Raw genomic sequence first — 72,089 nt, 5'->3', positions numbered from 1 at the left:
TTTAAACATATACAAGCCATACAAAACCATATATATACAACTAGATACAAGTAATGCCAAAACACACCATATGGTCAAACTAATCTAAAGTACCTATTACATTAAAATCCTATAAATGTCATTTATAACCATTTATGAAAATAGCTACAAAGTACCAAAGTGGTTGATGGATAGTGTGATAGAGCTTCGACAAGATTCCAACTGGTCAAGCTTTCTGAAGATCACATAAATATTTTCATGATTAAGCCATTCAAGCATTTGTTGATTCTCTATATGCACATTTCTTCCTAATCACACCATTTCAGAAGTTAGCAATTATATACATATATAAGAACATATCATTCATAACATGTAACATATCATGCTTAATATTTCAATATATAAATCATCAATCACACATTTAATCATCTTCTTTTTCAATTCAAATGTACAAACCTTTCCCTACCACATAACAAATCTTTACAAAATAGTTCATTCTATGATATCCTTTCCAAATACATCATTTTCATTTATTATCCTTTTTGGATAATATCCTTTTCAACCTTTTCATTTGATATCCTTTTCAGATAACATCCTTTTCAACCTTTTCATTTGATATTCTTTTTAGATAACATCCTTTTCAACCTTTTCATTGATTCAGAGATACCGAATGCAATGCCAAGGTATTTTTCAACCATGGCCCTTTCCTTTTCGAGTATAATACCATAATGCATTCAATCACATTCATTTCCCTTTTCTCAAATCAAGACAATCTTAAACATCAATACATAGATACATATATAAATATTTCAATTAATTTTATAAATTAAAATGTAATATTCCAAAATGAAAAACGAACTTACCTCGATTAATATGGTGGTAAGAGTAGAGTCGATGATTAATCCCAAACCTTCGCCATTCCTCGATTCAAGTCCGATTGATTTGATTTTTGATCTAAATAGTAATTTAACTCAATTAAATAATTCAATAGCTTAAACTCATAGATTCTAACTTATAACGTATTTTATTGTGAAATTACTAAATTAGCCCTCACAATTTAAATTTTATACAATTTAGTCCCTAAATCCTAAACTTCAAATTTAACCATAATCAACAAAATATAATGATAGCCGATTATTTATAAGGTCTATTATAGTCCCTATATTTCATTATTTCACAACATTATCAATGAATTTTACTATTTTTTCATATAACTCCTTAAACCTTAAAATCATCAAAAATCACTTAACAAAATATGTTTATTTAACAATCAAGCTTAATAATCTATCAAATAAATTCACAAAAACTATAAACTTATTCATGGAAAATCCTTAAACTTTTAACTGTTTTACAAATTGACCCCCGGGCTAGCTAGATTAAGCTAATACGAGCTCAAAAACATAAAAATCACTAAAAATAGGGGTTAAACACATACCATGCATTAAAATTTTCTTTGAACGAAGCTTCCCCCCTTATTTAACAATGTCGTTCGATTCATTTTAGTTTATTAGTTTAACTTAATTTATCTAATTACAAAATTAACCTTTAAAAATAATTAAAATTACACTAAAACCATATCATAACTATCCACTATCTAAAGTTTATGGAAATTTACCAATTTTATCCATTAATTTAGGATCACATAACCATTTAATATTTTTAGCTAATAAACATAAACTTTTATAACTTTTACTATTTAATCTTTTTACTAAATTAACTATTTAAACCTTAAAATTTCTTAATGAAAATTTAATACAACCCTAATATAACCCCTATAGACATTAAATAATAATAATAACCACGAAGGTGTGCTATTCCTATGATAGAGATAACCACAGAAGTCTTCATTTTACAATAGATAGATAGCCACAAAGGCATCCAAACATATACATAAGATATCTATAAAGGCACCCTCATATATTAAATTTCTCCATAAAGGCGCATTTAACAAAGTCAACCACAAAGGCTCCACTTTAACATATTTTCCAAGAAGCCACATGCACAGAGTCAGCAACTAAGGCTCCATATGACGGATATCATCGTAAGACTCACATATAATAGAGAACAGCCATAAAAGCTTCCACATATAAAATATTACTCCACAAAGGCTCAGATATAACAGAGAACAACCACAAAGGCTTTCGTATATAACATGTTCTACCACAAAGGCTCAGATATAATAGAGAACAGCCACAAAGGCTTCCATATATAACATATTCCACCACAAAGGCTCAATTATAGTAGATAATAGCCGCAAAAGCTTTCACATATAAAATTTTTCACCACAATGGCTCACATACAGCAAAGAACAACTACAAAAGCTTTCATATTTTAGTAAATTATCTTTTCAATGATAGGGATTTACCTAAACTCAACGTCTTGAGGTTTTTCTCTCATCACTTAGTACTCGTCCAACCGTCCTTTATCTTTTTCCCCACATGACGCTATAGTCCCAGATTAGGTCTTATAGTATGTAGTCTCCTGTCCCCATATGATGTTATACCCACTATGACTAGGTCTTACCCTATATGGTATTCACTTTCCCATATGATGTCATAGTCCCAGACTGGGTTTTACACTATACGGTCTTCTTTTCATGGCCATGGACTTCCATATCAGAATTCATATTTATTGTCCCGACGAACTTACACGTAAGCAAACTCAACATGCAAACTTATGCGACTCATGCAACTTATTCGTGAAAAGACTCAATTATGCTTTTAGACGTGTTTATGCATGATTATACTTCTTAATAGAACAAAGACTTATCATTCAGCCCATGCTTTCTTGCATATTCATCATGTTCATACTCTTCTTCAGAATAAAAACATATCATCTTTAAGCATCACACTTGCATATCTTACATTTTCATTTCATAGATTAGCCTTTCAAAACATGCAAGGCTATCATGCAATCATGCAAGTAAGAGTCAGTTTAGAGACTCACCTATTAACCTCAAAGGCAATTTAACTTAATATTTAACCTTTCCTTGTAACATCGTCACCTTGACTCCAGATCCTTTGCCCAACTAGATTTTGTGACCTCTGTTTTCCCTCGATGGGCAGAAACATTTCATTAGAACTCATTCAGATAACCTTTGTTATCAGTTTTAACCCAGATGTAGCTTCATTTCTATATACATGTTTACTGATATGTGTTTTCAACAAGAAAAATTAGGGGATTTATCTTAACAAGAGGCAGACTTCTTAACAAAACCATGGCTTTCAGGCTTAGCTTCCAAAGAGAGATGTTTCTCTTTACCTTAAGCCTCAGATTTAAAGAGGAAGGAAACCTTCCTTTAACTTAAATGGAGCATTCTTTAACTTAACCCATGTCTTCTTTGGAACTAGGCAAACATCACATTAGAATTGAGCTATTTTGACTATTGTCTGCCACTTTCCTGAATTTCCTTAGTTATCTCATTAGCCTTTAACTTTCCTAGTTTTCATTTAGTTAATTCCAAACCAGCCTATCTCCTTCATTGACTGGCAAGAGACCACTTACGTTTATGCTATATCATGGGTATATACCCATTCCTTTAGCTCATTTCTCTCATGGCTACTAGTTAGATTTCATTTATCGTCACGATCTAACTGAGAAATCGTATCCATTCATTTATTTAAGAGTTCGCCTAATCTTATATGCCCAAAAGAGTGCATCTGGGCAATTACCATCTCACCAGTCATATTTCACCTCATCTTTATTTTGATTCCTTAGCTTTGCTTATTACAGAGGGCCTTACAGATAAAACACCCTTGGTTCGCCTATTCTAAATGCCAAGACAAACTCTTGGGCGAACACTACTTCGTTAATCATGCTTACTTATAGTGATGCGCCTTATCACATATATTTACTTACATGTTACTCTTTCTTAATCCATTACACTTACATTTCTTAAAAGTTGGCTTTTACTCATTCGGAACGTTTTATACACTATTTGTACTTGTGTTTCTTTCTTTAGTTCAGAGTCCGCCAGACTGGCGCTCTGAGAAAATAACTTATATTTAATCAAATCCCATGTTAAGCACCAAAACTAATTCATTAAGCCTCATACACGTACTCAAAACTTGCACCTTATGTCTTGCTTCTACGAACATCATTTTGTCACTAAAACTTCACCGGGCTGGATGTTACATTGTCCCTCCACTCTCGGCACTATTCATTTCACCCAATTTTGGTAAATAATGTCATGGGGATACCATTTTGGTATTTAATTAATTTTTTGGTATTATCAGGGTAAAAAATCCTGCCATTAATAGATTTATATACTTGAGGTTTAATTAGATTATTTACAAAAATAGTGCTTTTACAGTAAGATTAGGTGTCAGTTGACAGGTTCGCGGCACCACCCTAACTTCCCATCATCATCCAATCATACTGTTTAAAAAATTATTCTTTTAATGGTGCCACTTAACACATTGCTGCACCTGTATAAATTTTCAAAATTTATCCATATTTTTTGGGTTATACAACACAAATAGTATATGAGAAAAAAATTATTTTTTTTGTGGTGTCACCTGACACGTTGGTGGCACTAGTGGATTTTTTAAAAAAAAAATTGTGGTTTAAAAAAACTGAAAAAAAAAAGAAAAAAAAAAGGGAAGCTAGAACCAACTGCCACCTTATTGCCTAACGTGACCAATCAATCACAAGTTCACCCTCAAACCCTTTTTTTCAACTTTTTTTTTGTTTTATTTCTTTTTCATCTTCTTCTATTTATTATATAAACCCTCCCCCAACTAAAATTTCGAAAGTGAAGAAAAGAAATTTCGTTTTTCTTTTTTTTTCTGTGCGTGTTATTGCAGTTGGTTGTTTTGTGTTGGAGCTTTGGAAGGAAAAAATTGTTTGTGTTGGAGTTTTAGAGAGAAATTTTGATAGTCTCAAGGTATGTTTTTATTGTTTGCAATAATTATTTGTATATTATATGTATGTTTATATTTTAATTTATTATTAGTCTTTAGATTTAATATTCAATATCATATTTTTGTTTATAAAAAAATTATTTGTGTTGGAGTTTTAGGGATAGATTATGATAGTTTGAATGTATGTTTTGTAATAATAATTTGTATATTATATATTTATATTTTATTTTTGATATTTAGATTTAATTTTTAAGATTATATTTTAGTTTGTAAAAAAATAATTTGTTTGTGTTGTTTGTGCTAGAGTTTTGGGGAGAAAAAAGTTGGTTTGTGTTGGAGTTTTTTTTTAGTTTTTTTTATGTTTGTAATTTATATTTTATTAGATTAGTTATGTTTATATATATTAAAAAATACTTCATTTCAATTGCAAACTTTGGATTAAGGAAATTTATTTTAATAATTTTTTATGGTTAAACAATCATTTATGGAGAAATAATAATAATTAGTTGTCCATGCAATTCCATGTCTTAATCGAGCTTAAGAAAGTTTTTTTGCCGACTCAAACTCGAAATAGGACCAAATTTCAAAGTTTTAAAAAAATTTAGAGTCGAGGTCGTGACATCGTCAAAACAATATGTTACGTCACGATGTTAAGCCAGTCAATGTCGCGATGTCACTTACTATCGGCTGACGTTGCGATGAGCTAAGTTGGTCATTAGGACGTAGGCTTTGTTTTTGGCAAAATTGAGCCATTTGGTACCTATTTCATAGTTTCCAACCAGACCAACGGATATGTTCAGTCAAAAACATTTCCGAACTCTTAACATTTCATAGCTAAAAAAAGTCATATAGTCATTTCTAATTAAAACCAATTCAATATAAGTTCAACCTATTACAAAACTATCCATTTCAATACATTCCATCAAATGTCATTCATACACACCAATCAAACCATTCAAATACCAATTAATACGTATGTCATATCACATCGTATCATACCATTCGACCATAACCTCATACACATATGTTCATTTTACACCTTAATGCCTTAAAAAGGCCTTAAGCATGAACCAAATCAACAAATACATATGTCAAAGATATAAATCAAACTTACCATTTCTATTTCATTCATGCCATTTCACAATTCATACCTATGATTATAATTCATCACATCTATTAGCATAAACATATATATATAAGCACAACAACATGTGTGATTCAAATCACCAGATCAACATGATAGGCAAAGGTTAAAACAAACTTTCCATAAGTAAACACATTTACATAGTAAGATATACCATAAGACATTTTATATACATGCCACAATCTTTGACTCAAAATGATCAAAAGCTACCAACTGAAGAGTATGATAGTATAAGCTTTGAAAAGATCTAGCAAAATGTGTTCCACAAGGTAATAGTCTACAAGGAAAAAGGAAAACAAACGAGGTAAGCATATAAAATGCTGAGTAAGTTCAAATGAAAAATAAATCCTACCTTGATAAATAAGGCATAAATAGTTATTTTATTTAGCAACCAATATAACTTTCCTTGGCACATTAATGCATATCCCTACATGTAACATCATGACAAATCGAATGTGTTAATTATGTTCTCGAATCGAAAGTATTGTCAACATTTAAAACAGAATCATATAGCAATCTATATGTCAAGTATCATTAACACCATTTCATTTTTATTTCGTGATTTAAATTCCATTTCCAATAAATTGAACATCACCTGATGAAACTATAGTAAAACAGGCTCGGATACTGGAACGACGGAAATGTGCAAGTGTACACAGTCGCAACAAGTAATAAAGTGACAAGTAATGTCGAGTTATCATACCCACAGTGACTGTGAAAAGAATTATTTATGAATGCAATTTAAAACACTTAGGTGAAGAAAAATATTTTGATTTGAGGAGGTGATTAAAAACTAAGATTTTTAACTAAGTAAAATAAATAAATAGAAAATAAAAGTTCCAATGCACAATTTCAAAAGATGATTTTAATCAAGATGACATAATTGTGTTAGATTAATTAATTTCTTAACTTAGATTATTAAACTCATGTTCATGTTGTTACGAATAAATTCACGGCAACTCGGTAATTTGCTAACTTAAGAACATACTTACCTACAAAAATCCATTTACCTCTTGACTATATCTCTATGTCAACTCAACCAATTAAACAAATTTTAATAAGCAAATGTGTTAATGCACATACATACTTATGAAATTAAAATAATCTCTTGTACATATCTCAATGCCAATTCAAATAATTAATTCAATCTCATAAGCACATTAAAGATTACGAGAGGTAACAATCTTGCAAGTTATGCAAGATTAATGTATCGTTAAATACCATTGCTACTTTAATCCTCCGCTACCTTAGATGATTAAATATGCACTGATTAAGTATTGTGTCAATTAATTACAATTTCAATCCGTTTAAATAATTAATTCATTTGCTACCTTACAATTGTAATGTAAGAGTAACTTAGTCATGTTTTTACTTAATCAAACATCTTACCGAGGCCTATAACAACACAAACACAATTTTAATAAATTAAGTAGACGAAATGCAATCAACCTAACATGAATTAAATTTAAGCCATATTAATTAAATTAAACATATCAACACCACAAATATTCATAGACACGTTCATAACAACAACAATAAAATTAAAAAGATAAGGAATAAGAATCAAATCCAGTATTTCTCCGAAGCTTGACTAGTTTGCTCCGCTCCTCATTCTCCACTTGTTCTGATTGAACCGAGGCTTCCACGAATACTCGAATGCTGCTCCAAATGGTGGTTGAATGACTCTTTTTCAAGGGTGAAATCGGCAAGGGAATAGGGGAAGAAAATGAAGAACAATGAAGAGAGAAAAGTGAAAGAGAAGTGAAGAATGAATGGTTTTGAGATGTGTTTGAAGTGAGCAGCCAAATGAGGTATTTATAGGTTGAGAAAGCTGATAAAAATATCCAAAGACCCCCCCATGGCCGGCCACATATGTGGCATGTTTAAAGATTTCAAACATGCTATTTTAAGGTAGGGGCAAATCTAGAAATGCATGAATAGTGGAGGGGTTTGAATGCAATTTGAAGGAGTCTTCAATGGCCACTTTGCAAGCCAAATAATCAGTCAAACAAGCTGATTGGGTCAGCATGTGGGACAGTTTTGGGCTGCCTAGTGCTCGGTTGGATCGGTTTTCTCAGTTCAGCTCAACTTGGCTCCTTTTCATAATTAATTAACAATAATTTATTTAACCCAAATTAAATTGGATTAAAATTAAAATTAATTATATTATGAATTAATACACATAATTTGGACCGTCTTAGGCTGAAAAATTAATTTGCCTTGATGCCTCAGAATTGCTTCTCAGTTTTGCACTTCTAGCAGTGTCTGTCGAGCTATTTTTTTCCCTTTGTGCAAATCTGTCAAAAATAATCAAAATTAATCAAAATTTGATATAAAATTAATTAATATTCAACATGTTCATAATTTGAGTGAAATTTAATTATTTTATAATTATTATTTATTTTTCGACACGAATTTTACCGAAATTGCATGAATTTGAGTTAAAAAGAGTATGAAAAAGTATGTATATTTTCGTGTTTCCAGATACCTAGGAATAAGTTGTTCACATAAGTTGACATTATATTGAGGTTACTTGTGCGGGCTAAACCTAAAATACACAAAATTTGAGAATTTGCAAAAAATGTGAAAAACTCATAATAACATATAAAATCTCTGATTAATCTCACATATAACTTTAATGGCATGCCATAGGTATCCTAATCTTTTAGTAAATTCACTCAAGCATCATTTCCATATAAATTTCAAAACCAATTACTATTCATAATTTCATTTCTTTTTTTCGAGACAAATAATTAGTCGACAACCACATTTACATCTTGTACTATTTCCATATAACCAATATTAAATTACTTTACAATTCAGTCCATTTCTAGTTATAAGTGCCAAATTCATTAATTCCACTTAGTTCAAATATATATACAAGTATAAATTCAAGTATCATTCATACACAAAGTAAAAATTGAGTGGTAAGTTCCATATGAACTTACCTGATTAAAACAGCAAACAGACTGAATCTTCATGGACTAATGAACAATTTTGGTTTTTCCTCGATTATCTCTGGTTTGATCTAATTCTTGATCTATATAATTATTCCATTCAATTCATCAATACCAAACATTTATACACTATGGCATGACACGTATGAACCAATATAGTTTCATTTTTCGATACCCATAAAGTTTTATATTTTATTCAATTTAATCTAAAATCGAAATATCAATATCTTTCAATTTTGATCCTCGATTTAAAAACCAACTTCAATTACATTCATTAGAGAGCCTCTACTATCTATTTATACAAAAATTTCACAAAAAAATTCACATTGTCTTCACTTTAATCCCCATGTGCAAACTGACAATTAAACTTTACAATTTAGTCCATTTTCATAATCTTAGCTTAAAATCTATCAATTTAACATCAATTTTTTCATGAAACTAGTAATGAAAACTTTTAAAAACTTTAACAATTTTACAAATTAGTACAAGGGCTAGCTAAATCAACCTCTTATGACCTCAAAAACATATAATTTAAAAGAAAATGACTTAAAAATCTTACCTAATCAAGGGTCGAATGTTTGAAACTTTCAAAGGGTTTTCTTTCTTTAACTTAGAGCATGAAGAAGATGAAGGAAAGAAGATGACATTTTTTTTACCTTATTCTAACGTATATAGTTAGAGTAGGGACTAATTAACTTAATTAATTAAACTAACCATGCTTTAATTAATATTAAACTAATTATCCTTAGTGGATTCCACATCATCCACTAACACATATTCCAAAATGGTTAAATTGTCATTTAGGACCTTTGATTAATTGCAATTCAAGTCCCTAAATCTTTGGCTAATTAAAAACCTATAATGATAAGACTTTTACAATTTAGTCCTTTTACCCTAATTAAGCAATTAATTCAATAAACTACCGGACCAAACTTTAATAAACTTTTATATCAACTTCGTAACTATTCATATTTAATATTTATGAACCTGATTTATGGAAATGAGGTTTCAAAACCATCTTTTTCGATACCATTGAAAATCGAATTGTTACAGTGGAGGGGTATAGATAGGATATTCGTGTCGCGACATTGATAGGTGACAACCATTAAAAAGTTTTTTTTTCTCAAAAGGGTCAAAGCTCTTTAGATTTCAAAATGGTATCGCTACTACTTAGCGACACCACCTTATTCCATTTCAGTCTTTTTCTTCTTTTTTTTTCTGTCAACCACATTTAAAAAAAAAACCATCGATGCCGCGACTATGGCAGGCGACACCCATTAAAAAAAATAATTATTTTCTCAAAACGTTCAATTTCTTTTAGAACTCGAACTGGTGTTTTCTGACTACTTAACGATACCACCTGACATCATTTTTTTAATTTTGTTTCACCCTCTTTTTTTGTACATCACAATCTTAAAAAAAATTCACCTAAGCCAACAATGTCTCAAGCGACACCACAAAAAAAAAATTTTACGTTTATCATTTGTGTTGTATCAACTAGAAAATAGGGGTATTTTTTGAAAATTTATATTGATTAAAAAAGTATTTCTTTTAAACTGTATGATTAACTACTGATAGGTAAAAAGTTAGGGTAGTGTTACCAACCTGTTAGGCAACACCCAGTGTTACGGTAGAAAACACCCTATTTTTGTAAATAATCTATATGCAATATCATTTTATTAATTAATTATTTTTATATTATTTTTATAAAAAAACCATGAAGTTTAGATTGAAATAGTAAATTTGACTTTAAAAATCTTGTATGCTTTGTTCAATTTTATATAAAAAAAATATTCAAAATAATATTTATTGCTTTATAAAAATAAGGGGTTTCGATAACTTCTCAACTGAGTTGAAACCAAAGTGGTTAGTATTGTACCGCTGAACATATTGTTTTTCTACTAGTATGTACCAGTACCGATCTATTTCAATGTACCGTTTCAAATTGATCACTATTTAAAAAAAATTATATATATAAGGTATTTAAAAATATAAAATAATGAGATTAAATAAATCTCAAACATGAAATACTCATAAAATAATAAAGCTTTGGTTGAAGCAGTAATGAAAAGATTGTAAAAATGTCGATAGCATGGGTTGAAATCTCACCATATCAAATTTTAATATACCAAAAGAAATAATCATTGGTTATATAAAATATTATTTAATAAGCTTCACAAATGCAATTTATCATTAAACAAACTCAAAGTAAACAAGCAAAAAAATATTTTATAAATTAAACAATAAGATAATCTCTTATTATTGATATAACAATTTGTAACGGAATGAAACCTAAAGTTTGTTGTTCTGGTTTACTATCAGAATGGAGCGTTTTGATTGATATGGATAGTACTGAAATGGTACCAACTACTATAGTTGGACCAAATTGATGAGTAACACTATTTCATTCAAAATATAAAATGTAGTACTAAATTGTGGCACACCCACGACATGGGTGAAAAATAAAATTATGTAGAAAATATATTTATAAAAATTATATAAATGATAAATAAAGGTTAAATATAGTATTAGATTATAGCACTTTCGCAATGTAGGTGAAAATAGAATTATGTAATAAATGTATCTATAAAAATTTATGTAAATAATAAGGATTTGTTTAAACGGTAAAGAATAAATATTAAAAACTATAAATGCTTTAGTTCAAACCATATTACGTGTGTTTTTTTTTAATTTACTAAATAAATATATAAAAATGAAAAACTCAAAATATTACAATTTATTCAGTAAAATTAGGGTATTTTTGTCATTATACATCTAAATTGGTGCATAATTTACTCATGACACTAATTTAGTAAGTGCTTAAGTGCAAATAGAGACAGGGGCGAAGCCAGAAAATTTTTTTAGGGGGGGCGGGATAAAATTTTAATTTTTTATAGTTTATATTTTTATAATTTGTAAATGATTAAATTGAATTTTTATAATTTTAGGGGGGCCAAAGTGAAATTTTACCTTTACTAATTTAAAATTTTTATAAAATTTCAAGGGCTTAAAATGAAATTTTTCATTTTAGGAGGGGCCGGGGCCCATGCCAGCCCCCCTGGCTACGCCCCTGAATAGAGATAGATAAATAAATTTATATACTTAAGGGTTAATTATGTTTCCAATCCTTATACTTTTTGAATTTTATAAATTTAATCCCTCGATTTTTAATTAAGAAATTCAATCCATTTATATACCTAATTTAAAATTAAATTTTAATTAATAACAAAATTAATGAATTTCTACTAAATTTGAATATGCATCATTTTATATTTTTTACTTTAATTTTTAAAATTAAAACTAAATGAATTAAATTTCAAAAGGTGAAATAGTACAAAAACTAGGGTATAATTAAATCTAGATTTAGATCTAGGCATTAAAATATATATACAATTCACCGGTAAAAGTATGTTGATGTACATAAATATAAATATATTATAAAATAGTAATAATAATGCAAAGAACACAAGAATAATAGATGAGAATAAAATGATTTTTTTTTTTTGCATTTCTCTTCTTTTCTATCATCATTACAAGTAGTATACTCCTATATATATATATATATATATATATATATATAGGGAGATTAGACTCGTCATTTTCTAATACATAAATAAGAAAAGGGGCAAGAAGATGAAAGGTGAAGAGTTAAGGAAGATGAAAGATTGAACATCCACTTAATAGCATTCATAACACGCCTCCTTAGAATTCATTGTATAAAGAATATGCCTCATTAAAAACCTTCCTAAGAAAAACCCTGTGGGACAAAAACCTAGTGAAGAAAAAAAGAGTACATAATCCTTTAATACACAACTTGTCACAATCTTAAAAGAAAAAAATATAATGCGAATTTACTCCCCGTCAAGTAAGCATCACTTAAGATCTTTGAAACAACACAATCCAATGCTGAAAATTAACTTCTTAAGTGTAGCGATAGGGAGTGCCTAATTGAATTCTCGATTATTCTTTGCATTAGGTAAGGGGTGTTACAACGGTGCATATTTTGCTCCCCTTATTTGAACATCATTTTATAACTCAATATTGAGTTATTCAATATTATTTATCAATAATAAATCATTAACATTGCAACAAAATTTTTTGATGTGTATTAATACAGCAATAAAATTCAATTGCATTCTCATGATTTAGATGTCGCCAACAACTTTATAAAGCATGATATATTCTATCATTCACTATTTGAAACATCCCAAAATTAGGCCTAGTAAGAATAGTGGTTTCGGGACTACAAATATGACATTAAAATATTTGTTTTATGATTATTATGAAGTCTAGGATATAAAAATAAGCATGTGTTAAAGTTTCATGAAGAAGTTCTAAGTATAAGGTATCTAATCGGTAATTAGGGACCAAATTGAATAAGTTGTAAAATTTTGGTTCTAGAAGAAATTTGTATGAAATTGCTTTGAATTATTAATTAGAAATCCTTAAAGAGTAATTTTCTCAATTTCTAAGTTTTTGGACATAATTAGGCATGCATGGAAAATTTTGAAAGGTTATTAAAGAAGGGCATTTTGGTCATTTGGTAATAAACTAAATAAAAAGGGAAAATAAAAGCAAAAATCAGCCATTTTTCTTCTCCATGCTGCCGAAAATTGAAGGGTCACCATAGCTAGGGTTTTCAACATTTTCAAGGCCTATAGTAAGTGCTCCCTAGCCCTATTTTTAACGTTCTTCGTATTTTTGAGATCTTCGTAACATACTCTCTATTTCTACCCATATTTCAAGCTAGGATTCATGTTTAGAAATTAACCCATGCAAGAGATGCTTGTGTTTTGATGATTTGTGAAGAATATGAGAGTTTAGAGGATGGTAAACAACTTTTGCTAAGTAGTTTTTCATGGAAATGGCTTAAGGGACCATTTTGTAAAAGTTGTCAAAATGGGTAGAAAAATATGAAATGAAAGAAAATGTGGGCTGCTATAAGCAAGAAAAATATTTGGCTAGGCTTGGATAACCTAAAAATTTCATGCATTTCATTATACGAGCCTAGGGACTAAATTGTAAAAGTGTGAAAGGTTAGGGAAAAAATGGTCATTTTGCTCGGGGTGAAATTTAGGCCTAAAACGAATAGTGTGATGTATTGATAATTTATTTTTGCTTATATAGACCTCGAGAGACCAACTTCGAAAGTCGACCGAGGAAAACAAAAGGTTTCGGAGTAACCGAAATTCAAATCCAAAACGATTACTAGGTAAGTTCGCGTAACTCGAATGTAAACTATTTTAAATACATTAAAGATGTAATTTTATGTATAAATTATAATATCGATATGAAAAATACTATAATTCATGAAAAATTGATGTTACAATGAAATGTCCCGGTTGAATAAAAATGATACATGATGGATTTCTCGAAAATGAATTAATGGTAGAAAGGATCTAGCCCGGACGGGTGATCCTATAGTGATCTAGCCTCCTGAAGAATATGTGTGCTGAAATGGATTTAGCCTAGACGGGTAATCCAATTAGGATTTGACTTTAGCCTGGACTGGTAATTCAAATCCGAACTCATAGGAGTTTATGTCATTATAAGGGATTTAGCCTGGACTAGTAATCCTGACATTGCTCTGTGAGTTTATATTACAAGGGATTTAGCCTGGGCTAGTAATCCTACCGTAAGAACGAGGTTCATGGGAGTGCGTATTTAAAATGATCACTTGCATGATTTGACGGTAAATGAGATATCCATCGAGATCCTGAGAAATTCAACGGGTTTAAAATGAGAAATGAGAATGGAAATGCTTGAATTGATGAGCTCATCTAAGACTAATGTTATAATGTATTTGCCTGAGACTAACTTCATGGTCGAGTGTATGTGATAGGGAAATTATATTATGCATGTTGGCATGAATATCTATTATGATTGTATGCTAAATAACCGATAAGTTTACTTTCCCGTTATCCAAACTTACTAAGCATGTAAATGCTTACCCCCTTTCATCTCCCTTGTCTTACAGAGCTCACAGATTTGTGAAGATTGAAAGACAGTTAGAGCATTTTCAACACTATCAACTTGTCTTGTTTTGGTATATAGAAAATTTTATTTTGTTACAATGGCATGTATAGGATTCTTGGTCATTTTGTTATATATGTTTTTTGGCTAGCCAATGTAAGGGCTTGAATGATATACTTATTCATTTTGTATATGGCCATGGGATATGGCTCATTTAATGTAGGTTGTGAACCTACTAATTGTGCATGTTATGCTTAAATGTTTCATGTGATGGTTAAATGTGTTATATCATGAATGGACATGTGAATGTGGCCAAATCACTTGGAGATGGTTAGGTCATAATTGGCAATGAGTTATAAAATGAGCCAAGTATAAAATGTGATTACTGAAGTGGTAATCCTTAACACAAAAAGGATAACCTAGCATATGCTAAACCAATGAGATGAGGTTAACATGCATTCGACTATGCTAAGATGGGTTATGGACATATTTAGACAATGTTAAATACTATTGAAGTTTATAAATGTGTATGGAAGTTGCGGGTGACCATTGGCTTGGAAAATAGCCTACAAAAAGGTCCACACGGGTAGACACATGGGCATGTGTCTAGTCCGTGTGTGATACATGGTCAGTCCCCATGGGCGTGTTGTACGACCGTGTGTCCTCTACACTTAGAATTTTAGGTCAGTATCATGGTAGTAAACATACGGGAAGAGACATGGCCGTGTGTCTCAACCGTGTGGAGGACACGACCTAGCACACGGATGTGTGCCTTCGCCGTGTGCCCCTAGATGGATGATGATATCATAAACCGAATGTCTAGGTTTTTGGACATGGGTATGTGTCTAGGCCGTGTGAGGGACAAGGGCCAGGGACACTGGCGTGTGCTCGGCCGTGTGAAAACCCCTGTAGGTTCGAAATGAAAAATAAATTCCAATAATTCAACACGGGTAAGGGACACGGGTGTGTCCCAATGCACACGGGCGTGCGCATTGCCTCCACACGAGCGTGTAAGGTTTAAGCCTAGAAATTCCCTAAAGTTTTTTAGAGTTCTCGATTTAGTCTCGGATCGCTTTTAATGCATGTGTTGTACCTCGTAGGTCCATAATTGGGATAATACGATTTTGTTTGATCGGTTTTAAATTAAAATGAAATTTTATAGCCCGTATTTTTTGGTAATGCCCCGTATCTTGTCCCGGTCTCGGGTACGGGTAAGGGGTGTTACACTATTACCAATACAATGAGTGCATTGAGCACATAAAGAAATGGTACTTCAGGACCATCATTTTATAACATTATTGTTTGACCATTTGTATTTCTTTTCAATATCTCCAATCTACATGAAAAATTAGCCTGATTAATTTTGATTATATAAACACTATTGGATACCCAACAGCAATTCTTTATAATATCATTATGTAACAATTTGTCCTTATTGAACACTTAATCTTCATGTAAAGAAAAATTTTCATTTTTAGATATACTTTCATTATAAAGTTTATCTATCGAATAAGTATTTCTCTTGGAAATTCATCAGGAACTCCAATGATTTTCTCATGAAACTCGAGTTTTATACTTTAGACATCAATATTATCAAATCATTTATATAAGTTGAATACAAATTCAGTAGACGTAAATAAATAACTTTATTTGGTTTTGGCATTCACCACAAATTAATCATTTTTCATAACCAAAACCAAGTGCCTTGTGGACATTCTTGTTACAAGTCAATTCTATATATTATGACTCGTATTTTTTTCACTATTATGCTAACATGTACTCCCCTTGGCTTTACACCTTCCGGGTGTTTAAACTTCTCATCCGAGATGTATTTCATAAGTTATGATAGAAGCGTTTATTTATTTTTGATGAATTGTTCTCATCTCAATGCTTTCAAATATATTTTCATTCAAGATCCTCACTTCTCCATAATATTGAAGTATTATATTTATATTATCATTTTGAACAACAATTTCCTTTTTATCAACTCCATCATATTTAGTTATGACATAACTGATTGAGATTTCCCATTATATTCATAATTTCAGGTACCTGAACCTCTTCTAGGATTTTATCAAAATTTATGCATTGGGTCTTTTCATGAGTACCCGCTTCCTTTAGCATATGACCATCTTCATTTCTTTTTCCATTCTTTCAAGAATTTTTCATTTTATGGAATCAACTAGTTTGTCATGCTTCTAGTGTACGAGGCTAGACCTTTTGTCTCGCAATGCATGCAACCTTAGGCAATTCACTCATCCAAACTCGCCTAAGACAGCCTTTACTCGAGTCGCACCAATTGTAGAACGGGAGCGATTTATGCCAAAAGAAGCAACCAAAAGAACAACAGAAAGTGACGCGCACAAAGTGTTTGAGTAAATGCTCTCTATTCTCTTATTCACAAAGAATAATGAAACAATATAATTGAGTGATTAAAAATGAGGGGGAGGTTCTCGATTTATAGTTGAGCTCCTCCAAAACTGACGGTCAAGATACATTTACATCGACGGACGAGATTAATCATATCCCATGATTTAAGAGATTTACAAGATATGCCATATCAAATCCTATCTAATCTTTACAAGATATGATTCTCTCTATCTTCTAAGATTAGTTACCAAATCAACCTAAGTTGTCATATCTTCGCTACCGGGCCAACCAGGCTTCAATCTGACAGGCTTCTACAATAGTTCCTTAAATCGAGCCAGCTCTCGTGGCCCAAATGATCCCTATCTAAACAATAGACCTCCATCGGATGCATTTGGTGTGATGGTCACGGGCTTTGAACTCTGACCCGTGACATTCTCCCTTACCCATTCTTGCAATGCCCTCGTTGCGACTTTCAAATGGCACTGACTTGTGGTCTTTGATTTCCTTGACTGCCCCACGAGAAATTGGGGTGGTTCTTCCAACCTATATTATAAGTGTTACTATATGGATTGTTTTGAGGTCAAGGATTATTACCCATGTAGTTTAATTGCCCGTTATCCATGTTGTGGCCATAGGGTTGGTATTCTGAATGGTTTGTTCCACCTCCACTTGTTTTGCACTGCATTACTGGGTGAACCTGTGAAGAATTAAGAAAATCATCAATCTTTTTATTTAAGAGTTCTACCTGATTAGAGAGCATGGTGACCGAATCGACGTTGTAAACGCCGGCTATTTTTGTTAGCTTTGTCCTCATGACTTGCCACTAATAGTTATTCAGTGACATCTCCTCTATAAACTCATAGGCATCTTCTGGTGTTTTATTGTTAATGGTTCTGCCAGTAGCTGTGTCAACCATTTGCCGAGTTGAAAGATTCAGACCATTGTGAAATGTTTGTACTTGGAGCCAAAGCGGTAACCCATGGTGGGGGCATCTTCTCAAAAGGTCCTTGTATCTCTCACATGCATCGTAGAGTGTTTCTAAATCCATCTGTACAAAAGAAGAGATATCATTACGTAATTTAGTCGTTTTAGCCGGCGAAAAATATTTTAGTAAAAAAATTTCGGTCATTTGTTCCCAAGTAGCAATTGACCCTCATGGTAACGAGTTCAACCACTGTTTAGCTTTGTTCCCCAATGAAAAGGGAAACAACCGAAGACGTATGGCATCATCAGAAACGCCATTCATTTTAAATGTATCGCATAGTTCTAAGTTGGCTAAATGAGCGTTGGGATCCTCATCCTGCAAACCATCAAACTGAACAAATTGTTGTATCATTTGAATAGTGTTAGGTTTTAATTCAAAAGTATTTGCAGCTACAGCAGGTCTAACTATGCTTGATTCAGTTCCTGTTAAAGAAGTTTTAGCATAATCATACATAGTGCATGGAGCAGGATTTTGATTAACCGCAATTACAGGAGGTAGTTGATTGCCTTGGTTTTCATCCATCTCTTCGGTTGGGAGTTGAGTATCGTCTTCTTGCTCGTTCTCCGTGTATCTTAAGCTTCGTCTTATTTCTCTTTGGTTTCTACGAACTGTGCAATCGATTTCTTCGTCAAAATGTAGTGGCCCTGACGGGTTTCTTCTAGTCATAAACTATAAAAACCTACCAAGAGAAGGAAAAAGTAAATACGTAAGTAATAATAATAATATAAAATTAAATTAAATTGCAAGAATAATAAATGGCTAAAGTAATAAAAATTGAGCGTTCCTAATATCTTAGTTCCCCGGTAACGGCGCCAAAAACTTGATCACGTTATTTCGTGATAGGTTTTAAACATTTATAATTAATCGTTCTTGAAACTAACTATTATCACGATGTAGGCAAGTGTAGCTATCGAACAGTAGTATAGTTTTAGCAAGACCGGATTGTTGAACCCAAAGGAACTAAAAGTACTAGTAATGACTATCTTTGTATTATCTAGCCTAAGAATAAAAAGGTTTTTATTTTAATTAACTAATTATCTAAACTAAGAATGCACAGAGAATGGAATTGGAGAATTAATTTTGGAAAAATCTATTGAATAAAGACAATACCTAAGGAAAAATCCACCTAAACTGTACATGTTATTCTGGCTCCGAATCGGACGATTTATTCATTTAACTTATTCCGTAGGGATCCCTAAGTTACGGTATTATCCCTATTCAAGACTAATAATGTCTAATCCCTAGATTGAATAACTGAGACTTTTCACTAATTAACACTCTAGGGTTGCATTAACTCGATCTATGGATCCCCTAATTAGGTTTCACCCTAATCCGGCAAAATCTTGTCACCCTATATCTAGGCGCGCAATCAACTCCGCTTAATTATGATAAATGTACTCTTAGATAGGGTCTATTCCTCCTCTGAATAAGAGCTTATCTTGAATCAGTATCCTGGGATATCAAAACAATAATTAAGAACAAGTTAAATATTTATCATACAATTCAGAAAATAATAACAAGATTCGTGTTCATAACTAAATAAGAAAACATCTCAGAATAAAGAATACAAAACATAAAGAAAACTCAAAACTCCTGAAGGGGAATTGAGGAGAGATATTCAGTCTTGATGATGAATCCGGCTTCTGAGATGAATCAATCGGCTTCCTTGGAGTAATTCCTTACTCCCTATTCTGTGTGTCCTACTTTTCTCCTCCTCTAGGGTGTATTTATAGGCTTTGAAATGCCTATGAGCCCTCAAAATTAGCCTTTTCTGAATTGGACTCAACTTGAGCTCGGCAAGGACACGGACGTGTGCGATTACTTCAGGCCATGCTCGAGCCTGTTAGAATGGCACGGGCATGTGGGGTGCCCGTGTGAGGAAGTCTAGGTCGTGTTGAGTTCTTACTTTGGCCCATTTTCTCTTTTTTTGGCCCGTTTCTCGTTCCTTTCACTCTCTTATGCTCTTCTAAGTATAAAACATGAAATTAAAGCATTAGGAGCATCAAATTCACCAATTCTAATGGAAAATCATCCATAAAATGCTTTAAACATGGGGTAAAAATATGTATAAATTACAGTTTATCAATTCCCTTCACATACGCCCCTTTTCTCGGACTTGGAAAACCCAAGCTTGTCTTTCCCTAGACCAAGCTTAACCATGGATTCCGCTACTGTCATGGCTTCCGACAGCTTTTGGACACTTCTTTGTTCCACCTCCTGTCTGACCCACGGCTTCAAACCCTTTTAAAAAGCAAGCAATGCTTCTTTCTCATTCACATCTGAAACTTAGAGCATGAGTTCCTTGAACTTTCGAACATACTCCCCTACTGTGGCCCGTTGCGTTATCCCTTACAACTTTTCTCAAGCGGCAAACTCTAGGTAAAATTGTCCCTTCAACTCACATTGGAACTCTTGCCACGTCCCAATCTCACATTGCCTTTTATCTGTAGTCCTACCTCGCCACCATAAAAGTGCAACATCAGTAAGAAATAATGAAGCAATATTTACCTTACTCACATCATCCACGATGCCTTTGGCACGAAACTAGTTTTCTATCCTCCACAAGAAATTTTCCACATCGTATGTAAACCTTGTCCCCACGAACTCTTTCAACTTCGAGACATACTCGTTACTGAGTGCTGCACTTGACACTTTTTTCCCCATAGCTGCTTGGCACAAGGCTAGTTCTTCCTCGTGCTCCTCTATTCTTGTGCTCAAAGCCCTCGTCGTGGCCATTATTTCCTCCTTCAAAGCCTTTACCATGGCTTCGAGAGCATCATTCCTTTCCGTCAACTTCTTCCTTTGGGAATCTAGCAGCTCTTGCACGCTATCCCTTCGGGAAGTGAGACACACGGTCACAAAGTCCCTGACTCTTTTGCACGCTACCCTTCAAGTCCTCAATGCATTCCCAAAGCTCATTGTCTGACTCTTTTACGTCCTCTATGGACTCCTCAAGTTTGCCCACGTGTTCGTCAATAGCCGGAAGGATCTCCCTCAAAGACTTTCTCGCCCCCTTTTGTTTGAACTCTTCTCTCGACATCCCAACGGTGCCTTCGAACCAATAGCTTGGATTCCACTTGTCACGGAGATAGACCTTTCATCTTGCAATCCGTGTGGCCTTAGGGGATTCACTCGTCCAAACTCCCTAATTCAGTCTTTACTTAAGTAAGGATTCTTTAAGAACTCCTCCATGGCACCAATTGTAAAGCAAAAGCGATTTATGCCAAAAGAAGCAACCAAAAGAACAACAGAAAGGGATGCACACAAAGTGTTTGAGTAAATGCTCTCTATTCTCTTATTCACAAAGAATAATGAAACAATGTAATGGAGTGATTATAAATGAAGGGGAGGCTCTCTATTTATAGTTGAGCTCCCCTAAAATCGACAATCAAGATACATTTACATCGACAGACAAGATTAACCATATCCCATGATTTAAGGGATTTACAAGATATACCATATCAAATCCTATCTAATCTTTACGAGATATGATTCTCTGTATCTTTTAAGATTAGTTACCAAATCAGCCTAAGTTTACATATCTTCGCTATCGGGCCAACCAGGCTTCAATCTGATAGGCTTCTCCAATAGTTCCTTAAATCGAGTCAGCTCTCGTGGCCCAAATGATCCATATCTAAACAATATACCTCCATCGGATGCATTTGGTGCGATGGTCATGGGCTTTGAACTCTGACTAGTGACATTAGTATGCCCAAGTCTTATTTTTATCACATTGTCATTCTGAAACATATAATTATTTGGAGCATTTTAGCCGGTATATGTATCAGTTAATATATGCAATCTATAAATATCACCACTAAACATATATGACAACTAATTTTATTATTCAAACCTTTAACTTTTTCACATCTAATAAAAATTCTAAATTTTATCAACTTCATACTTTATGATCCATCTTAATGCGCTATGGTGGAACATAAAATAGATATTGCACATCCAAATATTCTTTAATGAAATCTGTTAGTTTATAAATGAAAATCAATTCTCATGAGACAAATATTTTTTCATGTTGGCCTTGATGCAAATAATACATGCTTATTGTAAAGCAATTCTTATATTAATGGTTAAGCAATTAAATGCAGGTATAGTTTTGCTAACCATTAAGTATAACATATATAGGCATAAACAACTTAACATATATAGCCATAAACAACTTAGTATTATCTCAGATGAAACTACGAAAATCGAACTTGAGATATAGTGCACCAGCGTTGTTAGCACAAATTGCATACTGTAGAGATTGTGCACAATTAAATTACCTTCAAGAAATAATATCGCAAACTTCGGGTTGCACACATGTAATATATGAGCTCATCTATTATTTAGTTATCATCCAAAAATACAACCGACCTCTAACTTCAGCTGGTGTTAGTTCAATATGTTGCCAAAATAACTAGTATTGATGAAAATTATTAAAATACAACTTCTAATTCTTATTTTCATCAAATTATTTTGCATCATCATTGACATGGGATGGTCTAACCGGTCATACCAACACTATGAACTTCTTTTCACTGTCTCATATGTCAATCATATACGTGTAATGTGTTCCTTCAGGGAATATTTATCATATAAAAACATGAGTATCTCATGTCATTTCTATCCATGGTTTTAATGTAAAACACATAAAGATTACTTTCAGCATATATCTTCTTAATCTAAAAAAATAATATTATGTTTTACAAATTTTGGCATCATAAAGAAGTACAAAATTAGCTCTTCAGGAGCATGTAAAAAAATATGCTGTTTTGCAATTCTTTTCAACATGAATGATAAAAATTTCAGATCTTAAAAAAAATTATTTATACATATAAAAGAAAATATATTTTGTATAAAGAATAAGTACAAATAAAACATATGTTAAACATAACATAGAATAAGTTCATGTCACTAATCAATCACATTAAGAAGCATGCAATTAGATAAATTATTTTATATGTCATAACACAATAAAATACAAAATATTATAAGATCACAATAAGATATTAAAACTACAACAACAGAGGTTTAAAATTAAAATTTTCTAACCCCCACCTCTTATAGCATAATTTCAATTCAAATTTTATTGTCATGCATTATGGAACATCTCTGTTTCTTTATAAGACTTTGCAAAATTTAATGTTTTAGACATGCTACAAGCATGTACCTAATGTATTCATATTTATCATCATATTTATTAACATCATCCATTTTTTTTAGCCTTATACTTTTTCACAATTAGTAGAATTATAATGTCACTATAAACTGTGATAATTGATAATCTCATTTTCATTCATTTTATCTAGTATCCATATATAAGTAATATTATGGTATTTACTTCTAGAAATGTCTAAACCAATGAGAGGTCCATAATGTCATTATTTAAAAAAAAAGAAATATTTTTTTTATAAATGTATATGCAATATTTACTTCAGAGAATATGTCGAAATCTTCAAATAGTCAAATTGAGTTTAATGATCAAAAGTGATCATAAAATTTATTATATTTATTGCAAACATTCACTTCAAGGAATTTATAAGAAATAATTTGAAAATTCTGTAAACTTATCTCATATTCTTTGCCAATAAAATCATAAGGTATTATCTGCTCTAAAGAATGATTAATCATTATAAACCATTAATCATTTTGTTTTAGGAATAAATATTTAACAACATTTTGGACCATCCATCTTCCACTTATCTATTTTTCAATAACAAAGTTCCATTCACTTCTATGAATGAATAAACAATATAATTTGTTAACAAAGCCAATAAAGTCATCATTGTTTGCAAATTACCATTGTGATAAATCAAATATGTCTATACATTTTTCCCTTTTCTTTTTAATCAAACCTTGGCAAAATATTCAACCAATATGCATATGTCAAATGATCTTTGAGTATCACATAAATATTTTCACTAAAACTATTATAATCACTATAGTTATAGTGATATTATTATACCCATACTAGCCCATCAAAGACCATGCTCACAACCACAATTATAACTTTGTCATTTTTAATATTGATTATCCAATGCTACATTCACCTTAAGGAATGAAATAGATCTAATAAGATTTTTTTCTCATTATCATAATTTTCTTTCAAAAACTAATCCATAATTTTAAAGAATCTTTTACGTGTTTTCTTACAACAATTTATGATTAATATTATTATACAGTTTTCAAGCATGTATAGATTTGAAGTCCCAACTAATCATTGCATATAATATACATTTACAATAGATAAGAATAGATAAGAACAATCAAATAATTTAATCAAAAATTAAAACTAAACTGTAATGTCCCGATTTTGGGGGTTAGAATTTTTGAGATTTGTAGGTAGGGCCATTGGCTAGATTAGGCATTTGAGTTTGTTTCCGAGTTTTAATGCCAAAATGGGCCTGTTGGTTTGGTAGTTGGTTGTGAGTTAGTTTTCCTTGGGGTTTTGGGTTCGAGTCCTCATACGTGTGATATGGGGAAGTAATTTTGGTTTATTTTTGTTTTAGGTTTAAAATGCTTATTTTATTTATTTTTATTTTGGAGAATAGAAACCCTCCCAAAAAAATAATGTTGCACCTTCTTCTTTTTTTGTTTCTCTCATTAGTCCTTGTTCACATTCTTTTTTCCTTCTTATTCTTTCTTCAATTTTTGTTTTCTAAAGTTTAGCGTTTTGATCATAAAACTTATTTTTGGATTCTTCATTTGGGAATTTTTTCGTTTCATTGTTTTCAACCTTATACCTTCAGAAGTTGGTGCCAAATATTTAGTTATAGTCGTTTGTGTGTAGTGGCTTTCATTGAGGTTTTTGGATCGTTTTGAAGAAGCGAATCGAATGATTCTAGTGTTTAATGTCACGTCTAAGGTGTGTGTTCGAAAAATCTCCCTTTTCGTTATTGAATTTCTGATTTGTTTCTGTGAAATACGACATTTCGTGTGTTTTTTAATTTGACCAGTCGAAGTGTTGATTGTTGTGGAATTGCTTGAAATTTTGAGTGTTTTTGGTGTGTTTATGTGTAATTGAGGGCTAGGGATTGTTTCGACATCAAAGGCACGTTTTGCAACCTGTTTCGGGTGGTTTTGTGGCCACACAAACAGTCCACAAGGCCGTGTGCAATTGGAAATTTAGGGTTTTTGATTATTTTTGGTACCACACAGCTTGGCCACATAAGCATATGTCCCCACATGGGCGTGTGAGATCTCCACACAGCCGTGTCTCCTCTACTCTTAATTTTTAGCACTTTTGGACGGTGAGTTACACGGCTGGTCACACGGGCGTGTGTCCCCTACACATGGATGTGTGTGGCCTTCACATGGGCGTGTGTGGCCTTCACATGGGCGTGTAGACCCCCACACGACCTGGGCACTTCCACACGCCTAGGGCACACGGTCGTGTGACCATATGTCGCCAAATTTTGTACTGTATTTTTTTTATCTGATTATAATTCTGTGTGTTCCGACCTTTGGCTAGGTCTCTGTAGGGGTGGTCGGGACTTTGTCTTAGCCTGGACTTGTGCATTATTAGCAATCATAGCTCTAATTAAGTGATTCTCTTAAGTGTTAATTGATGTTATGTTATATTTGATTCTGATTCTGGGCATTTGAATATGTGCATTTCTAATTTCGTACTCTATTTCTATAAATCTATCTTCAAATGGTGTGCATTTTGCATTTGCATTAATCTTTTTGGGTTTGGTTGTGAAGAGAAAGGAGTCTGATCTATTTTGGTAGTTTCAACTGCAACATGTTTGTACAGCGGTTTACCGCAACACATGATACGACATATATGTCAACTCTGCTGCATATTAACATTTGAGTGACTTAGTCCACATACTTGATGTGTAAGGTTGAATAGGCCTTTCAAGGTCCTACGTGGTGTGTTTGGATGGATGAGCTTAAATAGCTCTTATGGGGTGTGATTGAGGGACGGAGTGGATGGGTGGGTTTTGATATTTGACTGTATTCATATGCATCTGGATATGAGTTCCTTGTCTGTAATCTGTTTGTTTGTTATAAACGTTATGACTGATCTTGCGTGCAATTTGGTGTTAGCGTCATAACAATTCGAATTGTAATGGTAAGCATTTCTATATTGATCGTTGACAGGTTTATCTGTTGGGTAATTTGTGTGTGATTTGGTGTGCTTAATTGCTCTGTTTATTAGGATTTTTTTTATCTCCAAGTCTGTTGTTTGTCACCTTTTGAGCTCACACTGAGCTCGTGTAGCTTACCCCTTTAGTGTTTTCCCCTTTCAGGTACAGTTACATGTTTTGATGCTGGGCTCGATATGCGAAGGTCTCGATAGTGTCACGTTTTTTAAAACAAGTTTTTAAGATGTTTTCTGTAAATTTGAATTCTTAATAAACGGTTTTGGATTGTAAGATCTGTTTTAAACACTATGGTATAAATTTTGGGTTTTATGCAAGTAAGCGTCTTTTGGACTAAATTTGTTGTAATATCGGAATTTTACAACGGAGAGTTTTACATAACTTAAATAACTTTTGTTTTCTAGCTTGGTTAGATTAAAATTTTCCTATGATCACTTTGGTGATCAATGTAACCTCCAAGATTCGATCTAAACTTTTAGGTCGGGTTTTAGGGCGTTACATAAACCAATAAATTCTATAAAAAATAACAAATATATATCCACATAAAAGCACAACAAATAAACTTAAGAAAGGATTTATAAACTCATAAAGATGCATATAGAGAAATATATAAATTGAACTTCTTAATAGAAATTGAATCAAATTTAAAAAAAAAAGATTAGACTTACTTAGGTAGTTGTGGATGAGAAGTAGAGACTATGAGCATTCTTTGCAGTGAAGAGAAAGTGATCATCCCCAAGCAAATCTCGAGCAACCACTCACGATTTTTTTAACTAAATAATTAAATTTCAATACTTGGAGCCCAACAAAATTTTGACGTAAACTAAAGACTTATCGCTCTTGAATAAAATTGTACGGATAACGTGTTATAAAATAGTAATAATAATGCAAAAAAACAAAAGAATAATAGATGAGAATAAGAGAGATTTTTATTGCATTTCTCTTCTTTCCTATCATCATTACAAGTAGTATATTCCTATAAATATAGGGAGATTAGACTCCTCATTTTTTTAATACATAAATAGGAAAAGAAGTTACAAGAAAATAAAAGGTGAAGAGTTAAGAAAGATGAAATGTAAAAGTTTGAACATCCATTTAATAGCATTCATAACACAATATGCAAAGTAATCATTATTTTGGTGTTTTACATATATAAAGCATAATAATAAATTTAATATTAAATATTTTTATTTTTATTTAATTTGATCCTTAATCTTTAATGGAAAGCACCTTTCATTGTAAATATAATTTTATTTTGTTTTATATGGCACATCAATAAATAATTTAAAATTATAAAAAAATTTAAAATTTTACAAAAATATAAACAAAATTGAAGAAATAATTATAAAATAATAAAAATTCAATTTTTAAAAAATGATTTTAATTAGTTTAGACTATTATCTTAAATTTTCACATATTACATACTCGTGTTTCCTTTCCTTTCAATAACGGAAGCAAACACATGATGGTGCAATGCTTCTATGAGCATGGCACAATAACAAATCAAATCTTATGCTATTTGCGTTACTAAAAACAAGTACACAAACAATACAAAATCAAAATTAAGTTTTTAAAATTAGATTTGTAATTGAATTAGTTAAATTATTGATCGATGTAATTAGTTTATCATGTTCAATTAAATATATTATTTTAAAAATTAAAAAAAACTAATTTAACTCTCAATTCAACTTCTAATTCAGTCTATTCACATTCAATTTTCTAGTTAATGAATTTCCTGTGAGAAAATGGATGTTTGTTACTATCCTTTTAAGGGGAGACCCCCATCTCCATTTAACGTCTTTTCACTTTCTTCATAATAGAAAGATGAGAAATAAATAGATTATGCTTTTGCGCTTTTTCTTGTTTTTTTCATAATTAATTTCTTTAATAAAGGAGCAATCAAAATTCTTTATTTGTTATTATTACCGTCGGGTTGATTTCCTAATGAATATCATAATAAATAACTGTTAACAAAGGATATATATTTTTGGAAAAAATTACCATATTTCTTTATTTTCTATAAATAAAATATTTTATTTCCAGCATGTAAAGATTCAATTAATATTGAATATCACAAAGTACAATGACCAAAACAATTTGGGTTCAAATTAATTAGTTTGAGTGCTTTTTCCCCCCAACATTTTGTTTCTTTTTAGAGTTTTGAAGAGAAAGAATATAAGAGATAATTTCTTCTTTTTATTTTTATTTTCTTCTATTATATATATTTTTTATAATTTTATAATTATTTTATAGTTTTTATATATTTTAAAATTTAATTATGTTAACATGACATGTAGGATAAAATGTTTTCACGTCAACAATGAAATGTGAAGTCCAAATTTGCTCCAAATAAAAAAATACTGGCTAAACCAAATTATAATGTAAAGATTGTGAGTTAAATTTGTTATTATATCTTATATATAATTCAAAATAAGCATTTAACAACATAGTTTTACTCAAAATAAGCATTTAACAACATAATTTTACGGCAAAATATATTTTACTTAATCTAATATATAAAAATTAATTTAAAATATAATTTATATTTTAATTAAATTTTATAAATAATTAATATTTATTGCTTGAAAATATTTAAAATTTATATTTCATATATTAAAATATTAACAAGTTATAAAAAATTATTTTTATATTCTTACTAAAATATAATAATACAAACTAATTTGAAAATTACTTAAATACATATTTGTTACTTGATAATACTATGTCTAAAATAAACATTTTATTTCTCAAAAATACTTTTTTGCAACAATACTAAACACTCAAATCTTAAACCAAACTTTTCAAAAATACTTCTCAAAAAAACTTTTCAATAGCACTTTTCAAAAGCCATACTAAACTGGCCCTAAGTCTTTTTTATAATATTTATTTATTTTTGGTCAATTTTAGTTTTAAAATTGACAATTAGGTCCAATTTGATCCTTGATTTTAGATTTTGTAAAAATGGGCTGACGTGATACTCTAAAATTATCATATCATCACCTAAAACTTAAAAAATTACAAAGTATCACGTCATTACACTTTTAACAAAATCTAATTTTAGGGACTAAATTGGACCTAATTGTTAAGTTTATACACTAAAATTGACTAAAAACAAATACAAGTATCAAACTAAATCTACTTGTGAAGTTCAAGGGAAAAAAATTAAATTAAATTAACCTATTTATTAATTAAATTTTAAATAAAGTATAAATTTAGCCTTATTAAATTATAATTATTCTATATATGTTGGTTATATTTTTTTATTCAATGATTTTCAATTAAAATTAATAAAATTTAATTAATTATAAAATTATTTTAATTATTATTAAATTAAATATATATTATATTATATTTTAATATAAAAATATTTTAAAATTGATAAACTAATATATGTAAGTTTATTTTTAATAAACTATCATGAATGTATTTTCTTTTTGCTTAATGGTACAAAAAGTTTCATAATATTTATAAAAAAATTAATTAAGCTATTTTGAACTTTTTTGCATTCAATTGAGCCTTCCAATGAAGAAAGTTGGCCAATTAAACCATTTAACCAATGTTGACCATTAACTCTACTAATATGTTCATTAATGGATAATGAGTCAACAGTTCTTGTACACATGGCAACCCATGTGGATGATTTTGTTGAAGTGATATTACTTTATTTTATATATCACATTAATAAATAGTTTAAAGAATAATTCAATAAAATTTAAAAATAAAAAATATTTTAAAAAATTATTTAAAATAAAAATATGTTAAAATATCTGGTAAAAGTATTTGGAATACCTTTCATTTTAAAAATTATTATAAAATAAAAAATCAAATAGTTTATTAAAAAATTTAGAAATTTTAAATTATTTACAAATGATATAAAATAAATAATATCACATCAGCAAAATCATCAATGTAAATCATCACTGTACAATAATTGCTAACTCATTATCCATTAATAGCCACATTCATAAAATTAGTTGCTAAAATGAGCCAAAGGGTTTAATTGTTCTAAAAAATTTAAAACTTTGTATGAATATGCAAAGAAAAAGACAATTATAAAAAATGAATATATATATATGTATATGTATATTATGAATATCTTATTAAGTGGATATCTATTAAGATCAAGATAAGTTTTGATGTACTCTAAATTCTAATAGTTATTAGAATTAAATCTATACTTCATTTATACTTCTTATGCCTATAAATAGAGATTTTGAAAAAATATTATAATCATCCCATTTATCAATAAAATACATTCTCTATCATTTCTCATATTTTTTTGTTCTTTATTCTCATTATTTTATAACATGTTATCAGCACGATTATCAATTTTTTTTCCATAATTCTAAACCCATATCATCCTTATTTTTTATTTGATAACCCATACCTCAAATGTTTTCTATCCCTTTCTAATCCCCCGTTGAATTACTTTCATTAATTTTCTAACCTAACATTCAAATTGGTTGCTTGGTTATCCCAAAATTGACAAAAAAAGAGAGTTTCAGACTTGTGCAGTGATTTGCTTAAAGTTCTCGGAAGGAATATAATTTAATTTGTCTATAGAATTAAGGTAATCCTAAATTTAATATCACAAATTGTTTTATATTATTTCCTATTTTTATTCTTAAATACATTATTATAATTACATTTGAAAAATAATTTGATTATTATTATTTTATTAATATCTTTTTTAAAGTTTTTTTTAATGATTATAATGTCAAATCTTATAAAACTTGAATTTGTCGCCCTAGACATCTCAGACAAGAATTAGTTGTCATGGGTATTAAATGCTGAAGTTCACCTAGATGCTAAAGGTTTAAGGAATTCTATAGTAGCAAATAAAGAGACATCTAACCAAGACAATGCAAAAGCAATATTTTTTACCCCTTATCATCTACACGAATGATTAAAAGTAGAATATCTCACTGTGAAAGACCCTATTAAGTTGTGGAAAATTTTGAAAGAAAGATTTGACCATAAAAAAATAGTGATCCTCCCCAAAGCTTGTTATGATTGGATGCACTTACGGTTGCAATATTTTAATACTGTAAATGAATACAATTCAAAACTTTTCAAAATTAGTTCTCAACCGAAATTATGTGGAGAGAATATAACTGATAAGTATTTGTTAGAGAAAATATTTTCAACCTTTCTTGCTACTAATGCGCTCCTGCAGCAGCAGTATCGTGAAAAAAATTTAAAAAAATATTCTGAATTGATTTTATACCTTTTAATAGCTGAACAAAATAAAAAAGTTGTTGATGAAAAATCATGGAATTCATCCCATTGGTACTGTACCACTCCCAGAAGTGAATGTTATAGTACATAATAAATATGAAAATGAAAAATATAAAAGTCGCGATCATTGTCATGGTTGTGGTCGTGGACGTAGTGGGAGATGTGGTCAAGGACGTACTAGTAACTATTATCATGGTGTTCATAATAGTGATACTTCTAACCGCCAAAACAAGAATAGCAATGAAGGACAAGAAAGAGGTGGTCAAAATAATACTTCAAAGGTTATTGAGAATTTATGTTATTGATGTGGTATGAGGAAGCATAGGGCACGTACCTATCGTACACCGAAACATTTAGTGAAACTTTATCAAGCATCCATTAAAGGGAAGAAAATTAATATTGAGACAAATTTTGTATACCAAAATGATGAAATGGAGGCAAAAGAGGAGGGTGATGTAATTCATGGTCTTAATGATATAACTCACCTTGATGTGACAAATTTCTTTGAGAATCATTAGAAAAGTTGGTGTTATTTTAGCATTTTATGTTGTTTTTAAATATGTTTCATTTTCTTTCATAAAGAATAAGTTTATGTTATTTTGGAATTTTTATGTTATTTTAACTATGTTTACTTTCTTGCAAGTTATACATATTCAAGAAATATTTGCAACGTTTATAATGTTTTTTTTTATTTATTTTTATGAAGAATATGAATGATCAACAAAATTTTGTTGGATCCAAAATCAATGGAGACATATTTCTTGCAAATAGTGCTATAATACATACGATGCTTAAAGATAAAAAATATTTTTCTCATCTAACAATAAGTGATGCTCATATTAATACAATATCGGGTAGTTCAAAACTTATTGAAGGCTCTAGAAGAGCTATTATATTATTACCTAAAGGAACAAGATTTGACATTGATGATGCTTTATTTTGCACTAAGTCTCAAAGAAATTTATTAAGTTTTAAAGATATTCGTATTAATGGATATTATATAAAGACTATGAATTAGAAAAATATTGAATATTGATGGTTGTGAAATTAACTGAAAATTCGACTTAAGGTAAGCGCGCCTATCGAACAGTAGTATAGTTATGGTAATACAGAAAATATCGTATCCACGAGGACTAAAAGTACTAGTAATTACTATCTTTTTATTATCTAGCCTAAAGTTTAAGAGAATGTTTTATCTAAAACTTATTATAAGATTACGACAGAGATTAAAGTTGGAGAATACTTTTTAGAAAACCAATGGAGAAGACAATACCCAAGGAAGAATCCATCTAGACTTCACTTATTACTTTTGAATTAGACGATTTATTCACTTGACTTAATCCGTAGAAATCCCTGATTTATGTTAATATCCCTTTCGAGACTAAAAACAACTGACTCTAGGTTTATTAATCGAAATCTCTTTCTGATTAAAACCCCTATTATCTCATTAACTCGATCTATGGATTCCCTTATTAGATTTGACTCTGATCCGGCAAATTTATGTCGTCCTATCTTTAAGATTGCATGTAACTCCGCTTAATTATGGATGATCTACTCTTAAATAGGGACTTTTGCTCTACTGAATAAGCACATCAAAAACCTGAATTAATATCCTAGAATATTAAAGCAAGGGTTAAATTCACAATTAAGAATAAGAACAAGTATTTATCATATAACTCAAATAATAATAAAGATCCGTCTTAGGTTTTATCTCCCTTAGGTATTTAGGGAGTTTAGTTCATAATAATAATGGAAAACATCTCAAAATTTGGGAAACAACAAAACATAAAGAAACCCAAAGAACTTCTAGGAAATTGATTGGAATTCTTCAGTCTTGATGTAGATCCTACCTCTGAGGTGATTCTAATGGTTGTCATTGAGTATTTTTTGCCTTCCACTCTCCGTCTTCTCTTTAATCCTCTTCTAGGGATATAGACTTTCGAATGGCTAAAATAGCCCAAAATTAGCCTTTTCCGAATAGAACTAGACTTGGGCTCGACAGGGACACGTCTGTGTGCCACGTTACTGTGCAAGTGCTCAGGCCGTATGCAATTCTGACTTGGATTAATGTCGACACGGCCATTACACACGGGCGTGTGGTCTACCCGTGTGTCACACATGGGCGTGTGGATCACCCATGTGGAAGTGCCCAGGCTGTGTGAAACACTGTTTTAGGCCCAATTTATCTATTTTTGGCCCGTTTCTTGCACTTTTCTCCATCCTGAGCTTTCCTGAGTATAAAACATGAAATTAAAGGATTAGGAGCATCAAATTCAATTAAACTAAGGAAAAATCATCCATAAATATGCCAATCATGGGGTAAAAATATGTATATATTATGGTTTATCAAATATCCCCACACTTAAGCATTTGCTTGTCCTCAAGCAAAATCCTCAACTCACAATTAAAATAAATCCTTCTCAACTTATAATTCTCATCAATAATGTTCGAAATAATTCAGAAGTAATCATACATTAAGAGCTTAACTAAAAGAATATTAAAGTTTCAAACAATCCAAATTGAGCATTTCAATCATAAAATCATAGTTATCCCCTTTTATCTAACTAATCACACTTTAATTCCAAATTGACAAAGTTGACATCCTCACTAATGATTCACTCAAATCACTCAAAGTGTTTAAGGTTCAATAATTAAGCACTCAATATTCAAACATGAAAATTTATTACCATAGGCTTGCATGAAAATCAAATCTCAACCACTATAATGAAATGATACACAAATCAAAAGGTCTTTACCAGGGTTGTAATGGGGCTTGGGTTAAAGGTGTGGATAAAGGCTACAAAAGAGGGTTAGACTCGAGATTAATTTAATAAATTACCAAACTTAGAAAAATTAAAGCTAATCACTGAATTACAAAAATAATGCCAGAATTTGAACTATCCGAGACTAAAGATGTGAGCTTTTTCTCAATAAACTGACTTTAACTTATCCAAGCTCTTTTAGAACAATATGTAATTGGATAAATATGACTATACGTTTTTTTTTAGAATAAGAAAAGGAATGGAAAATACATATAAAGAAATAATTTAGCAATTGGACTAAACAAATATAATTAGGTAACTAATTAAATTAAATCTCGATAAAAAGGGAGTCAATAAAAAGGGAGAAATTCTTAATGAATCAAAAGGGTTAATTTATGGGTTAATATTAAGGGGAAAAATCAAGAAATAATAGTTAAGGCTCAAAGGGGTTCACTAGGGGTCAATTATGTGGGTAGGCTTTTTATGGGGTAAATGGGTTAAAACCTAAGTGCCTTTTATCATTTTAGTATATCAAATTAATGTGAGGTCTCGACATGTATAATCGATGCAAGTTCTAGAATAGCAAATCAATATTGACGCACTCATAAAAACAATCAGTGAGCAAGAAAGATATATGCTCTAAAAGGCTCAAAATCTCACAAAATTTATGGGTATTTGATGTCAATCTTGTAAATTCAAAACTTCAAGATAATACCTCAATTTAGGGAAACAACCTAGCAATTTTAATTCTCAAAAGTCAACTTATCATGCTTGATCCTTTAAAGTTTAAACAATCAATGCACGATTACCTATCATTTAATTTAAAACATATCAATAAAAATCATAAATCAATCAGAATTCACTCTAATAATGATATGAGAAAATTATTTGAGAACAAGATAAAAATTTAGGGATTTTCTGATAATTACCTAAATAACCTCCCCACACTTAAAATGTACATTGTACTCAATGTACAAAGATAGATAATAGCAATAGAAGCATAATATCATAAAAGAGAGAGAGAAGTGAAATTGCCCAGAATTTTTGGATGAAATCATTGGAAGAGCGAAAGCAAGAATTGTAGAGAAAGCCAAATGAAATACATGATTTTGAGGTACTAATAAGAAAATAAACACCACTGTGGAAGAGAATTAAGGGATCACTTACTAATAATTATAAAGATAAACATAGTTCTAAAAAAAACATAAGTCTTCAAAAATAAATAAGAGACAAAATAAAATTGTAATAATAATAATAATAATAATAATAATAAAGGGACTCAAAGTCCTCATCATCGTTGTGGGTCGACAGTGCCGAAGGAGATATGTGGAGGTGGTGACAAATTTGTCGAAGAGTGGCATCGATGCTGTCGAATCGCTCGAAACATTGCTGCTCAAAGCGAGTGAATCGCTCAGATAAATCTGTCAAAGTGATAGCAGGAGGTCGGTGACTCAGTGGTGGTAATGGGGGTGGCTCCTCGTGAGGGGAAGGGACATCATCAGTAATGTCCCCTGGCTCATCCTGGTCATCGGACTGAACGAGTATGTACTGAGGTGGGTCGAATCCACGGCGTCACTCTATCATCCTCATGTGGATCATGCTAGATATTCCTTGAGGAGACATCTGGCCGACTAGTGTGAGTGTCGATGACATCTCTGGAGTGTCGAAGAGGCCGAAGTGTCGAATGAGGCGAGTCACGTAGGGTCTAAGGCAAATGGAACCCCTCCTATGGTGATCCGTCTGGTGGCGACAAGCGAGGGTGATAAAATATGCCAAGTCAAATATATGACTAGCGCCATGCTCCATAAGAAGTAAGCATCGGTGGTGCTAATAATGCCGATGCTCTCTCTCCTCCCAGTCAAGGTATGAGCCAAGATAGCATGGATGTAACGTATTGCTGGTGGAAGAGAAGTTGCCTTTGAGTGACTCGCGTCATAGGGAATAGTACTCGCCGTAAGGTCGGTCCAATAGCAAGAAGACGAGTAGTGTATGTGCCGGTGAAGTTGTAAAAAATTCTCAGAAGCCATGAACTCTTCTGTGAAAAGGACTAAAGCAGTTCTAAACTCTGGTACACTCATGTGCCTTATGAGTCCACCGATTCTAAAAATGATAGTACTAGCCTCGTCATGTGTATTCATCACATGCTATAGATGGAACGTAGTGCAAAACTCCAAGGTCAGCTCCGAATAGGTGGGCTCGATAATTGTAAAGAACCGATCCCATGGTGCAGTATCGAGATGGAATCGAACAAGGTGAGCAAGGTGAACCTGCTCCAAAGCAGCCCAATCAATATAACAGCCCACTTTTAATGGTCGTACTCGAAGAAGCTGAAACAGGTCATCTTGTGGGCCTAACGAGAAACGAAGTAGAGGGTGACGAGCTTCAGTCGAGGTGCTTGAAGAGGTTGTGCCGAGACCCTAGCAAGGACGACAGTCTTCTTGCCTCGTGTGTTCGTCATAGTGTACCTAAAAAAATAAAAAAGTTCGTTAGTAAATAAGGAAATGATCATGAATTATTTAAATGAGAGTTTATAACGCAAAGTGTAAGTAATCCTAAATAACAATTTATTCCTAAACAATGTGTACTAAAATCCAATCATGCAAAATAAACTAATTATAAAATAAGTAACAATATCTAAATGAGAGACTAAACCTAATGGTAGGAACAAATTGTAATAGAATGAGGAATAATGAAGTCAGCCAATGAATATTTGGTAAACTAGTGTAAATAGTACCCAAACTAATCAAAAGGGTAAATCTATAATGCTAAAACTGATTAAATAAATATAATAATAATGCAGTAAATAAAGGATAATGAAAGTAATAATGAAATAAATAATTAATAGGAATAAAATAATGATGAGTATTAAGAGAAACCCGATGATGATGGAAGGTGATCAAACATTGGACGGACAGCAGTGTCGACGGGTGACGGGGTCGGATGACGAGGTCAGACGGCGACAAAGGGGGAATGGGTTGGTGGTTAAGAGAAAAATGGCGAAGAAAGATGAGGGAAGAAGAAAGGGAAAGAAAGAGGAAAGAAAAAAAGAAGAGAAAGAAAGAAAAAGAAAAGAAAGAAGAGAAAGGGAGGGGGCGACCGGTGGTGGGCAACGGTGGCCGAAGGAGGAGACTGAGGGGGCTAGGGTTGAGAGAGCTGGGGAAGAAGACAAAAGTAAAAGTTAGGGTTTGGGGGGTTTAAAAAGGCACACGGTCGTGTAAAGCCCGTGTTAGGCCACACGGCCGTGTCACACGCCTATGTGGATCGAGTTCAGCCCGTGTTTGTCTTGAAAATTTAATGTTCCTTCGTCACACAGCCAGGGGGCACACCCGTTTGTCCAGGCAGTGTGGTTGACACGACCATGTCAAACGGTCGTGTTCTTCGTTGTTCGCTTCTCCCACGTCCGTGTTGTATCCCACAAGCCAGTGTGTCTGAACACACAACCGTGTGCCTGGCTCGTGTACCTCTCTAACTTGTTAAAAATTTAAAAATTTTGCTCTAGTTTTCACACGGCCGTATGGCTCGATACTTGGGGATTTTTAGCCTTGTTTTCACACGGCCAAGGACACGCCCATGTGTCTAGACCGTGTGGGTCACTGTTCCTGCATAAAAACACGAAAAATAGCTAAAATAAACTAGTTAGTGGTGTTAGTGATCAAGTTCCCTCTCAAGAAGTGCTTATTTATAGTCTAAGCTCAACCCACCTCATATTTGTACGGTCACGGTGGGGTGAGGAGTCTCTGCTATCAATTTTATCAAAATAAGGTCTGAGTCGAGTATTATTTACCTTAAAAGTTTCGAATTCAGTGTGTGTTACCTCGATTGTACCATGTGAGAAGATATTCAATATCGTGAAGGGAATCGCTCCGTTTGTATTATACTCTAAAGTAGCAATTCGAGGATCCTTTTCATTTAACAATACTTTATCCTTGACCTTAAATCACTTTTTTTCATCCCTACGCTCATCATGGCATCGCTTTGATTTATCGTGTACTTTTAGTTTCTCCTTGATATGTGTTCTCCATTCATCTAGTTCATCGATCTAAAGCCTTCGTTCTTCGTGAGTCACTCCGTTTTTGTAGCATGGATTAGAATGAAGCTCCATCACGTTCTTCCTAGGGGACTCCTGCAGAGAAGCTTGAGTTGTAATATTACTCAAATTATTAGAACTTAAACAATCATCTCGATTACTAGATATTTTAGTAGAATCACGAGCTTGAAGTTTAATCGTGTCATCTCCTACACGAAGTATCAATTCACCCGTGCCAACGTCAATGATAGTTTTAGCAGTTGCTAAAAAGGGCCTTCCTAAAATTAAAGGTACGCCACTATCCTCATCCATGTCTAGAACAACAAAGTCAATTGGGAATATAAATTTGTCAATTTTGACAAGCACGTCTTTAATAATACCCCTAGGAAATCTAATTGTTTTATCTACCAATTGAATGCTCACCCTAGTTTGTTTGGGTTTCCCAAGACCTAGTTGTTTAAACATTTTATAGGGCATGACATTAATACTTGCCCCTAGATCAGCCAATGCATTCTTAATATTTAAACTACCAATTAAACAAGGAATAGTAAAACTCCCTGGATCTTTCAGTTTGTTGGATAGCATATTTTGTAAGATGGCTGAACAAACTGCATTTAATTCCACATGCGACGCATCATCTAACTTTTGTTTATTAGCCAAGAGCTCCTTTAAAAATTTCATTGCTTTTGGCATCTGCGAAAGAGCTTTAATAAACGGTAAGTTAATATGTAATTTTTTTTAATAATTTAATAAATTTACCAAATTGTTTGTCTATGTGGTCTTTCCTTGTTGCATTAGGGTATGGCACACGAGGTTTATACTATTTGCTTACCAGTTTCTGCTTATTGTGGTTCATCTCATCCTTACCGTTACTTACCACAAGTCATTGCTTCAGTTCTGGTTCAGGTTCAACTAACCCTTCTTCATCTCGAATAGTAATCATATGAAGTTGTTCCCTTGGGTTAGTTTCAGTGTTACTTGGTAGGCTACCTTGTGGTCATTCAGAAATTAACTTAGCAAGTTGTCCTATTTGAGTTTTGAGCCCTTGGATCGATGCTTGTTGATTCTTAAGTGCTGTTTGGGTATTCTGAAAATGAGTTTCTGACACTAAAGATGAATTTTGTGAGCATCTCTTCAAGGTTCGGTTTCTTATCTTGTTGGTAAGGTAGTTATTGAAAACCTGGAGGATGTTGTGGTCTTCGATTTCCTTGACCACCCCAGGAGAAATTGGGATGGTTCCTCCAACCTGCATTATAAGTGTTGCTATACGGATTATTTTGAGATCTAGAATTATTACCCATATAGTGGACTTGTTCCTTCTCGGTACTAGGGTTGAAGGATGGATAATCTGTGTTGTGTGCTCCTCCTATATTTGAATCACACCTCATCACTAGATATACCTGAGTAGAACCATACAGACCATCAATCTTTTTATTTAAAAGTTCTACCTAGTTAGATAGCATAGTGACCGCGTCGAGATTGAAAACACTAGTTGTTTTTGTTGGCTTTGTTCTCATAACTTGCCACTGATAGTTATTTAGTGACATTTCTTCAATAAATTTGTAAGCCTCTTCAGGTGTTTTATTTTTTAAAGTTCCACCGGCGGCTGCATCGATCAGTTGCCTTGTTGAGGGGTTTAAACCGTTGTAAAAAGTCTGAACCTGCAACCATAGAGGTAACCATGGTGAGGGCACCTTCTCAACAAGTCTTTGTGTCTCTTCCATGCGTCATAAAAAGTTTCTAAATCCATCTGCACAAAAGAAGAGATATCATTCCTCAGTTTAGCCGTTTTAGCTGATGGAAAATATTTAAACAAAAATTTTTGGGTCATTTGTTCCCAAGTAGTGATTGACCCTTGTGGAAACGAGTTTAACTACTGTTTAGCTTTTTTCCTCAATAAGAATGGAAACAACCAAAGGTGAATGGCATCGTCAGAAACACCATTGAACTTAAAGGAGTCGCAGAATTCTAGAAAATTTGCTAAATGAGTATTTGGATCCTCGTCTTGCAAACCATCAAACTGAACAAACTGTTGTATCATTTGAATAGTGTTAGGTTTCAGTTCAAAATTATTTGCAGCAACAGCAGGCCTAACTATGGTCGATCCAGTTTCTATTAAAGTAGGTTTAGCATAATCATATATAGTACGAGGAGCAGGATTCTGATCTACTGGATTTGCAGCAATCACAGGAGGTAGCAGATTATTCTAATTTTTAGCCATTTCCTCGGTTGTGGTATGAATCTCATCCTCTTCCCTTCCTCTATGTATTGAAGGCTTCGTCTTATTTTTCTTCGATTTCTGTGAACCGTGCTTTCGATCTCACTATCGAAAAGTAGAGGTCCTGATGGGTTTCTTCTAGTCATAAACTATAAAAACCTGTCAGATGTAGATAAAACAAAATTTAGAAATTTAAGCAAAATTAAAAATTAAATTAAATTGCAATAAAAATAAAAAAATGGTTAAAGTAATAAAAATTAAGCGTTCCTAATATTTTTATCCCCGACAACGGCGCCAAAAACTTGATGGTTGTGAAACTAACTAAAAATTCGACTTAAGGCAAGCGCACCTATTGAACAGTAGTATAGTTATGGTGAGATCGGAAATATCGTATCCACGAGGACTAAAAGTACTAGTAATTACTATCTTCTTATTATCTAGCCTAAAATTTAAGAGAATGTTTTATCTAAAGCTAATTATCTAATTAACTAAGATTACGACAGAGATTAAAGTTAGAGAATACCTTTTAGAAAACCAATGGAGAAGACAATACCCAAGGAAGAATCCACCTAGACTTCACTTATTACTTTTGAATTAGATGATTTATTCACTTGACTTAATTCGTAGAAATCCCTGATTTATGTTAATATCCCTTTCGAGACTAAAAATAACTGACTCTAGATTGATTAATCGAAATCTCTTTCTGATTAAAACCCCTATTAGATTTGACTCTGATCCGGTAGATTTATGTCGTCCCATCTTTAAAATTGCATGTAACTCCACTTAATTATGGATGATCTACTCTTAAATAGGGACTTGTAAGGGTTAAATTCACAATTAAGAATAAGAACAAGTATTTATCATATAACTCAAATAATAATAAGATCCGTCTTAGGTTTTATCTCCTTTAGGTATTTAGGGAGTTTAGTTCATAATAATAATGGAAAACATCTCAAAATTTGGGAAACAACAAAACATAAAGAAACCTAAAGAACTTCTAGGAAATTGGATGGAATTCTTGAGTCTTGATGTAGATCCTACCTCTTAGGTGATTCTAATGGTTGTCATTGAGTATTTTCTGCCTTCCACTCTCCGTCTTCTCTCTAATCCTCTTTTAGGGATATAGACTTTCGAATGGCCAAAATAGCCCAAAATTAGCCTTTTCCGAGTAGAACTAGACTTGGGCTCGACAGGGACACGTTCGTGTGCCATATCCGTGTGCAAGTGCTCAGGCCGTGTGCAATTCTAACTTGGATTAATGTCGACATGACCATTACACACGAGCATGTGGTCTACTCGTGTGTTACACACGGGCGTGTGGATCACCCGTGTGGAAGTGCCCAGGCCGTGTGAAACACTAATTTAGGCACAATTTGTCCGTTTTTGGCCCATTTCTTGCTATTTTCGCCATCCTGAGCTCTCCTGAGTATAAAACATGAAATTAAAGGATTAGGAGCATCAAATTCAATGAAACCAAGGAAAAATCATCCATAAATATGCCAATCATGGGGTAAAAATATGTATATAGTATGGTTTATGAAATATTTATATATTACAAATGTTGAATATAGAAAGAAATATGTTTTGGAAAGACTACCTACTTTTTCATTAGGTTTATATTATACATATATTATTGCAATTGAGACACATGTTACTACAAACCAAAAGTTTGTAAAACCACATACTTTTACTATTTGGCATGAATGATTAGGCCATCCCAAATCTATTATGATGCGAAAAATAATTTAGAATTCAATTGGGCACCCATTAAAGAACCAGAAGATTCTTGAATTCAAAGATTTCTCTTGTGATGCTTGTTCTCAAGGTAAACTGATTATTAGACCATCACCAGCTAAAGTTGGGATTGAATCTCTCACATTTTCGGAACGTATTCAAGGTGATATATATGGGCTTATTCATCTACCATGTGGACCATTTAGATATTTTATGGTATTGATAGATGCATCTAGTAGGTGGTCATATGTATGTTTATTATTGACTTGTAACCTAGGATTTGCAAGACTACTTGCTCAAATAATTCGATTAAGAACATAATTTCCTAATTATATAATAAAAAATATTCATTTTGATAATTCTAGTTCAATGATTATTGTATGTCAATTGGGATAAAAGTTGAACATCCTATAGCTCATGTTCACATAAAAAATGCTTTAGCTGAATCGTTTATCAAACGCCTCCAACTAATAGCTAGGTCATTGCTTATGAGAACAAAGCTCCCTGTTATAGCTCGGGGATATGCTATTTTGCATGTAGCAACACTTATGTGCATCAGACCAACAAGTTATAATAAATACTCCCCATTGCAATTAACTTTTGGTCAGGAGCCAAATATTTCCATCTTAGAATTTTTGGATGTGCAACATATGTTTCAATTGCTCCACCGCAACGAATAAAGATGGGTCCTCAAAGGAGGTTAGGAATATATGTTGGTTATGAATCTCCTTCTACAATTATGTATGTTAAACCATTAACTGGAAATTTATTTACTGCACTATTTGTTGATTGTCACTTCAATAAAACAATATTCCTGGCATTAGGGGGAGAGAAAATACAATTGGTAAAAAAAATATAAGGAATGAATTATCATTATCTCAATTAGATCCTCGTACAAGTCAATATGAACAAGAAGTTCAAAGGATCATACATTTGCAAAACATCGTTAATCAACTGTCAGATTCATTTACTGACCTAAAGAGAATTACAAAACTCACATACCAACTAAAAATACTCACATACAAATTGATATCCCAATAGGGCAAACTGTTAGTGTAAAAGAAAATAATCCATGCCTGAAGCATAGAAGACCAATTGGTTCCAAAGATAAAAATCCTAGTAAAAGGAAAGGAGAAAATACTCAAGGTGATTATATTATGGAGACAAGTTCCCAAGAAGAGACCAAAGATATAACTAATCATAATCATAAAACTCCAAAAAGGATTCAGGTACCTAAAAATGATGATAACAAAGAGATCTCGATAAGTTATGTTACTTCGGGGAAAAGATGAAATTGGAAAAATATAGTTGTCGACAATAATTTCGCATATAATCTTGCTATTGAAGTAGATAAAAAAAATGGTGATCCTAAGCCTAAATCTATTGAAGAATGTAAAAATAGAAAAGATTGGTCAAAATGGAAAGATGCAATTCAAGCAGAATTGAATTAACTTTCTAAACATGAGGTATTTGTGCAAAAACAAAATGAAAAAAATGAAGTCGTAAGATATAAAGCACGACTTGTAGCATAAGGATTTTCACAAACACCCAACATTGATTATGAAGAGACATATTCTCCTGTGGTGGATGTAATCACGTCTAAATATCTTATTAGTCTGGCAGAAAATGAAAAACTTGACATGCATCTAATGGATGTTATTACAGCCTATCTGCATGGTACAATTGATAGTGAAATTTATATGAAAATCCCTAAAAGATTTAAAATCCCAGAAGGATATAGAGTTTCTCAGGAAAATTGCTCGATTGGATTAAAGAAAAATTTATATGGATTAAAACAATCTAGACGTATGTGGTACAATTGTCTTAGTGAATACTTGTTAAAAGAAGGTTACAAAAACAATCTAATTTGTCTATGTGTCTTTATAAAAAGGTTTGAATCAAATTTTGTGATCATTGTTGTTATGTTGATGATCTAAATGTTATTGGAACTCCTAAAGAGCTCCAAAATACAGTAAATTGTTTAAAGAAATAATTTGAGATGAAAGTTCTTGAAAAAATAAAGTTTTGTCTTAGCTTATAGATCAAACATTTAAAAGATGGAATTCATGTTCATCAACCATCTTATATGGAAAAGATATTAAAGAAAATTTTGCATGGATAAAGCACACCCATTGAGTACTCCAATGGTTGTACGATCGTTAGATGTGAATAAAGATCAATTTTGTCCTTGCAAGAATGATAAAGAGTTTCTTGGTCTTAAAGTATCATACCTAAGTGCCATAGTGGCATTGATGTTTCTTACAAACAACGTAAGACCTGATGTAGCTTTTGTTGTAAACTTATTAACATGATTTAGTTCTTTTCCAATACGTAGACATTGGAATGAAATTAAATGTATCTATATATCTCAAGGAGGCCATTGATATGAGTTATTTTATTCAAATGATTCAAAATCCCTATTAGTCAGCTATACTGATGCTGGATACTTATCAAATCCACATGAAAGTCTATCTCAAACAAGATATTTATATGTGAGGTACTGCCATGTCATGGTGTTCAAAAAAGCAAACATTACCTGACACTTCTTCAAATCATACAAAAATAATTGTAATACATGAGGCAAGTCGAGAGTGTGGTTGACTAAGATTATTGACCTAACATATCCAAAGATATGTAATTTGCCTTTATAGGAAATGATGTCAACTATCTTATACGAAGATAATGCGGCATGTATAGCTCAATTGAAAGATAGTTACATGAAAGGTGACAAAATAAAACATATTTCACCAAAATTATTCTTCACCCATGATCTTGAGAAAAGAGGTGATATAACTGTTCAACAAATTTGTTCTAGTGATAATTTAGCAGATCCTTTTACTAAGGCATTACCAACTTCAACATTTGAAAGAGTATTACATAAGATTGGAATGCGTCAACTCAAAGATGTAATGTAATGTTGCCATTAGGGAGAGTCTAAAACAAGTTGTACTATTTTGCTTTAATCAGAGTTTTGTCCAATTGGGTTTTTCTGATAAAAGTTTTTAACGAGACAGATTGTAATAGAAGATTGTGTACTCTTTTTCCTTCATTAGGTTTTTATCCTATAGGGTTTTTCCTAATAAGGTTTTAACGAGGCAAATTATCTACCAATAGACATCCAAGGGGAAGTGTTATGAATATCTTATTAAGTGGATATCCATCAACATCAAGATAAGTTTTGATGTACTTTAAATTCTAATAGTTATTAGAATTAGATCTCTACTTCATTTATATTTCTTATGCATATAAATAGAGACTTTGAAGAGGTATTGTAATCATTCCATTGATCAATAAAATACATTCTTTACTGCTTCTCGTATTTTCTTTGTTCTTTATTCTCTCTCTTTATTTTATAACAATATAAAAATTAACTCATGAGCAAGAAAAAAAACCAATTATTTGAATAAGTTTTTTATCTTTTATCTTTTTTGGATTTTTAATAATTTTTAAATAATGTTTTATAATTTATTGAAATTTATAATTTTTAAAAATTTTAAGAATTTTTATATCATATCATGTTAGTGAAATAATGAAGATGGATCATCACTCATGCAAAAACTACCAACTCTTCATTCATTAACATCCACATTAATAAAGGTTACTGCCAATGATGGTGAAAGATTTAATTGAATTGGAAGGTTGAAGAACATGCACAATGTTTAAAGGAGCTTATTTTATTTATTTTTTAAATACTACCATTAAGTCATTCCTTTTACATTAAAACATTATAAGTAATGGTAATTAATCTTATTTAATAAATTTTAATAAAAAAAATTGAAATAAATATAAGTTTAAAGTTTTGAATTTTACTTCAAGTCAAATATAATTTAATTATAAATTACTTTAATATAATTCTAAAGTAACTAAAATTTTCATTATTTGTAACAAAAATGGAAGAAAACGAATAAAATAAATAAAAAATACATGATAAATGGAAACAATGATATTTAAAATTACTAAGTAAATAGATTTGAAGGGATTCTATGTGATTTTTTTTTTAAAGAGGATAAGTGAATATTTTTTAAACTATTTTACACCAAACCTAATAATGTAAGTGTCTTATATCCGTGTAAAATTCTACTTTCAACTTATAACATTAGTAAATTATGATAATCATTTTTATGCATTTTCTAATCTATCCTAAACCTCCCAAACACCTAATTGTACTCACACAAGGACGACATTAAGTGCCTAGGTCCAATCCAAGTTATAATTTCTATAGTCTAAAATATTTAAATTTTTAATTTTTAATAATATTTTTTAATTTTCATTAATACATTTATGGATGGAATTTTCAACCCTTTTGTTGTTAGATGTAAATACAAAAAAAATACATAATAAAATGTGATTAATAAGATTAGAAGGGAGCAAAATTTCATTAAAAAATCAATTAAACTTTTAATATTTTGTGCCCTTAAAAATTGGAAAGAAATATTTTGGACCTCTATCTGCTTTGGGCCTTGGGCGGCCGCACCTCCAAACAATCTCTAGGGCCGGGCCTGAGTGCTTGGGAAGAAGAAGGATCATTTGACGCTTCGTGTTTTGGGTATATATAGGGGAAGGTTCCCTTATTTGGTAATGTCATGTCACGAACAATACAGACGATAGGTTGTTCATGTGGTAAGCTAGGTGGCAAGTCTGTTATATGTTTGTTGTCATCAAACATAATACTATATGGTCCTTCTTTGACATTCTCCTTAAGCTAGGTGGCAAGTCTGTTATATGTTTGTTGTCGTCAAACATAATACTATATGGTCCTTCTTTGACATTCTCCTTATTTAGGTTGTACAAGGTTGTTATACCTTAGTGGTCCTTTAGTGATTCATCTTGAAGGACAAACGAGTGACCACTTAGTTGGCTCAGATAAAGTTCACTATAGATAATTGTATATGATTCAATAAAGGATAGCCTTGAAGTGTTTTTGACAGGTGACCGTTCGCAGAAAAAGATATTTGACGAATAGTCATCCATGAGGACCTTCTTCGGACACTTGTTTTCTTGCCGAGTATCCTCATAAGGGAAGGGATATAACAATCTCTAACTAATTATATTCACTTAAGAAAGTGTAATATGCTCTTAAGTTCAATTCAACACATAATTTCTAAAAATCGACAAAATCATCAATGCAAGCTAATAAATTACTTTACATTTAAATCAAAGTAAAATTATCATACTTTTATAATATGTGCTATTATTAAAAACGACTTGGTTTACTTTGATTTTACAAAATTAAGTGATATTAACTCGCTTAATAAAATTATAATAATGTTTTATCTTTCAATTTTTTAATATAATATAATTGAAAGAGTCTATTACATAATAAACTCAAAAGAGATATTAAATATGAGTAACAACAGAGCTGAGCAAAACTCGATCGACTCGAAAAAATTAAAATTTGAGTTCATTGAATCGAGTTATTCAGATTTTTTTAGTCAACTTGAATAAGTAAGTCGGTTGTTTGAGTTCGAGTCAAATTGAATTTTATAATTCGAATAACTCGAATAATTTGAATAACAGATTGGTATAAATGCTTCTTTGGTCCCTGCTAATTATTAAAATGAGCAAATTGATCTCTCTCAATGAAATTTTTTTTAAAAAAATTCAAAATATTTATAAAAAAAATCCAAATTTTCATAAAAAAAAATTTCACTCGATTCAAGTAAACTTTGAATTTCATTTTACTCGACTCAATTAAAAAAATTTAAATCAAAATAAAATTATAAAATAGGACTCGTAAACTCAACTAACTCAAATTTTTTTAACTAAATTCGAGTCCATTCACTTAAGTAACATATGATAAAATAAAATGTTTTAGTAGATATCATACTAAACATTCAAAGTGAAATCAGTTTGGAGTCTTATATAATATCTAACCTATATTTCAAATCCTTGATAACTTAAAAATAGTATACTGCTAAATATATTCTTTAACATTATTAACATAAGTTATATTCCTAATTATCAAAACAATGTGATTTCAGTGATTTATAGAATCTGATTTTCTTGGTAAATGCATGACCAAAGGGACAGATAAGCTCGTTCCAATGGGGGAGGTACAGATTCATCGTTAATTCTATAATTTTTTTAAATTATTATAAGTAGAAATCATAAACAATAATATAACGTATTACATATAGTACAAACGATAAATAAATTACAATAAATTAATGTATAAACATTGGAATAATTTAGAAACAAATCAGACATGCATCAATTTAATCAAGTAAATTAGATTTTAACTTTGCCGTCATCAAATCATCCTGACGATGAATATTGATTAATTAATAAAAACTACCAAGAGACCCATTGCACCAGTGAAGCAAAAAAGGCCAAGTCTCAAATGAACTATTTTCCTACTCATCATCTTTAAAATAATTCTTAATAGCTCTAGCGACAATTTTATATAGTCAAATCTCATATATATATATATATATATGCTAAAACATATTTAAAAATTAAAAATAAAAATAAAACTGCATATGATTTCAAATAAAATTGATGGGAGAAAACAATAATCGCGAAACTATGCACAAAATGAAACCACGCTATGAACAAAATCATGATAATATGGACTGAAATTAAAAATAAAATAAAATAATAAAAAATAAAAAAAATTATTAAAAAATGTGATTAACACTCAGCTCGAAACTGCTATCGAAATAATGATTTAGTTAAAAAAAATAAGTGATTAGAATATTTTTTATATTAAAAGAAGAAAAAAATAAATCTTTTTAGGAATTAGCCATTTAATGTGCACCCAATCAAGAGAATATTAACTAAAATAAGTCGTATCTAATTAGAATATTTTATGTACATTCAAACTTGGTTCATCTTCGACTCTACTTTTTCCCTCAAATTGATATTACATGTTTCAAGCACAGCCGTACAATTGGCAATGGCATTAGCCTTTGACATCATCTCCCGAATATGTCAAAAATATATATACTTAGATGGATAAAAAAATACAAATATTTTGCATTAATTGTGAATAAAAATACATGCATGCCAAACTAAATTAATCATTACCTAAGAGGAGTTAACGGTCACGAATCTAATTAGCTCACGTGAACCGATTTAAAATATTTTTAAAAAATAAAATACAATATGCTCTAATTTTTCTTATTTTTCTACATTTAAAATTTAGTTTAATGTATTTTTTAGATATAAAAATTCATATTCAATTATTAATTTTATTAAAATTATTTTTTAAAATTTATTGATGTGATATTTTAAAAAATATATATATAAATTTAAATTTTAATAATATTAATAGTTAAACTTACATTTTAAAATCTAAAAAATAAATAAATAAAATTTATAAAAAAAAGAATATAAAAATTTGGATTACTTTTTAACCAAAAAATAATTTTACTTTAAAAACTTATTTATGCTCACTAGAATTCAATAGTCCTTTTTTTTTCCTTATTATTTTCCTCACATTCTTTCCAAAACTTTTACAAGATTGATGATCAATCTTTCAAGGGTCTCTTTAAATCTTTTTTTTTTTGTTTCCTTTTTCATGCGATTTTTTAGTGTTAGATTAAGATTTTTATACAATATTAAATTTTTAATGATTGAATAAAATAATTAACATTTTAAATTAGTAATAATTTTTAAAGGTAAATTAATACAAATCCTTAAAGTTTTGCTTAAGATCCTGGATTTAAATTTTTGAATTTAGATTTTATTTATTTTATAAATGATAAGAACAAAATACATATTTTATTAACAAATTAGTTGAGAATCAATATAATAAGTATTTAAAAAATATAAAAATATGAACTTTTCAAATCTAAAAATATTTTAAAAAGTTTAAATCATTACTATATAAGCATCTAACAAATCCATAAATTTGAGAAATTATCATGAATGTGACCCTTTTAACTATTTTATTACACAATTTACACCATTTTTGAGATCTAAATTCAAATTCTTAAATGCTACCCTAAGAAATTAGGATTATTGTCATTATAATCTTGATTTACTTGAATATTGATAAGAATTTTAGTATTTTTGTTTAAAAGCTGTTATTGTTAGTGTGATTATTGTGAATATTATGTTTTGTATTTAACTATTACAACAAAAAAGACAACGTGAATTTAATTTTCTTAAAAAAAAATTCCCTTTAATTTAAGAATTGAGAATTATAAATAAAAATAGATATCTAGGTAAGAATAAAATATATATATAATGATTTACATGAAATTCAATTAAATTTTAAGGTTAAAATATACCATAGGTCATTGTATTATTTAAAAATTTAGAATTTAATTTCTATATTTTTTAGATTTTAAAATACAGATCTAATTATTAATATTATTAAATTAATTGATGTGATATTTTAAAATAAAAAAAATATTTTCTTAATAGAAATGTAACTAAAAAATATATTGAAATAAACATAAATTTTAAATTAAATTCTAAAAGTAATAATAACTCAGAAAGAAGTAAATAGTTACCGGACAGGAAAGATGGGCGGAGAAGTATGATGGCGTTACGTGCTCCTCTTCGCCACGTCAACTTCAAATCTGAACAGCAAAATTTAGTGGGACAGATGGGTCCCAAATATTAAAGTTTATCCGCTCATTTACCCTTAAATCATTACCAATGTTAGGGTCCAGACGCGTCATCTCTGACCACATTATTTTATTCTTTGTCCCACCATATTTCTCTCCAATCAAATCATGTTAGCAATTTTAATCTCAAATTTCATCTAATTCCTGAATGATAGTTACAAATTATTTTAAAAAAAATTATATTAGTATTTATTATTTTAAAATAATAATTTTTATTTAGATTCCAAAGATTATTTAAAGATGGTAATTTTACATTGCGCATGATAAAATTTAGGTTATTCTGATTATTTAATTGGGTGTATTTGATAAATTATTAAAATATTTAGGAGTGAATTTTAGGGATTGAAAATAAATTATAATTTTTTGAGATATCAAAATATACTTTTATCATTTATTAACTTATAATTTTATTATTTTGGAAAAGACTAAAATGATTTTATTTTTTCATTTTTAGGCCTAAAATGTAAATTTACTATATATAAATTTGTTATTTATGACGGACTAAAATGTTAATTTTTTCATTTGGGCGCCTGCCCCTAAGAACAAAAAGTAAGAGGTGCACTCTCTTATTACAACAAGTCTGGGAAAATCAAAGGGAAGGCTACAGAAGCTGCAATGCGAGCTTTAATGTTGGATTGAGTCGCCAGGTCTAAAAGAGAGCTTTTAATGTTGAGTATATGTTGAAATAAAATCAATAATAACAAAAATTTAGGTTAAGTTGTTATTATTATTAAAATTATTTTATTAAATTCATTAAGATAATATTTTAAAATTTAAAAAATCACTTATTAATAATATAATAAAAAAATAATGTTGAAAATGTCTGGCGGACTTTAAAAAATTAATTGAATTCACCGTGATAAAATAATATTTTTGTTGAAATATTATTTTTATGAAAAATTGACATTAATATTTTAATTTAAATGATTAAAAATATTAATTATTAAGATAAACTAATAATATTATAAAAATTAAAACTTTAAATTATGTCAAATTTAATATTAGAATCAAAATTGATATTTAATGATTGTGATGCAAAATATGAAGAAAAAAAAAGCGAAGAGAAGCTACATTTGCATATCTAAACTTGTTAGAGTATTCAAATTACCTACAAATTCCTAATTATTTAGATATTTAATTTTTAATTATTAAGATAATTTTCATTTTCTTTCCTCACATAGTTTAAATAGTTTCTCGTCAACAAATTGGATTCAATCCACGTCACTATAGCAAATGAAACTGAAATGCTGATGCAGCTACTAAATTTAAATAAATTACTTAAATTAATTACAAAATTTAAATCATCCCCTAATAGGGAGACTTCATATAAGCATAAATCATAAGATCTGTGATGAGTTAATTTAACTAATTTATCAACATCCTAATTGTTTTTTTCTAGGGATATATTGAATTTGCCATTGTTTAAATCGTATCAACAATTGATGAATTCCACTGATCAAAGTAGAATTAGAGTTATTTGTTGTCCTCTCCTAAATAGCTTTTTAGCTTATCAATCTCAATTAAAACACTATCATAACCATTATTACTTAAAAAATTAAACCATCAAAGATTCCTCGACATAAAAAAATAAACAATAAACTAATAATGTTGTTCGATAGTATATATAAAAGTCAATCAAATTTGGTTTAATATAAAAGAGTAAAGAAGCCACGTAGTGGGTGCATTTGGATAAATTAATAGTGTAGCTGTTCTTAAGGTGTTGAGTAGAGCGCTATGAGCATCGCTTTCCAATAGATGACCAAAGTGGGCAATGATTTATGATTATAATTGACTAGCCCACTAATAATATCTTCCCCAACTGTTATTATTTAATTACTATTTTTCTGTTTCTGTCAAATGGGTTTGGAAGTAAATTATGGGAGTATTAGGCTTTGTGGAATTTCAATCCTTTGATTTTATTGAATGAGTTATTTAGTGGAATTTCATTTTCTCTTTATTTGTCAACATTCGGTGGAAGAGACTAAAAATAGCCTATTCAACACTAACACGCAATACTTTTTTCTTTTGTTTTAATCAATTTTACCCAGTAATTTTTTTTATTTTTATTTTCAAACTCACTCTCAATCATTTTCTTTCTCTTTCATTCAATTTTCATAAACTTCTAAAATAAATTGCAGAATCTATTTCTGTTTTCATCTTAGTTTTACTTTAATCTTACTCATCATTTTCTTCTACTCTCCATCAATTTCTAGAATATAATAAGAAAGAATAAAAACTCATTTCTCAATAATTTCAACTCTCGATCAATTTACAGAAGACAATAAAACTAAAACTAAAACTCATTTCTTGATAATAGATATGTAAAACGTGATTTGGAGAAAGAAACTTTCTTATTTTTCTTTCAAATAACAGATAAATAAAAAGGGAAACAAGAAAATGAAAAAAAAAAAAAAGAAAGCTTAAATTAAAGGCATTTGGAGCAAGTGAAATAGTGGACGCCGATGCCATCAGTGGTTGAAAAATAATTTTTTTAAATATAAATACATGTATTTTTTTCATTCAGTGCATATATCATAAATACCCAAACGAATTTTTGAGCAATAATGTTTCAAGTATAATTTATAAAAATAACTGTTGATATTATTTTTTAGGGTAATTTATAAAAATAGTTACTTTTGTTTACCTCAGGTTACATTTTGGTCACTTATGTTTCAAATGTTACGTTTTAGTCACATATATTACTATTTTGTTACTAAGTGATCACTCTACCATTAAGTTCTGTTGTCTCTCTAACAGTAATCCTATATAGCAGTCCAACTAGATTTTAGATGTCAACTTGGATTTCTAAATGGGATGAAAATAGATTTTTAATTTTTAAACCTAAACCTTAACTAAAAAAACTATTCATCTCCTCTTTTTAATTTTTCCTCGGTCTCTTCTTTTTTTCAATAGTTTTTTTTTTCATTTGATTGGAAAAACTATTATTAAGATCAAAATAGTTGGAATCAAATTGATTGCTTCATAAAGATGAAGGTATGTCTTCTTTGCATTCATCTATCTCTTTTATTCAATACTGAAAAATAAAAGATTGGATTTTTTATTATTTAATGAAAACCCTAAATTAAAATTCTTGATATAAATATTAACAATTAAAAGAATTTCAGATTAAAAAAAGGGATACCCACAAAGGGATGTGAACAAACAAGCCGATTTAGATAAAAAAATCGGATTGAGACACTAATTATTCAAGAAAGTGAAGAATTGGAAAATAAAATGATTAGGAACAAAAACGATTACCATCTTCTTATTCGTCGACAACTACTTCATTTTAAGTTTTAGAACATAAATTTGTCGGTGAAGAAGACATACCTAGACTCTCCATTGAATCCTCTTTTGTTTTGTAGGTGAATGCAAAATTTTGATGAAAATAGCTTTTTTAGTCAATTGAAAAAGAAAACTAAAAAAAAGGGAGATGAACGGTTTTTTAACTAAGATTTAGGGTTTAAAATTTTTAATTAATTAAATTTATTTAATAAAAAATCTATTCACATCCCATTAGGAAATCCAAGTTGGCACTTAAAATCTAGTTAGGCTGCCACATAGGATTACCATTAGGGAGATAACGGAACTTAACGGGAGAGTGATCACTTCGTAACAAAATAATAACATAAGTGACTAAAACGTAACATTTCAAACATAAGTGACTAAATGTAACCTGAAACAAACAAAAGTGTCTATTTTTGTAGTTTACCCTATTTTTTATCATAATATTCTTATTTTATTATTAAATTTAATTAATTTAGATATACAAAATATGTATTAATAAAATAAATAATATTTATCTAGTTTAAGGGTAATAATATCATTTTATATTTATTGTTTATCTATTCCTTAATATTATTCATCTAACAAATCAAATAATTTAATTTATTAAAGGACATATTTGTCATTTGAGTAATTTTTTTATTATTATTACATATTTGTTCCTTCCAACCAAACGCATAAGTACTATTGTAATACTCATTCCATTTCATTCAAACAAATTATTATGATACCTATTTAATTTTATCACAGCTTTAAAATAATTATTTTATTACAATTCTATTTTATTTCAATAAATCAAATGTGCCGTTAATATTTATTCATCGATACCTACAAATGCTATTCTATGCTATTCTTAAATGTTGCACGTAACTAAACCTATATCTACCTTCCTTCTTCACATTGTGGAGGTTTTTATTATATGAAATTGATAAATATCATTTTTGCTCACTCTATTATGCTTATAATTAAGATTTAATATTTATATTTGCATTTATATAATTTGATCCCTATTTTTTCTTATATTGTTTACTTGGCACACCCAAATTATGCTCCCTTATACTCTTTTAGTCATTTTACCAAAATGATTAAATTTTTATTTAGATCTCTCTATTATGCTTAAATTTGAGATTCAAGTGATAAACTTTAATTTCTAATGTAATTCGGTTCTTGTATTTTTATATTGTTATTAATTAGTCTAAATAATTAATATCATTAATTTATTTATTAAAATATTATTTGGTTATATATAACTTGAATGCCCTAAGGGTCTTATAGATAGATATGTAGCTTTCTATTTCTTTTAGGTTTGCCTTGTTACATTTTTTTTTTGACATTATAAGACAATGGTCAAACTTCAGTTTTAGCTATATATTATGTTGAAACTTGATATTTAATCTAATACATTATTTTTTTTGATATAATTTGATCTTTCCACTCTTATAATGTCATTAGTTAGTCTAAATATTTAATATTATTAACTATTTCAATAAAATAGTTAGTCTAAATATTTAATATTATTAATTGTTTCAATAAAATTATCAATGTTAATTTTACTTAGGAACAATATTTCAACAAAAAAAATTTATTATGATGAATTCGAATAAATGTTTTTAAGAGAAAAAAATTCATAAAAACATTTTCAATATTATTTTTATTGTTACATAATTACAAAGTGATTTTTTTAAAATTTTAAAATGTCATATCAGCGAATTTAATAGAAGAATTTTAACCATGGTAACAATCGGATCTAAATTTTTAAATCCAAAAAGTAGAGGGTCTAAAATTTTGAAACTAAAAGTAGGATCATAATATATTTTAAACTTCAAATTTGATCTCAATAATTTGACACAAATAAATAATCAACCTAACGCAAAGCGAGAGAATCATACTAGTTATAGTTAAGATAAGGTTTTATTATTAAATTCACATTTTGTTTTGAGAAATTAGCAAATTCACATTTAAACTATATTTCCACTCTCACATTGGTACTTTTTTTTATATAATATTAGGAGTGGGGGTGGGGTAATGCAGTTTGAATCCAAGCCAAATGGGTATCTAATAAAAAAAACTTTAACCACCACTCTATACAAGACAAAACCACTCTCATATTGATTCTTAAAGCTTTCAAATAGTGGTACTTAGATTATTAATTTTGTTTCATTGTATAAAAAGGTGTACAATATCTAATAGAACACGCTACGTGTCATGTTTTTATTTCCTGATATTGTTTTTGGGTAAATTGAAACAAAACTGATAGTTTAAAAAAGCTTTAAATATGTCAATAAAGCCTTGGCATTGTTGGCAAAAGCTGAGGCCCTGAGTATCTACGTTTGGGTCCTTCCATGTGCAACTACGCACGTGTGGGTCCCTAATCCCATCTTATGTGTATGCAATGTGTGAATTTTATCCCGTTCTTCCACATCTTGTACGTATGATATGTGTGAGTTTTATCGAGTTCTTCCCTATCTTGTGTGTATGTCATGTATGGATTTTATCCAATTCTTTCCTATCTTGTGTATATGCTATGTGTGGGTTTTATCCCGTTCTTCCCTATCTTGTGTGTATGTCATGTATGGGTTTTATTCAATTCTTCTCTCTCTTGTATATATGTCCGTTGTGCTTTATATTGATTTGATTCTATGCCATGTGTGGATTTTATTTGATTCTATGAATGTAAGTATTTATATTAATGCTCCCTAAAAAGAGTTTTTAAATACTAACATGAGAAATAGGTATGATTTTTTAGTGAATATTTACTAATAAAACGGTTAAGAAATTAATGTATCGATGGGGACAACTGATGAAAGCAGGCAATGATGCTTCTTTCTAAATTTTAAACAAAGGTTTGAATTAATCATTAATTTTGTTTAAAAAAATTATTAATTTTACAGGCGGGCATTTGGGTCTGAACGAATGACTTAACCCATGATCAGGTCTAGAGAAAATGGAAGAGGGAAGAGAAAAAGAAGACGTGAAAAAAAAAAGAAATTTTGTTAATTTAATTTAGTATATATATTTTTAAGTCAAAAAAAGCAAAAAGAAAAAGAATTTAAACAAATTTTTAATTATTTTTAAAATATATATATCAATTATTCTAATTTGATGTAGAGTTAAAAAATATGTCTTTGTATAATTTTTGTAATTTATATATTTTTTAGATTTTATAGATAGATATTTTTATGAATTTTTATATCTTTATTTCAATTGTTTTTAGAAACTTAAGCTTTATATATTTAATAAAATAAAATTTATACATTTTATAAGAGAATGTCATGTGTCACTTTTTTTTATTGGCTAAAACATGTCACGTGATTTTTTTTTGTCAAAGTTGTGTTACAATTTTTTTATTATTAAAGTTCATTACAAAATGGACTAAGAAGATAAGAAATACATACTTTAAGTATCAAATTGGGTCATGAAAAATTTAGGTACCAAAATGAGAAAATAAGTACACTTCAAAAGTTAAATAGTAAATTAAGCCAATACAAAAAATTAACACTTACTACAATGACAATAAAAATAATAACACAACTTATACCACTTGTAGAACATATTCAATAATTGCGACAATAATAAGAATACAACATTGATTAAAAACAGTTTTAAATTTATTGTCAGTAATTGTTAAACACAATAATAATGGACAAAAAAACAAATGACAACTTTACTAACACTAATTCATGAATTATGACTAAAAAAAAAACACTAACATGATAAAAGTGACTTGTAGAAATTTGAATAGTATTTTGAATGGCTTAAGGTTTGTAGATGTTTGAGAGAATTTTGGGATAATTTTTTTAAATTAATTTTGATTTAATAAATTGTAAAACTTATAAGAAAGGGGAAATGGATCAACAACTTAAAAATAACATGATCTTGATATCCATAGGTGGCTAATTCAATGTGTTATAAAAGACCTGAACTCAATACCCATAAATATTAAATTCTTATTACATCAAGCTAAATTTGTATCCATAACAAAAAAAATGTAAAAACTTTAAGGGAAATATCTCAACAATTATCGATATAAAAATCATTCATCATCAATAAATGATTAAACAATAGATTGTATATATAGTATTCTAACATTAATGAGATAAGTTGACACCCATAAATATGTGTTAGTTTTACCTAAATTTGTCATTTTCTGTATAATTAAATAACAATGAATAAGATTGAAATTTAGAAAGCAAATTAAAATTGTTTGCATATGGAAATTGAGAAAGCGTAGATTATGTTATGTAAAATGTGGTCCAATTTGATTACTCCATGTGTGCAATACGGATAAGCAATTCTTTTTCTTTTTCATCACAATTTGGTCATGCACTGCACTGACTATATTCATTCATCCAATTCCAAATGGAATGTGCAAAAGCCACAACCTTCTTTGTTTTGACATAATCAGACAAAGCCAAGATCTACCGTCCAATCACTATCATAATATTATAATTATCAACAATGAAATTAATTTCATAGCTGAAAACTTTTTTTTTAAATAGTTTGGGTTGGAATAATAGTTATATAAAATTTCATAATAAAATTAAAAAAATATTATTTATTTTTAATTAGTATTTTTAAAATAAAAATAAATACGATATATAATGACTTTTTTTAATTTCAACTTGTGAAATTAAAATATTTCACCTAATAGTACTCTTTAAGTATATATATATTTGCAATAAAAATGTCCACTTCTCTAAAAAATATTATAATTTAAAATTTTAAATTTTAAATTTTAAAATTAAGAATTAAAAATTAAATTCGGTAGTAATTTTTTAAAAATTGAATATCTATTTGAAGGGTTCGATGCATTTAACTTGGATTTGCCATTTTTAGTATTGCTTTCCTAGTTTCAATGTAGCTAAAACTGACTATATACAGTATGTCCAAGAGTTGGTAGCCGGCCAAGCTTGAAAACCCTTGCTCGTCTTAAGAAAAGTTTGGTATATAGGAGTCAATCTTTTGTAATGAAAACGAAAAAGCTTTCAATGTAACGCCTGTTTCATAGTAGAGCACATGACATGGAACTTCTTTAGGTGCTTGAGGATCTTTGTTTGAAAACCATGAAAAGTAGGAATTAAACCATATTTCAGTTCAAAAAGATGCTGAATGTAAAATGATTGATGATTTAGTTCTCGTGCAGCTAACTCTCATAAAGTTCCAGTATCAATCATAACTCCTTTTATTTCACTGATCTTGATTTTTCTAGATGACGACTAGCTGTTGCTATCTGATTCAATTGCAGCAAACAATGGGTTTCGATTCATTCTAGTTTCTCGTCTTAATTTTCTTGCACTTCTTTCAATCTTCGGATCGTACACGAGGTCACCTATATGAGAAGATTGGGGCATAAAGATAAACAAAACCTAAAAAAAAAAATATATATTCACATCAATCCTCAGCAACGTTGTCAAATTTTGATAGGCCGTCGGGGCTTACAAAAATAAAGCCTACTTAAATAAATAAATAATTGTAATTAGTGAGAAGGGTTGAATCCACAAACATCAATAGTAATTTTATTCCATTAATTAAAATAAATAAAAAGGAGGTTTTTTTTAAAGAAACTTAAAATTAAAGAGAAAACTAAATTTAAAATTTAGTAAAGAAAGTGATAATTAAAAGTTTAGAGAAAATTAATACGATGAAACTCTAGTTAAAGTAAAATCTCCGTTTGATTTAAGGGTTTGATCATTGATGTAAAATATAATATTCAATGTTCTTTAATAAATTGATTGTAATTGTCTGCGATCAACTAACAACTTAGTATTTTCTTACCTTCTCGATAATCAAGACAATTGCCATTAATTATTTCCCTAATTGACAAACAATCCTATAACGATCGCTTAAGGTTTAATCTATCAATAGCATTAACAACGAAATATACCCAATTCTAACAAACAAGCATGCAATCATAATTTATTTAAGCTAATTCGTATGCCCACACTCATTAACAATTACGCAATTTGTCATAAATTTTAGAATCAGTCAATTGATTAAATTTCTAATTGACAATGTAATCATTCTAAGCTATAAATGCTGATAGAATATTTAACAAACCTGCACAATTTTAATTCAAGCAAAAGACATGAAAAATACTAAAAAATTAATAAAAGATTAAGAATAATTGGATCTCAAAAACTTTATAGTTTAGAAACCCATAAAAAAAATAAAATGCAAGAATAAATTAAAATTAATATGGCTATGTCTTATTCCCTCATTTTTTAACCTAATAATGTCTATTTGTTGGACAAAAATAGTATAATGGATAAAATACAAAAGTGTCCTTAATTAAATACCGCAGAAATTTTCTTGGTTTCTTGGCAATTTTCGCGTCAAACTTCCACCATTTTTAGACACCTTCTTGATGTTTTTGGGCTTGAGTTATGAAATAATTTTAGTTAGATATTTCAATTCCCTTTGAATTAATATATTATGGGCCCAAAATGGAGGTTTGTAATTCAAGTTATAGACAAAATATTGACGCTGCACTGTGTTGAAAGTCGAATATGCAAAAACTTGACAAAAATAAATTTTAAGCTCATTTTTTCCAACTATTCCCTAAATTAATAATAAATAAAATATAAATATAAACAATATAAATAAGAACATAAGTAGCATAAGGCGAAAAATATTACAAATAGTTTGAGAAATTATTCACTTTATCACTAGTTGATATATGCTTTTGAACCCATTTCACACTTAAATTTAGCTGGTTTTATTGTAAAATCATTGATTTGAGGAGTGTTTCTTAATGATTTAGGATTTTTCACATTTTAGCATTCCATTCATGTTATTTTGGATGCATATTAAGCATTTTAATTATTGAGTTTTAATCTTCATGTTTTAGTGTTACGTTGCTAGCTGAAAACTTCAAGGAAGATGTGTGGAACCGGTGTTGGAGGTCATGACACAAAGCTGGAAAATGTTGTGACCTTGGCCGTGACTAATCCTGAAAAACCAAATATCCATATGAAAATCGGGACACAAGCTAGAATATGTTGTGACTCTGAATATGGACTTGGAGGACAAACTGCAATAGCTTAGATAGATGTGGCGACACCAACCATTGGAATGCTGCAACCTTGGCGAATAATTTGAAGAGCGAATTGCAACTCCATTAACCAATTTTGCGACATGAGCTGAAGGAATGTCATGACCTGCGCAACTGAGTTGAATGGAAAGGCCAATAATCAGAAGAATGTAGCAACACAGGCAAGGTGAAGTTACAATACTAAGTCAGATCTAGATTGGTTACAAAAGGGTATTTTGTGGAATTTCACTACTTGACGGAAACTTGTAAACACTTCAAGGGTATCCTATGATATGAATCTGTGTTTTTGAGCTAATTTCAACAGGAGAGGAGAGAATTTCAAATACTCTTTAGAATAGGATAGGTTTTAGAGATAGTTTTTAGCTTTTCCATTTAATTTATTTGCATTTCTTTTCATGTTTTATATAACAACTCTTCTTTCTTATTAATTAATATAATTTTCTTTAATTTCTTGTAACTTGACCTAAAAAGTGGGGGGCTGGAAGGAGAATGCATGCGATTGAGCTTGGATTTCACCATATTAAGCCATTTCACCATTATTGAGCAAATTTTTTGTCATACTTTATTATTTATTTTGTCACAATAGTTGATGTTGTATGCTTAGTATCCTAAATTATTATGTAGTTAACGGTTTGAACAAGGCAAAGTTAGAAGAATTTTTTAGGGGGCTGAATGAAATTTTAATTTTTTATAGTTTATATTTTTATAATTTTTAAAAGATTAAATCGAATTTTTATAATTTTAGGAGGGGTCAAAGTGCAATTTTACCTTTACTAATTTAAAATTTTAAAATTTTTTAAAGAGCCTAAATAATAATTTTTCATTTTAGGTGGGGTCGGGGCCCCTGCCAACCCTTCTAACTATGCCTCTGGGTTTGAATATAATGTGAAGTGATTTTGAATTGATTGGTTTGTTAGAATAGTTTGATATTACTTGAGAGTGACAATCTTAAGAAAAATTTTGTTAAGGAATATTATGAGAGTCGACTTGTCTGATTAGCACACTAAACACTAGTGTTAATAAAATTAGTGTGTGGTAACTCAAATTAGTGAGAATTATGAGTTAGAGGTGAGCATAAAGAGAGAATTAAAATGTATGGATAGCACTATTACACTTTGTATCAACCAATTGATCTTGGGATCATCCAAGCATGGTACTCATTCCATTAGTCAGTCACTAGTAATTTGAGTTCCTGGTGAAATAATTGTAGTTGTTAATTCAATGCAGATGACAATCCATGTCTTTAGTAATCATGATTTTATTCAATTGGTAATAAGACAAGTGCTTAATCTTAAAAACCTCTATTTAAATTTTATATTGGGATTACTCTTCAATATTTGAGGGTATGATACTCAAAATACTTGCCTTAAATGAGTATCTTGTTGTAAAACTATAACGCCACACAGGGAATAGTCATTAATATGGTTTGGCCCAAATTACAGTTTTTTTAATTAAAAAATATTTTATTTGAATTTAATTAAAATAAAATTCAAAATTTTAATACCTAATTAAACAATGAATTCAAATAAAAAAAACCGCTATTTTCTCTCCAACTTGTGAGCTTTTTTCTCTCTACGAAGGTAGTGCTTTTCTCCAAGGTGATAGTCCCTCAATCTTTCTGTCTCTTTTTCCTTCATTTCCTATGTTTTGCAATTTTGATTTCTTGAATTTGATGAATAGGATCGAGTTTTTTTGTTTTTTTTTAATTTCAACTTGTATTTGGGTTCATCGTATCAAAGAAAGGTCTAGCAAGAACTGGACTGTGAAGGGTGCATCATGTCTACAAAGTAGCAAAATGTATGGCACATTTTCTGGTAAAATCATGCGTCTCCTATCCTAGATAGTCAACAGTTGCTTAAAAATCACAAACTGAGGGTATAAGGCCTCTTTTATATATATAAAAATAATTATATGGAAATATTTATCTATTTTAGTAGTTCAAAAAGTACAAGTAGACGAATTGCCTCAATTGATGTACGTGGTTGTCAGAATATGAAATTTTGATTTGCAAGGAGGGAAGCATATGAGCCACTATTTTACGTGTAACAGTTGCATGTGCGGATGATAAATTGATTTATTAATCCTTGAAAATTGCAAATACAAAATTTCCAATCTCATCTTACTGAGTTTTTCAACATTCTGACGTTTTCGTCAATAATTGAAACTTGATGTGGCGTCAATATGATTTCTTTTTTCTTTAAACAAAATCATTGCTTCTTCACATTTCCAATGACTTGCTCTTATCCCTTCATTTCTTTAATTACTACATCACGTATTGGTTTATTATTTTTCAAGTTAAATTTTAAAAGTTTTCATTCATTTACTTTTTCAAATTACTAATACTTTTCTATTAAGTTCACAAATGCAACATTTTCAAATTAAACAAATATTCATTTAATAGTCATAAAATAAAATAAAATTGTTGAAAATGATTATTTGAACTTTTTTTAACACTTATTTGAATTTTTTATAATAAAGTAAATTTTTTTTTGAAATATGGTGATTAAGAAAGATAATTTTTTTTTTGAAATATGGTGATTAAGAAAGATGATATCAACAATTTGATTTAAATAATTAATAATATTTATTATTTGAAAAAATTAATGACCTTATAATAGCAGATAGACCAAAGTTAAAAATTAAAATATATGGATTAAATTTCAAGTTTTAATATAGTATAGAGGTTGAAATTAAAATTTGCCTATTGTCTTATAATGCCAAAAAGAGATAAGGTAAACCCAAAAGAAATTAGAATATAGTCTCTAACCCATGAGACATTCAAAGTTATTTACCATGTAATATTTTAATTGAAAACTTGATGCTATTAACTATTTAGACTAACTAAAAATATTATGTTAAAATTTAAAGTACAAAGGTTAAATATTAATTTATGTATAATAGAGAGACCAAAATTAAATTTATCCACTTTTTATAATTATTAAAGACAAGAAACACCCACGAATTAGTGTTACGCATGTCAAAAAAAGATATAAATATAAGTTCGAGCAACTACAAAGTGAGGGGTTAAGAATTAGGATAAATTGTATAATCAAACAATTACTGCAACAATAAACTAAGAATCGGAACAATCCATACTTAAATTTACTATTTTTTGAATGTTTATAGGTACAATCAAAATACAAATACAAGCATATCTCTAAGTAGCTAGAAAGAGATGGGATAAGAATTGTAAAAAATATGGAATCAAACAATTACAACAAAAACAAACTCAAAACTAGATTAATCCAAACTAAAATAAACTAATCTAACTAAAACTCATACATGACAACAGTATTTAACGGGATTCAAAGACCCACATGTTAATTGAATATGGTGGGTCTTGAAAAAGGATACTCAAGATCTAGAACCTTCACCTTTATGTTGTAGACTATTTCTAAATACAATTGGGTTGAAGGTCATTAGTTAAATGGTGCACACTGAGTTTAATAAAACTATGCATTTTGTGCATGAGAAAACTTATCATACAAATTGTTGTTTCTTTCTGTTATTTGTTTTCTATATATCTGCATGTAAGGAGGTGACCTGGATATAAGAAAATACAGTAACTGTTTCCATTATCTCTATTTTGCATCTCTTCTTCTCTTTATTTTTCTACTATTTATTTTTATTCTTTTGGATTTTCAGTTTTAGTGTAATCAAAGGTATCAGAGCGTGGCCTTTCCTATGGCGGGGGATAATGTCACCACTCGTGGATAGAAAGAAGTGGCAGCAACAAGCGATGGTCAAAATACAATGAGAGTTGACTTAACTGGAAACCAAATGGGATGCAAAGTTGCAAGGGTTTAAGGAAGATTTTCGTTTAGAACTTCGATCTATGCTGAAGCAGTTTCTAGGGCACCTTACAACTTTTGAGCTAGGACTAGCCACTAAAAGGAAGGGAGTGTTGAGTCTCTCTACACTAGGTTTTCCTTTCAAAGACTCCATGGAGATTCTTTCACCACTCAATCCTCGCATACCTAGATCTGAATGGGTTCAGGAATGTTCCTATAGTCTCAAATGTCCTCAATTCGATAGGTCAGATTACCATGGATGGCGGTTAAAGTTGAAGCAGTACTTTGTGGCTAAAGGCTTTCTTGAAATGAATAAGGTGCACACAGTGATGTTGTATTTGGAGAGTTGAACACTGGATTGGCATCACTTATACTCATAGAAACACAGGAGTCTCCACATGTTAGACTAGACATGTTACGCTCATAGTCTAAAAGAGCGTTTTGGATCTAACATGTTTCGAAACACAATGGCTGAGTTGATCACCTTGAGGCAACAGGGTTTAGTGGATCAGTTCTACGATCAATTTGTAAGTCTCCTAACATAACTACAATTATTTGAGTCTTATGAGTTGAGTATTTTTGTTAGTAATCTGAAGTTGGAAGTCAATAAATATTTACAACTGTTTAGGACTCAATCATTAGTCGAGGCACTTCATATTACTAGGCAGGTGGAAGAGATACTGGAACTTTTTCCTAAGAGAGGGCTGTTGACTGTTTTAAACCCTTTGTCTTGTTTTGAAAATGCACCACCTACTCCTGTGGTCAGGACACCTCAGTATTCCCAATCAAGCTCTACTGTTCAGTTTGGTTACTCATCATCTCCAGGATCATCTCAAACAAAAAGGACCTTAAGAAATATAAGTCCTATGCTGATGGCAGAACAAAAACAAAAAGGGCTTTACTTTTAGTATTGAGCCAAATACCAATTGGGTCATAAGCGTGTGAAAAGTCAGTTATATCAAAGACTTTTGAAGTCTCATGGCAAAGAGGAGCTAGAGGAGATTTTTGAATGTCTTGACAAGTTGGAAGAGTCTAACAAGGAGGGTGAGTAGCAACAGACACTAGTGCTATCTCTTTGTGCGATTAAAGGATCGCAAGGACTTTATGCTATAAGATTTGTGGTAAGTATAGGCACGACCAAAGTTATTTTTTTGGTCGATTCAGGAAGTACTCATAATTTCTTGGATGTTAAGTTGCTCACTAAGTTGGCTTTACCAGTGGACCTGCAATACCAAGTGAGGGTAACAGTGGCTAATAGAAGACAATTGTTTACTTAGGGAGTTTGTAAGGGTTTAGAGTGGGAGACGCAAGGGGCTAGTTTTGTTGCTGATTTTATGATGCTACTACTAAAAGGGTGTGATGCTATGTTAAGAATTCAATGGCTTCTTTCTTTGGGATCAATTACTTGGAAATTTGACTCAATAGTTATGCAATTTTCTTCTAAGGGAAGTCCATGTACTATTCAAGGCATCATGCCTGGAGATATCAAAATCATGAGCTAAGGGCAAGCCACAAAATATCTCTCAATGATCCATGGGGAAATAGAACCTTGTACCCTTTTCATGACACTACAAGAAAACAGACTTTTAGATGCGTTTTTAGTGGCGCTTGAATGAAAAACGCCACAAATATTATACATTAGCAGCGTTTGAAACAAAACGCCTTTAAAAACTGAGCAATAGTGGCGTTTTTATCCAAAACGCCGCTAAAAACTGAGTAATAGTGGCGTTTTCATCCAAAACGCTGCAAAAAACTGAGAAATAGTGGCGTTTTTTCAAAACACTGCAAAAACTGAGATATAGTGGCGCTTTATTTCCAAACGCCACAAAAGGTAGAGCTATAGTGACGTTTTTGTAAAAGCGCCGCTAATATTTACTATTTTAACTACTCTATTTTGTTATCCCTAAAATGCCTTAGTATTTTTCCAAAATTAGTTCCCCCTCCCCAAAATCAAACTTAATCAATTACTTTTTAATGCATTGATTTTTATTTTGAATCTTATAAAATTGAATAATCCAACTTAAATATTAAAACTTTACGTCTCAAATTACAAATTCAACTTGAATTCGAGTTTTTACAATCTCAAGTGAATCATATTAAATTAGGGACATAACTACGGGGTTGAAAGGATTTCGCCCCCCTAAAATGAAATTTTTTTCATTTAAACCCTACCATACAAACTAAATCCTTATAACGGTCTAATTAAACCCTACATAAACATTAAAACTCTAAACCCTGAAAATAAATTATAAATGGAAAAAATATGGGGACCTATAATGTTCCGATAAGAAAATGATCATCAGATTACATTTTCACTTACAATTGAAATTTTGCCCCTAAAGGCTAATCCCAAAACCTTAAACTACCTTAAACCCTAAAATATGAAGCCTAACCCATAAATCATAACCCATGATCGCATAACCCCTAAATCATAACCCATGATCTAAACTCTAAACCATTTAAACCCTAAACTCTAAAGCGATATCCTAAAACCTTAAACTACCTTAAACCCTAAAATATAAAGCCTAACCCCGAAATCATAACCTATGACTTATAAACCTTTTAAACCCTAAAACTTTAAAATTTAAAAACTAAATCCTTAAACCCTTATACCCCAAATTATAAACTCGACCCTAAATTTTTAAACCATGAAAATAAATTTCACAAAACAATAAAAGAGGAAAAAAAGTGAAATGGCAAAATGATGCATTTCACAAATGGATGACTAATATATCAAAATGTTAATTGATCTCCTTTTCAATTCAACATATATTTCATGTTTACTTTTAGATTTATGAAAAATATTATTTTGGAATTCATAATTATCTCTCTTAAATTATGGTTAGCATTCTAATTTAGTTCTTTTAAAACATTTTATTTGAGTCATCGAATAACAAGTGTCTTAACAATCATATTCTTCTGTCATTTTAGTTGTTAGCATTGGCCATTAAAATTTGGCTATCTAGATTAGGGTATAACATGAATCAAATTTTAATTAAGTTAAACAATTCGTGGCGTTTTTCCCAAAACGCCGCAAAATGTTATGCTTTAGAGGCATTTTCATTCAAAACGCCACAAATGTGTATTACGAGTCCAAAAAACGACGCCGTATTATCCTTGTTTTTAGTGGCGTTTTCCCAAAACGCCGCAATAGGTTATACATTAGCAGCAAAACGGCACCGTTCTATGTTTTGTTTTTAGTGGCGCTTTGTACAAACGCCACAAAAATGTATTACGAGTTCAAGAAACGACACCGTTTATCCTTGTTATTGGTGGTGCTTTGACAAAAAACGTCGCAAATTTGGGTTATGTGTTTTCTAAACAGCGCCGTTTTATTCTTTGTTTTTAGTGGCGCTTTATATAAAACGCCGCAAATTTGTATTAAGGTTTCAGTAGACGATGCCGTTTTGGCAATGTTATGAATGGCGTTTTGGTGCCAAACGCCGCAATAAGCTATACATTACCGGCATTTTATCTGGAAACGCCACAAATATGAGTTAAATGTTTACAAAACGTCTGCGTTTTGTTCTTTGTTTTTAGTGGCGTTTTATTACAAACGCCATAAATTGATTTAGTTTTATACGAAAACGTCGTCGTTTGTTTCCATCCAATATATCCATAATGTTAAACCTGAAAGAACTTAGTTTTCCCCCACCCAAATTTCCCCAAATCCCTAACTTTTCCCCTAATCCCTAAATATTTCCCCGAATCAAAATCGAAATATCCTTCTGCCGTTGAAGACTCTGACTGCCTTTGAAGACTCCGAGTGGATGACCTGCTGTATCGCCGTCCCCTCTACTGCGACTGTCACTTTCGCTCTTCTCTGCCACAACCAATCAGTAACTTTCAGTACTTGCTTTAAAATTTATCAGTAATATTTGCTTGTTTTGAGAGTGTTCATGACAGATATATAATATTAACATAATTAGTTATTGATCTTTCTCCACCGAAATATCTTGAGGAAAGTTTGGTCTCTCATTTCTCACTACTGTCGTAGCTTATAACTAAAAATTGATGAGTTTTCCCTTTTGATTTTTGTTGGATATTTTGATATAGATGATAGATAAACATAGCACAAGTGTTAAATTCATGAATTAACTTAAGTTTTGATTATATCTCCATTGTTGGATTGGAAGTTTAGATGTCATGGTTGAAGAGGATTAAGTTAACTTATGTTAAAAATCATGTTAAAATTGTAGTGGGTGGAATTTGTTGAAGTTGAATTAAGTTTTAGTTGTATAGATAATTATGTATCATTAAATACCTAGGAATAGGAATTTTGAGGTTTGATAATGATTAATGGTAAGATCCCTGTAATATATTCATAAATTTAAATTTAAATTCGATCAAGAAAATTAAAAGATGAAGAATTTTCAGATATTAAGGTTTAAAAATAATTTATTTGTAAAGTAAGCAATTATACTTTGTTTGACATTGTAAAAACAAAAAATAGTATCAAGTAATAAGGGAGAATATGCAAGAATAATAATCGAACAGATCCAACATAAAATCAAATTGAAGGTCGCTGAGCTCATCCATTGATGTTCACTAGGATAGGATTTGTTTTATAGATGAGATGTATGGATAAAATAACTGGTGTACTGCATTGGTTAATATAATTAAGTTACAAAAATCTCAGAAAATACGGCAAAGGGTCTCAAAGAATTGTAAGCCTGGAAACCAATCACATACATCAAGATTGTTGGGCATGATAGTGGGGCAATCCACACCTTTTATTCTACAATCCTTGAAATTGTAAGTCAACGCGGTACCATCTTTAAATACCATGAATAGTGAGTCTCCTCCTTCCTTAGATTGAATTGCACAAAAAAGTTGATATCCTTTGGGGTTAGAGGACACAGTATTGATTCGAGGTTTAAGATCTAAACTGTACTTTAAGTACCAATCCGAATGATCCTCTACCATCTCAAATATACTGTACTTCAGCAATTGCAAGCTTCTAATAGCCTCTAGACTCCCCAAAATACCTAACCCTGCATCACTAACTATAAGCATTCGCATTGTTTTCAACATCAAACCATATTGATTCCGGAAGATAACTGTCCAATGGATCACACCCTTAAAGAAAAGCCCAAGTTCAAAGTTCACACCCCAATCCCATGTGAATTTGATTTTCGAGAAACTCCAAGAATTAGTTTCTGATGAGTATATGTTGATAAAAAACTGAACACGTTTCATGGAAACCTACCATAATAACCTTTGTGCCTTTTAATTATTTTTTAAGAGTTTATAAATATTTGACTTACTTCACCATTATAAAGAATAGATATTTTATTAGTTTAATAAATTTTACTATGTTACTTCTTTTTAAATTTTGAGCAATTTACCTTATTTATTTCCTTTTCAAGGTTGAGAGATTTACCTTGTTATTTTTTCATTATCCATGTTTTTAAGTACAAGTTAACTCTGGGTGTGGGAAGGAATCATTTTGTGACACTCCACATCTTATCCAAACAATAAATTTAAATGCCAAATGTCAAAGTAACTCAAATAATTAACCATCAAAACATGCAAGTTTTAAAATTAATAATAAAAAAAGGTTTATAGATTTGCTTTTTGCTTTTTGTGTTTATAAGTAACAGTTGCTTTTTGCTTTTTTAATCTGTTTTTTTATAACAGATTTGCCAACTGCTTCAAACTGGGTGAGAAAGGTGTGGAGAATGATATAGATGTAGATGAAGCACTTCAGTAGAGGAAGTCTGAATCAATTTGGTCGCTGTACTAAAAGATTATCTTCAGGTCAGCTTCTTCTTCTTCATTTGGATAGCTATATGCTGAATAATTCATCATGTTTGTAATAATTGTAATCAGTTGGAATTGTTGGATTGGGCAAGATCGGATCAGCAATAGCAAAAAGAGCCGAAGCTTTCAACTGCTCTATCAGTTACCACTCGATATCTAAGAAACCAAATACAAAGTACAAATACTACTCAAATACAAAGCCTAGATAACCAGAAGGTTAGCTACTCTTTTATTTTCTTTTTATTTTCGTTTTTTTTAAATTACCATTCTTGTTTATCGTAAGATTATTTTTTAATGGATCAGTAATGGATCATGTTTTTAACTTATTTCAAGTCTGTCATTTGATTACTTTTTTTAATTTACTTATGTTGTTTATCCTTAGAGACTTGTTATGCTATCTTTTATTTTTTTAATTTGCTTATTCTGCTTATCTTTAGGATCTCTTTGCTACTGGTTCCAATGCGTATGTTCTTACTTACAATAATACTGTAAAAGGGATCATTTCTACTCAATTTGCAACCTTTTAATAATATTATACCTCTCGACATGTATGCTTGCCATGTGAATTTTTTCTACCATAATTTCATAATTTGTGATTTAATATTTCTATATTTCTATCACGATTTTTAATAAATTTATTTATTGATATAATATGTCCCATCTAATATACAAATATTTCTATCACGATGTTTAATAAATTTATTTATTAATATAATATGTCCCATCTAATATACAAATATTTAATAAAATATTTTATATAGTTTTTAACTTCAATTTAAATTATTATTGAAATATTCTCGTCCGTTTTATCACAAATATTATTGTTCGTTTTATCACAAATATTATCGCCCGTTTTATCATTTAAGTTAAAATTTTTATTCAAAATAAATCATACCTTTTAAGCTAAATACGGATGTCCATACAGTGGTTTAACATATACTTAAGAAAAGATGACTTGTAAAACATAAATTAAATTAATTGTGGACTATTTTAACTGCACATGTGATTTGTCAAATAAAAACGACCGACATGTATATTATTGAATTAAAATAATTTTTTTCAGTATTATTTAATTAAAATAATTTTTATAAATATTATTTAATTAAATATTATTTAATCCGCAGCTTACCTGTAGATACTTGATGCTTGATATGTATTATCCATGTGATTATCCACATCGTTAAATAAAAAACTTACATAATACATAAATATATTTGATAAATATTTAACATAACTTACAAAACTTACATAACTTATATAACTTACATA

At 30.2% G+C, this 72,089-nt stretch overlaps 1 long non-coding RNA gene and 2 other non-coding genes across 3 annotated transcripts; all 3 read left to right on the top strand.

The window, feature by feature from the left end:
- Positions 1-18,259: 18,259 nt before the first annotated feature.
- On the top strand, positions 18,260-18,366 carry LOC121208181 (small nucleolar RNA R71). Its single transcript, XR_005903130.1, has one exon. It is a non-coding gene; the product is annotated as a small nucleolar RNA R71 (small nucleolar RNA).
- A 21,712-nt stretch (positions 18,367-40,078) lies between these two features.
- LOC121208299 (small nucleolar RNA R71) lies at positions 40,079-40,185 on the top strand. The gene has a single exon (XR_005903248.1). It is a non-coding gene; the product is annotated as a small nucleolar RNA R71 (small nucleolar RNA).
- Positions 40,186-70,697: 30,512 nt separating this feature from the next.
- On the top strand, positions 70,698-71,037 carry LOC107921968 (uncharacterized). Its single transcript, XR_001691163.2, has 2 exons — positions 70,698-70,817; positions 70,890-71,037. It is a non-coding gene; the product is annotated as an uncharacterized lncRNA (long non-coding RNA).
- Positions 71,038-72,089: the final 1,052 nt, after the last annotated feature.

This window comes from Gossypium hirsutum, chromosome A01 (assembly GCF_007990345.1).
Source record: "Gossypium hirsutum isolate 1008001.06 chromosome A01, Gossypium_hirsutum_v2.1, whole genome shotgun sequence".
NCBI lineage: Eukaryota > Viridiplantae > Streptophyta > Magnoliopsida > Malvales > Malvaceae > Gossypium > Gossypium hirsutum.
This window is presented reverse-complemented; position numbering and strand designations above follow the sequence as displayed.